This window comes from Phascolarctos cinereus, unplaced genomic scaffold (genome assembly GCF_003287225.1).
Source record: "Phascolarctos cinereus isolate Bilbo 61053 unplaced genomic scaffold, phaCin_HiC Scaffold_726;HRSCAF=1367, whole genome shotgun sequence".
Lineage (NCBI taxonomy): Eukaryota > Metazoa > Chordata > Mammalia > Diprotodontia > Phascolarctidae > Phascolarctos > Phascolarctos cinereus.
The window spans coordinates 361,755,192-361,827,039 of record NW_027556098.1 but is presented as its reverse complement, the minus strand read 5'-3'; the positions used below and the strand labels follow the sequence as shown (position 1 = coordinate 361,827,039).

The 71,848-nt window shown below is 46.0% G+C and overlaps 2 protein-coding genes across 2 annotated transcripts in view; both read left to right on the top strand.

Moving 5' to 3' along the window:
- Positions 1 to 15,971, top strand: part of NT5C1A (5'-nucleotidase, cytosolic IA) — a 19,354-nt gene extending 3,383 nt beyond the window's left edge. The window contains exons 2-6 of the mRNA XM_020983587.2: positions 1,984 to 2,151; positions 5,777 to 5,906; positions 9,261 to 9,383; positions 12,180 to 12,364; positions 13,602 to 15,971. Coding sequence (XP_020839246.1) covers positions 1,984 to 2,151; positions 5,777 to 5,906; positions 9,261 to 9,383; positions 12,180 to 12,364; positions 13,602 to 13,970 — 975 coding nt within the window. The 3' untranslated portion in view covers positions 13,971 to 15,971. The remainder of the gene's footprint in view (positions 1 to 1,983; positions 2,152 to 5,776; positions 5,907 to 9,260; positions 9,384 to 12,179; positions 12,365 to 13,601) is intronic.
- A 27,147-nt stretch (positions 15,972 to 43,118) lies between these two features.
- HEYL (hes related family bHLH transcription factor with YRPW motif like) lies at positions 43,119 to 71,309 on the top strand. Its single transcript, XM_020983589.2, is given in 6 exon segments — positions 43,119 to 43,822; positions 53,170 to 53,236; positions 58,672 to 58,755; positions 63,249 to 63,330; positions 69,116 to 69,590; positions 69,592 to 71,309. Coding segments are annotated over 6 exon segments (972 nt in total). The 5' UTR covers positions 43,119 to 43,745; the 3' UTR covers positions 69,779 to 71,309.
- The last annotated feature ends 539 nt before the right edge of the window (positions 71,310 to 71,848 follow it).

Sequence of the window (71,848 nt, the reverse complement as noted above, 5' to 3'; positions counted from 1 at the left end):
AAAGGTAAATGGAGAGTGGACCTTAACCTTCCTTCCAAGGACTGTTACAAAGAATTCTTATACTTGGGGTATGGTAAGAAAGGACAGTGAGACCCCAGGTATAGTCAAAGCAAGAGATGGTTTGGAGCATAGCCTACCTCCCAGAGAGTGACCAAGAGGCCATCTGGGACCAGCCAGCCTGGACAGGGTCAGGGAGAACAGGGGCCTTGACATCCCTTCAGACTATTGATCCATCTTCCTCCTTCCTTCCTTTCCCCTCTCCTCATTGTGTTGTCATTAGAAAAGCAGCTTTTCAGGATATTCTCTTCCCCAAACCAGCCTCTTATGGTGCTTGAGTAGAGATAGAAAGACAGAGACAAAGACAGACAGAGACGGAGAAAAAGCAACCAAGTGATATATGTGTGTGTGTGTGTGTGTGTGTGTATGTATGTATGCATTTTTGTAGATGTATGAATATATGTGTGTATATGTGGCATCTGTGCATCCCTTCACATGTGGACCCCCAAAAAACTCATCATGGGTTCAGGCACTTTCTGCATCAAAACCATAGCTTATGAGCCCCCCACCAGTGTATTTAGTTTTATCAACCAGCCAGAGAACACAGTAATTCTTTTTTTTATTCTTTTTCTTTTTTAACATGCATTTTAAAATTTTGAGTTCTAAATTCTCCCCCTCCTTTCTGTTCCTCCCCTACTCATTGAGAAGGCATATGATACCCATTATACATGAGAAGACAGTAATTTAAAGCAAAATTAAAAGTTATGTGACTCTGGACAAATTCTCTCACCTCCCTAAGTTTCCTCCTCTACAAAATGAAGATAATACATGTACAACCTATTCCATAGGACTGCTATAAGAAAAAGTGCTTTGTAAGGCTCAAAGTGTTACATAAATTGGTATAGTTTATGCTTGTTAGTACCTCTTCTGTGCATATACGTGCCTCTGTGTGTAAATATGTATTGTGTCTGTGTTCTTTGCTCTACATCAGACTGCACTGAAGGGGAGCCTGGGAGTCCCAGATTAGGAAGGAGGAGATGGGATCCTGACCTCAGGGAACCCTGAGTCTGAGCAGATATTGCCCTTCTAGAGGCAGTTAAATGGTCTTGTGGATAGCGTGCCTGACTTGGAATCAGAAATACCTGAGTTCAAACCCTGCCTCAGACACTTATTAATTTTGAGACCCTGGGCAAGTCATGTAACCTTCCTCAGTTTCCTCATATGTATAATTGGAATAATAATAACACCTATCTCCCAGGGTTGCTGAGAGGTTAAAATGAGATTACAATGGTAAAGTGTTTAGCAAACTTTAAAGCATTAGCTAAATGCTGATTATTATCTTAGCTTGAAGAGAGTAGAGGTACTTCAAACTTGGGGCTCCCTGAGGCCAGGACTAATGCCTTCTTTGAGATAAGAGGAGAAAGTAAATTAGCATTCACATCACGCCTACTATGTGCTAAACACTATGCTAAGCACTTTCTACAAATATTATCTTATTTGATCCTTGCAACAACCCTGGGAAGTAGGTGCTATTATTATACCCACTTTACAGTTGAGGAAACTGAGGCAGACAGGGGCTAAATGACTTGCCCAGGATCATATAGCTAGTAAGTGTCTAAGTGCACATTTGAACTCAAGTCTTCCTTACTCCAGATGGCTCTCTCTCCACTGTGTCGCCTAACTGCCTGAAGGAAGACGCTGTGGTCATTTCCCCCCTTTAGGGTAGAAGAGATAATACCTCTTCCTTGGATGGGGGGGTGGGGGATGGGGTGGCCAGGATCCTGGAGGAAAGGGCTATGTTTCCATTTCAGAAGAGCAGGGTTATATCTACTACTATACTGGGGTTCCCTGAGGGCACAGTCTTGCTCCTCCCTCTGCTGAGAGTTTCCCATGGGAATGATTGTGCCCTGTCCTCCCTCTGTCTTCCCAGCAGCACCCAGGAGGGCTCTGTAGCCAGTGAGTTACTTTCTCTCCCTTTCTCTGCAGCCTAAACCCCAAAATGCCATCACCATTGCTGTGTCGTCGAGGGCCCTCTTCCGAATGGAGGAGGAGCAGCGCATCTACAAGGAGAAGGGAGTGGAGGAGTATGTTCGGTACCAGCTAGAGCACGAAAATGAACCACTCAGCCCGGGGCCTGCTTTCCCCTTTGTGAGGGTAAGTGTGGATAAGTCCAGCTCATTCCTCCCTTCTCCCATCTTTGCCCAGCCTGACAATGTAGTCCCACAATGTAGATTGGCAGGAAGGGTTAATTCTTAGGATCCTAGAATTTAGAGCTGGAAGGATCCTAGAGATCATCTCGTCCAATGCGGTCATTTTACAAAGGAGGAAACTGAGGCCTATCTGTGCAACCAACATTTATTAATCACCTACTGTGTGCAAAGCCTTGTGCTAGGCACTGGAGATAAAAAAAAATTAAATAAGATAGGATACTTGCCCTCATAGAGTGCAAAGTCTAATGAAAGACAATGGATAATGAAACACATCCTTTCATTGCTTCATGATGAGTGAGTCAACTCTATAGATCATCTATGGGCAAATAGCCTAACCCCTTTATGCTGTCTACTGGACAGCTTTCATGAATTACTATTGCCAAAAGATGAATCACCTTGCAGGCAGCCCACAGGTGTAGGTGGGACATCCTTCCATTGAGCTAGACTGGTTCTTGGGTGGCAGATCCAGTCTCTCATTGGATCAGTACTCAAAGCCTTTCCATCTTGGTGGCACCTACAAGAGCTTGTGCTTTGAGAGGCCAGAGGCAGCTCCGTACTATGACAAGATAGCAGAGGAGGAAGTCAGTGGAAGGTTATTTCAATGCATAATATCACATGATGTATCCATTAGAGAGATGCCAAATATGTTGTGAGGTTCCAGGTCATTCAATCCAAGGTGAGGTGAAAGAGGCCTTCTTGGAAAAGGTGGCATTTGAATTGAACTTTAAATGATGATTGGGGGGGCAGCTGGGTGGCACAGTGGATAGAGCACTGGCCCTAGAGTCAGGAGGACCTGATTTCAAATCTGACCTCGGACACTTGACACTTACTAGCTGTGTGACCCTGGACAAGTCACTTAGCCCCACTGCCTAGGAAAAAAACCCAAAAAACAAAACAAAGCCAAAAAAAAAAAAGATGGTTGGAATTTAAAAGGCAAAGAGGAATAGGGAAGGCATTCTATAGCTATGGGCAGCTAGGTGGCACAAGGGATGGGGTGCTGGGCCTGGAGTCAAGAAGACCAAACAACTAAAGGCCTAAACAACAAAAGAAATCTGTGGATAAGGGACAGCTTGCGGGAAGGCACACAAGGCTGCATGTGTGGAGGATACAAAGGGAATTCCAGTCTGATTTGAACACCGAGCAGCCAAAGGAACCTCTAAGTCAGTGGTGTGCTGAGAAACGTCTAACAACCAACTCTCTGAGGGAAAACTGCGTACTTGGCACACTCCAAAGCTTAATCTGCATTAGTATTAACAATTTCTCCATCAATTCCTTAGGGCCAGACAATCAACAAAACAACACATTGAGCCCAACTCAGTAGTGTTGCCGGTTCCCTAGGTATACACACTCACACTGAAGATTTCATAACTGGCTCTCAGAAGCCAGTATCAGCTACCTCCAACGCTCCCCCCACTCCTGCCCCTGCCAAACTCCATTTAGCCCCTTCTATGATATCGTGGGCAGACCTCGTTAGAGAGACCACCCACAAATCAGAGCACTGAAATATGACACCATCAGCAAGCGGCCACCCAGCCTTGGCTTGAAGACCTCTTGCCCACTCCTAGGACCATTCATAATAAGAGCTATCATTCATACGGAGCTTTAAGGTTTGCAAAGTGCTTCACAAATATTATCACATTTGAGTCTTACAATAATCCTGGGAGGTAGGTATTATTATGTCCCCCATTTTACAGAAGAGGAAGCTGAAGTTAAATGACCTGCCCAGAGTCACCCAGCTAGTAAGTGTCTGAGGCTGAGATTTGAACTCAGGTTTTCCTGACTAGGGGCAGCTAGGTGGCTCAGTGGATAGAGAACTGGGCATGGAATTAGGAAGACTCATCTTCCTGAGTTCAAATCTGGCCTGAGATACTTACTAGCTGGGTCACTTCACCCTATTTGCCTCAGTTTCCTCATCTGTAAAATGAGAAGGAAATGGCAAACCACTCCAGTATCTTTGTCAAGAAAACCCCCAAAGGGGTCACAAAGAGTCAGACATGGCTGAAAAATAACTGAACAACTTCCTGATTCCAGGTCCAGTTTCTTCTGTGCCACCTAGTAACTGTATCCATCCACTGTATCCATCTGGGAACTCTATTAGCTAGCATGGTTTTCCTTTCATCAAGTCTAAATCTTACTCTCTGAAAATCCCCTCATTTCTTCTAGTTCTGCCCTCTGTGACCAAGCAGAAGAAGCCTTCTACAGCACCCTCCACATATCCAAAGACAGTAATCACATCACCGCTAAGTCATCCCTAGTTTCTTCCACACATCCTCTTATGGTGTAGTCCCCAAACTTCTTACCTTCCTGGTTGTCCTCTTGTAGATACAATCCTGCTTTTTTATGTACTTCCTAAAATGTGGCACTCAATCCTGAGCCCAACATTTTAACCTTGTTTCTTCTACAGAGAATAATAATGATCATAATAAATGTACTCTCTGTGCCTCCATCCAAGCCACCAATAAAGATGGAAGAGCACTGAATTTGGCATCAGCAGATAAGAGTTTAAATCTTGGCTTGGCTACTTACCATTTGTATAACTGGGAAAATAATTTCCTTTCTCTGGGTCTCAGTTCCCTGTTCTAGAAAATGAGATGATTGGACTAGATAGATAATTCTCCAGTGTCTGTTCAACAAATGTTTATTAAATGCTTAGTGTGAAGAGCCCTGTGTGGGGTTTTGGGAAGAGATACTGGTGTAGCTAAGACATAAACCCTGCCCTCAGGGAGCTCACGCTGTAGCAGGAGCATAAAACACAAACACAGGTAACCATAATGCCCACGATTACATGATAAGTGCATTGGAGAGACACCAAAAAAGTGTGAGATTGGAAGGACAAAGTTGTGGGGAGGTGGGGAGGGACAGAGGTTAGGGAAGGCTTCACAGAGCGTTCATTTTATGATGCCCACAGGACACAGAGAGGGAGGGATGCGGAGGGATCTTCTGATACTCCTTACCCAGGGGGATACTCCTTACCAAGACTTCCTGTGTGACCTTGGACATGACATTTTGCTTATTCCCTCTAGATCTCTGGTTTTCTTTTTGTGCAATAGGAAGGATGCTGCTCTCCTAGAATCCCATGTGGGAGGCCCTGGGAGACCAGCTAAGGAAATCTCACAAGACACTTCTGTAACCTAACAAGTACCTCACAGGGGGAATAAAGTCGAGAACAGATAGAGGAAGCAATGCATTCCAATTTTAGAGTTTAGACCTTGGGAAAATTCACAGCAAAAACTGGTCTGGACTAGGTAATGGAGGAAGGTTATGGAGGCACTTTCAGGACAGAATAAGCAGATTGGGTTTTGTTTGGAAGGGTTTGGGGGGGAAGGGTCAGTTGTGGGGTGCCACTTGCTGTGGGAAAGCTCACAGGCCTAGGATTTGAGTGATTCTCCCTAGTGTGACTAGAGTGGGATCTGGAGGTTAGGGAGCAGCTGGGATGACCCTGTGTTTATTATCACCTTAGTGGGAAGGTTTATTCCCTCTTCTGTGGAATATGAAATAAGCTGAGTAGCTCCTTGAGGTGCAAGGAGGCTCTATGGGTTCGGCTACATGCTCTCCCTCTCCCTGCCCAGGCTCTGGAGGCTGTGAACAGCCGGCTTCGGGAGCTGTATCCTGACAGTGAGGACCTTTTCGACATCGTTCTCATGACCAACAACCATGCCCAGGTTGGGGTCCGGCTAATCAACAGCATCAACCACTACAGTAAGTATGGGGGAGGAAATGTAGTCAGGACAAGAGACCCCCCCACAAACCATCCCGTGCAGAAAGCATGAATGGAGCCCCTGCTGTGCTCTAGGAGCTACGCCAGGCACAGAGATACAAACACAGAGTGAAAAACAATTCCTGTCTCCCTTCTGCTCCAGGATGTGGGAGAAGAGGGAACACACAACAAAACCAAGTATGTACAGGATAATTTGAGGAGAAAGGACAGAGCAAGAATAATCAAAAGGGATTGTGGAAGGTTTTCCATAGCAGATGGTACATGATCTGAGCCTTGGAGGAAGTTAAGGATTCTAAGAGGCCAGATGGGAGGAGGAAGTTTATTCCAGGTATGCAAAGGCATGGAGGTGGGAGATTAGGGACTGAGTTCAATGAATAGCAAATAAGTTAGTTTGGTTGGACCATAGAAGTGGAGTGGTACATCTGAAAAGGTGGACTTGAGCCGGACTGTGAGAAGTTTTAAATACCAACCTTAGGCCACCTTAAGTATGTTCCAGAAAAAAATTGGGAACCACTAATATTTCTTGAGTAAAGGGAGTGACATTGTCAAACCTGTGCTTTTAGGAAGATTGTTTTGACAGCTATGTGGAGAATGGATTAGAGGGGAACTGGAAAATGGAAGTCCAATTAGTAGGCAGTTGCAATAGTTCAGGGAACAGGTGATGAGGGTCTGAACAAGGGTAGTGGCCATATTAATATAAGAAGGGGATGAATATGATGAGAAGTGATGTAGGGATAGAAGCAAAAAGAATTAGCAACTGATTGACCATGGGAACTGAGAGAGAGGGAAGAGTTGAGATGACTCTGAAATTGTGAACCTGGGTGTGTGGAAAATTAATGGTGCCCTTGACAGAGATAGGGAAGCTTAGAGAAGGATCCCAATGTGTGTTATGTGTGTGCCTGCACATGTATGGAAGATAATGAGATTTGCTCTGGAAATACTGAGTTTGAGATGACATCCAGAGACATCTAGGAAGAAAAGACCAGTGGGCTTTCAGGGATAAAATAGGTGATAACAGGCTTTTTGGTGATGCCCAGAAGAAAGGTTGTATCTGTAGATTGAGAAGTCATCTGTATAGAGGTGATCATTGAACCCATGGGATGAGATCTCTAAGTTAGACAGAATGTTGAGAAAGTAAAAAAGGGACATTAGAGTAGGGTTTGAGAGAATTAGGGTAAGGGTTATATTCTGTTCAAGGAAACAGAATGATGGGGTACTCGCACTGTTAGGAGTCAAGGCTCTTTTCTCTAGATTTGCTCTACAAATATAGAATAATGGGATCTGGAAGGGATCTTTGAATAAACTGTAGAACACAGAACATTAGAGAGGTAAAGGACCATAGCACACAGAACTGGGAAGGATGTCAGAATATCAATGATGCTGTCCAAAGCTGGTCCCAGAATGTAAACATTCTCCCCGTCAGATGCTGAATGGCCCTTTATTGAAGATATTATAAAGAGGAACTTCACTCAGGTCCCTGAAGACCCTTCCAAATCTGTGATTTGCCAATTCTGTGACCTGAGAATGTGGAATGTCACTCCCCGGTAGAAGTGACCTGAGATTGTAGAAGATGGAAGGTTTAGACTGTAGCAGAACAGGATACAAGTGCCAGACTTGTATTCAAGAGAGCCTTGTTGGGTCTGAGTCCAACGCTGACACTTACTAGCTGTGTAATCATGGGCAAGTCACGCACTCTCCCAGGACCTCACTTTCTTCATCTGTAGAATGGGGATTATCATCCTTATGCTGTCTACCTCAAAGGATTGTCATGAGAAAAGCACACTGCAAACCTGGAAGTACCGTATGAATGTGACTTGTTCTTACTGATGTTGTTAATATTAGACCTAGAAGGCCCCTACATCATAGAAGGCCAGAACTGGGAAGGATCTCAGAACTTAGAAGGTTAGAGCTAGAAGGGTCCTTAAAACATAGAATGTCAGATCTAGGAGGGGTCTTATAACATGTAATACTAATGATGATAATCTTTCTGGGGCTTAGTTTTCTCCTCTGTAAAATGGGGATAATCATGTCTCATAACATAGTGGGGAAGAAAAAAACTTTAAAAGTCTTAAAGAGGGGCAACTAGGTGGTGCAGTGGATAGAGCACTAGCCCTGGAGTCAGGAGGACCTGAGTTCAAATTCAGCCTCAGACACTTACTAGCTGTGTGACCCTGGGCAGATCACTTAATCCCATTGCCTTAAAAAAAATGTCTTAAAGAGACATCATGACTGTGAAGAGTACTAGACTCAGAGTCAGAAAGGACTGGGTTCAAATCTTGTCTCTGACATTTATTCTCTGGGTGACCCTGAGCAAGTCATTTAAGCTCTCACAGCCTCAGTTTCCTCATCTGTACAATGAGGATAATGGTAGCATCCACCTTATAGGGAGATGAAATCTATAAAGGGCTTTGTAAACTTTAAAGCATTTCTATAAATGTGAGTTACTGTTGTTAAAACCCCAGAAGTGGGAGTTAAATGACCTGCCTATGGCCATCTATGGCTTCCAGTGACAATGACCTTGACAGAACAAGATAAATAAGGTCCTGGAGCCCGTCATATTAGCATGACCCCACCCATCTCCCACAGTGCTCTCAGGAGGGTAATAGGACATCATTATATGGTTACACATGGTAATACTCTGTAACTGCATGCAATTCCCCCAAAGTGCCCTGGGGTCATTTCAAAGCCTTACCCTGCAAGGACAAGGGGGCAGTCTGATCTTTACACATTTGTCAGTTTGGGCCCAACCCTTTTCCCCAAAGCCTCATCCAATAATAATAGCAGCTCATGTTTTGTAAACTTTTATTCATGTTTACAAAGCACTTTCAATCTATTATCACATTTGATCATTGTGATATCCCTATGAGGTTGGCACCCCATTTTATTGAAGAAGAAACTGAAGCCCACAGAAGGTCAATGACTTATCCAAGATCATACTAGTAAGCTTGTTTAGACTTGTCTAGATTATCTAACCTCAGGGTCTAGATTTGAACATAAATCTTTTTTCTGTATCCTTACCACTACACCATGCTGCCTCCTAGAAGGAGAGGCCATCAGGAGAAAGGTGGTATTTACCCAACATGGGTCACTTATTGGGCATCTTCTATATGTGGAACCTCTGTGCTAGCCTTTCTTTCCTCCCTCTACCCAACAGGATACCCTGCACCAAATAGCCCATGGACAATGGAGCCAAGATGGTGGCACCTACCCATTAGATTTGGTCATGAGGTCCTGAAATTTGACCATGACTTTATTTTATGACCAGGTGGGGCTGATTAGGCCTGCTTGATGCTAACTAGCTTGGCCTCAGTTTCCCTTCTAACCCTTTTCCCTAGACCTGTTCATTGAGAGGTTCTGCATGACTGGGGGAAACAGCCCAATCTGCTACCTGAAGGCCTACCACACCAACCTCTACCTGTCCTCTGATGCAGAGAAAGTGAGTGAAGCCATTGGAGAGGGTGAGTCTGGGGCAGGGAAGGGGATGGGCCAGGGGTGCCAGGAAGTCTCAGGAGAATAGAGAAAACCCTGGACAGAGACTGCTGAGGGAGGGTCCTGCACAATACAGAGCCTGGTGTTGTGTTCTTGGTTACCATGATGACCGAGGTGGGGAGGGTACTCTCTGGGATGTGGGGCTGAAACGGAGTTTTCCAATAATACCAACAGTTACTCCTGTTTATACAGGGTGTCCCAAAAGTCTTGGGGATACTATGTATACTTTTTTTTCTTCAGTCATTTCTAGTAGTGTCCAACTCTTCATGACCCCATTTGGGGTTTTCTTGGCAGAGATACTGAAGTGGTCTGTCATTTCCTTTCTCCAGCTTATTTAACAGATGAGAAAAGTGAGGCAAACAGGGTTAAGTGACTTGCCCAGGGTCACACAGCTAGTAAGTATATGAGGAGATTTGAACTCAGATCTTCCTGACTCCAGGCCAAGCTCTCTATTCGTTGCACCACCTAGCTGCCCCCATGGATATCTTTTTACTACTTACAAATACTCTTCTCATAATATCTCTGAGAGGTAGGTCATACAAGTGTTATTAGTCTCATTTTAAAGACGAGAGAACTAAGGTTCATTGAGGGAAGTAATTTCCCCCAGGCTTTGTGATGGAGTCACACAACTAATGAGTGTCAAAGTCACAACTTGAACCCAGGTCATTCTGGGTTCTCTGTGGATTTGTTCTTACTGTATTTAGATGGATAAGATCCCAGGAAGTGGAGCTTCTGGTTTCCATGGAAACCCAAAGCATGGTATAGACTAGTGTGCATAAATCCCCTGCAGTCATCTCCCCCATCCCCCAATCTCAGCAGGAGCTGGAGCCCCCTGGGGATGGCACAGAATCTCTCAGCTATGCCTGAGGAACTAGACACCAGAAAGTTCTAGAAGGGATAATGTCAGTGCTTGCATCACATTGCAGGAGGGACACTGGTAAATGGAATATGGCCAAAGGAGCACAAACAGGGTGGGGATATTCCTGGAAATAAACTTGCTGAGGTGACCTGGACCTAGCTCCTTCCCAGTAGGAGCCTCAGTTTCCCTGTCTGAAAAAAAAGTTCCCTTATGATTCTGACATTCTCCATGTACTTTTCCAGTTCTATGTTCTCAGGACCCCTTTAGCTCTAATGTTCTTTGTTCTGAGCTCCCTTCTAGTTAAGCCAATTCTCTAGGGTCCCTCCTACCACTGATACTCTGGGTGCTAAGATTCCTGCCATCTCAGACATTCCTTATTCTATGGGCCCTCCATCTTTAATATCCTCTGTTCTAAAGCCCCCAATTCTAGTGACCTTTCCAGCTCTGACATTCTGGCATTCTGTGAGTCTGGGCTCTGTTCTGCCCGGGTGATAAGACTGACTCTCCTCTGCCTCTCTGTTAATAGCACTGAGCCTGGGCTAGGGCTGGGAGCCCTCAGGGTCTGGCCACAGGACCAGGAGTCCTTCCAGAGACTCCATCTCGTGGGGAAGGATAGCTCAGGGATCCCAATACATGCTCCCCTCCCCCACCCATTCCTCAGCATGGCCCAAATATGAACTGTCCAGAGTGAGAGAGACATATGTCAGGCAAGCCCTTGCTTCATTGCCCCAAGATTCTGAGAACAGTGGGGGCTGGGCTGTGAGAAACTTTGGCCAGAGCCATCTGGAGAGCTGGACACCCACAGCTTGTCTACAGCGTAGAGACCATCAGGATCCTGTTGAGGGGAACCCTCCTTTCCTGGGATCACTTGGTCACTCATGGCTCTCAGTAGTTTATTTGGGACAGCTCCCAATTAGGACAGTGGGGGCGGGGGAAGGAGGAGGAACACACACACACACACACACACACACACACACACACACACCACCATCTGGGCTGGAACAGGCAAGGGAGAAGGGAAATTTCCCCTCCGTTCTCAGGTTTTTTAGGGCAGGACAGACCTGGCATTCTGAAGGGCAGAGGACACATTCAGCCTTCACAAGTGGTTGGATGCAGGCTGGCTGCAATCATACTGAGTGGTTGTGGCACCAGAGGGCTCCAATAGAGGATGCCCCTCAGCTCCCCACCCCACTATTCCTAGTCCATGGCCACCCTTCAAGGCATAGATTGGGTATCTCCTCTTGGAACTGAGAAATTAGATCATGACCTTAGACTCATGGCACGTCAGAGCTATAATAGACCTCAGAGGCCAGCCAAACCAAGGATTGTCAACCTTTTATTATGTTCTGGACTCCTTAGGCAAAGGTGAAGCCTATGGACCCCTTCTCAGAATCATGTTTTTAAATGCACAAAATGAAATACATAAGATTATTGAGGAAACCAATTATGTTGAAATACAGTCATCAAAATATTAACAACAACAGGTTCACAGATCGGAGGTTAAGAACTCCTGGTTTAGTCCAATCTTTTAATTTTATATAATAGGAAACAGGCTCAGAGAGAGTGAGTTATTTATATACATAGGATCATAGGGAGGCCGCTTTCTTATTTTACAAAGTTGAAAACTGAAGCCCAGGGAAGTTAAGTGAATTGCCCAAGGTCATACAGGTAGTAAGTATCAGAGGTGACATTTGAATCCACATCCTCTGACTCCAGAAACTGGTCTCTTTCTGCTGTGCCAGTGAGGGACCAGGGCTAGAATTCTGGCTTCTTGATTCACATCCCAGCATGCCTTCTGCCTCTCCAGGTGATTAGCAGAGATGTCTAAAAGTCCAAGTATGGGAAGACCAGGTCCCAAGCCTAGAGGGGGATTGGTCCCATACCTCTTCTTTGTTTCTTCCCAAAGGGATTGCAGCTGCCACTGTCTTCAGCCCCAGCAAGGATGTGGCAGTGCCCCAGAGCCAGCTTCGTGTGGCATTTGACGGAGATGCTGTTCTCTTTTCTGATGAGTCTGAGCAGATTGTGAAGGCCCACGGGCTTGACATGTTCTTTGAGCATGAGAAGACATATGAGAACAAGCCCCTGGCTCAGGTATATGCCTGAACTCACCAAGCACTCTCATCTCCACATTGAGCCCCTATCCTTACACTGAGCCCCCATCCATGATCTATCATCTCCGTCACTGAGCCCACTCCATCCCTACACTGATCCCCCATCCCCATCACTGAGTCCCTATCCTCATACTGAGTCCCCATGCCCATCGCTGATCTCTCCTCCCCATCCCTGAGCCTCTGTCCTTACACTGAGCCTCCATCCATGATCTATCATCCCCATCACTGAGCCCCCTCCATCCCTACACTGAGTCTCCATTCCCATCACTGAGTCCCCATCCCCATCACCAAGCCTCCTCAGTCCCTACACTAAGCCCCCATCCCCATCATTGATCTATCATCTTCATTAGTGAGCCTCTATCATTGAGCCCTTATCCTTACACTGAGCCCCCATCCCCATCACTGAGTCCCTATCCTTACACTGAGCCCCCAGCCCCATTACTGAGCCCCTATCCTTACACTGAGCCCCCATCCCCATCTCTGAGCCCCTATCCTTATACTGAGTCCCCATCCCCATCACTGCTCTCTCATCCTTATCACTGAACCTCTATCACTGAGCCCCTATCCTTACACTGAGCCCCCATCCCCATTGCTGATCTCCCCTCCCTATCACTGAGACACTCCATCCCTACACTGAACTCCCATCCCCATCACTGAGTCCCAATCCTTATACTGAGTCCCCATGCCCATCACTGATCTCTCCTCCCCATCCCTAAGCCTCTGTCCTTACACTGAGCCTCCATCCATGATCTATCATCCCCATCACTGAGCCCCCTCCATCCCTACACTGAGTCCCCATCCCCATCACCAAGCTTCCTCAATCCTTACACTGAGCCCCCATCCCCATCATTGATCTATCATCTTCATTAGTGAGCCTCTATCATTGAGCCCTTATCCTTACACTGAGCGCCCATCCCCATCACTGAGTCCCTATCCTTACACTGAGCCCCCAACCCCATCACTGAGCCCCTATCCTTACACTGAGCCCCCATCCCCATCACTGATCTCCCCTCCCTATCACTGCGACCCTCCATCCCTACATTGAACTCTCATGCCCATCACTGAGCCCCCATCCCTACAACGAGACCCATCCCTGGTATTGAGTCCTCTCCCCATACTGAGACCCTTTCCCCTCACAGGGCAATGGGAGGATCATTGAGGCTTTAACCTGCCCATGTCAGGTAAAAGATGGAGCCACCTCCACATTCTCCCCACAGGGCCCCCTAAAGGGTTTCTTAGAGGCGCTGGGGAGACTGCAGAAGAAGTTTTACTCCAAAGGCCTGAGGATGGAGTGCCCGATCCGCACCTACTTGGTAACAGCACGTAGCGCTGCGAGCTCAGGGGCTCGTGCCCTGAAAACCCTCCGCAGTTGGGGCCTGGAGACAGATGAGGCCCTGTTCCTGGCCGGAGCCCCCAAAGGTCCGCTGCTTGAAAAGATTCGTCCACATATCTTCTTTGATGACCAGATGTTCCATGTGACTGGGGCACAGGAAATGGGCACTGTGGCTGCCCACGTCCCCTATGGCGTGGCCCAGGCACCCCGGCGGACAGCACCTGAGAAGCAGGCCCCCCCAGCAGCCCAATAGTCCTCCTGGCCATGCCAGCAGTGGGGCTTTCTGAAAAAGGCAGAGCAGAAGAGTGGGAAGGATGCTGGCCTCCAAAGAATTGGGTGTGACTGGAGGCTGGATCCTCTTCTCTGAGTCTCGGATTTCTCATCTGCAAAATGGAGTTAATGACTAAGCCTGCCTCACAGGTCATTGTGAGGAAAGCTCTTTGTATACTATCAAAATGGGAGCTATCAATGTTATTGACATTCAGAGCTACCCTGGCTCCACTCACCCAGCCCTCATGATTCCATCTTGTACACAGGGAACGCAGGTCCCACCTGCTGCCTCCCATCCCACAGTGCCTGTCTCATTCCCTTGACGTCCCTTAGCCGACTCCCCTGCTGCACAATCTAACCCAAGTGTCTGTCCTGGGCATGAAGCCAGAATGAGCATAAAGACCCAGCTGTTCCTGGCTGGACAGAAGGCAGGGCCAATTCCATGCCCAAATCCCGAACCAAGGAGAGGCGATCTCTCAGCTGGATCCCATTGAAGAGTAGATGGGATCAGGAGGGAGCAGGCAGGGCAGTGTCTCTCCCCAGAATGAGCTTGGGATCTGGGATCTGAGAACCTGGACTGCAGTTTGGGTTCTGCCGCTTACTACCTACTTGACCTTGACAGAGTAATTTCCCCTCCCCTGGCTTTAGTTTCTTGATTCATAAAATGAGGAGGGGAGGGCTCAGGGGAAGGTGGAAGGTTTCCCAGGATCATATGCTCTTCCAGATACAAGGAACCTGTAAGCTTATCCATTCCCACCTTCTCATTTAACACAGTCCCCAAGAGTGACTTGCCCATATTTACTCACCTGGAAAGTGGTGGAACCAGAATTTAAACCCAGGTCATCAGGCTTCAAGTCCAAAGCTCTTTCCATGATACTTAGAAATCAGTTGCTCCGCCATAAAACAGTGCTCAGACCAGTTTTAGTCCACATCCATTTTTTCCCAGTTTAGGAAGCTTTTGTTATCAAAAGACCTCAAAATCTATGAAGTTTAAACACACACACACACACACACACACACACACACACACACACACACAAAAAATTTCCCCTTCTCTTCTCATCATCCTACTCTTCCCATTTCTAACTCCCTCCTTCCCAACTCCCAGTTGTAGGGTAGTAGGAAGAATGGGGTACCCTGGTGCATGGAGGCAGATTCTCAGGCAGGCTCAGGGTGCCTCTGAGGTCCCTTCCGGCTCTGTACATTCTGTGGTTGGGGTGAAGGTGCAGGAGACTTTCCCTGAGGATGTTAGCACAGTGCCGCTGCTGTTGCTTGTCCTTCGTTCTCAAAGAGGACCATGACATCAGGAAGGTGGTGGCACGACTTGCAAGTGAACTGGATTTAAGTGAGGGAGGTTGTACAAAGTCACCAGCCTCACTTTCTCCTCCAGAGCCATCTGGGTCCAGTGTTGAGATATAGATCAGGAAGACTGGAGATGGCCCCTGGGGGTTATAGTGAGGTGTTGGGTGGAGTTGGTGGAGCTGGAAGGGAAAGCTAATGGGAACAGAGCCGCCTCATAAGTGTCGGTAAGCAGACTGTATAATAAGAGTAAGTATGGTAAATGTAGACAGGCCTTTGCTACATCAAAAGGTCCCTTTCAGCTTTCCCTGTCTATGTACTTGGAGCCTGACCAGTCCTGACATTCTATGTTCTCACATTCTGTTTACTCAAGTCTTTTCACGCTCTATTTCTGTGACTCTAGGTGTAACCTAAAATATTGTATCTATGGACTCAGCCAGGCTACCGGGGCACCCGTGGGCTGGGAAGAGAAAAGCAGAAACAAGCAAACACCTAGTAACACACGACAAAGCAGAGCCAGGCTTGTTCCAACAGAAACCACAGCAACAGATGGCCATGCATTCTGATTGATGACTATGATTTAATTATTGGCTTTGAGCAAAAAAGAGTAAGAGACTGAGAGTGAGAGAGAGAGAGAGAGAGAGAGAGAGAGAGAGAGAGAGAGAGAGAGAGAATGGGAGAGAGATGAACAGAATAACACATAAAAGGAATCTGGATGCTGAGATAACAGAGTTAGGCGATATTACAGGTGGCTCTGGCATTTAGATAGGGAAGGCAGAAAGTGGGAACTGTGACTGCCGAAAACAAATCAACAAAACAACATTTATGAAGTACCTACTATACACCAGAAGCAGTGCTAGGGGCTGGGTATACAAAGAAAGGCAAAAACAAAGTCTTTCACCTGGAGAATACTTTGTTCTGATTGGGGAGACATTTAATTGTGTAGGAAAAAATAAGATCTATTGAGGATAATTTCAGAGGAAAGGCACCAACATTAAGGGGGAGCAGGAAAGGATTCTTGTAGGGGCACAATGTTGTGGTGGTGGTGGTTGTTTTGCTTTTTGGTGAGGCAATCAGGGTCAAGTCACTTGCCCAGGATCATGTGGTGTCAAGTGTCTGAGGCCAGAAACAGGAGCCTTCTAATGCAAATGAAACTGATTGCTGGACTAGCGTCTATATATATATATATTTTGTGAGGCAGTTGCCCCAGTCACATAGCTAGTAAGTGTTATGTGTTTGAGGCTAGATTTGAAGTCAGGTCTTCCTGACTCCAGAGCTGGTGCTCTATGCACAGAGTCACCTAGCTGCCCCTTTGTTCCTTCATTCTCAAAGAGGACCGTGACATCAGGAAGGTGAGGCCATGACGTACAAGCGAATTGTTTTTAAGTGAGGGAGAGCCATGCAAAGTCACCAGTCTCACTTTCTCCTCTGGAGCCAGCTGAGTCCAGTGGCAAGATAGAGATCAGGATGACTGAAGGTGGCCCTGGGTGCAGTGGGAGATCTTGGCCTTTTTAAGCTAAGGTCTTTCCCAGGTCTCAGTTTGACTGAGGCAGTGCCCACTCAGTGATTAATCTGGGTAAAAAATGAGGCAGAGAGCCAGAAAATTGGGTGGGATTTTAAATGAGACTTGAAAGAAGCCGGGGAAGCCAGGAGGTGGAGATGAGGAGGAGGAGAATTTCAGGTAGGGGGACACCCAATGAAAATGCCTGGAGGCAAGAGATGGAGTATGTCCTGTGCTGAGCAGCAAGGAAGCCAGTCACTGAATTGTAGAGGGTACACAGAAGAGAATATGGTGTAAAATGACTGGAAAGGTAGCTATAAAGAGCTTTGAAAGTCAAACAGAGGATTTTATATTTGATCATAAAGGCAGTTTGGGTGCCAACTGTGATTTATTGAATAGAGGAATAATGTAGCAGCTCAGTGGTATAGTAGATAGAGTATTGGGCCTGGAGTCAAGAGAAACTGAGTTCAAATTTGACCTCAGACACAACTAGCTGTGTAATTCTGAAAAGTCAGCTAACCTCAGTTTTCTTAATTGTAAAATGAGAATAATAATAATGTCTACCTCTCAGGGTTGTTGAAAGGATCAAATGAGATAATATTTGTAAAGCTCTTAGCCCAGTGCCTGATACACAGTAGGTACCATATAAATGCTTATTTCTTACCTCACCTTTGCTTTAAGAAAGTCATTTTGACAGTTGAAAGGAGGATGGATTGGAGTGGGGAGAGACTTGAGGTGGGCAGACCCACCAGCAGGCTATTGCAATAGTTCAGGCATGAGATGGCGGGAGTCTGCCCCAGGGGGATGGCAGTGTCAGAAAAGAGATGGGGGCATACACAAGAGATGGTTTGAAGGTAGAAGTGAAATTTCAGAAATTCTGGACCACTTTGGTCTGAAGGAATCTAGGAGGTGAGAACTCTCCTGAAAATGAGCTGCTTAAAGAGGATGAAAGCCTTGAAATCCCTGCCAAAGAATCAATCAAAAGACAATTAGAAGACAATTATGTATGAACCATAATGATGCCAGATAGAGCTGTAGCTGTGGGAGTTTGCACAGGCACTTCTGAGAGCTGGAAGTGATCAGAAGGAGGCTGAGCCAATGAGCCATCGGGCTGGAAGGCAGGAATTGCTGTCAATAACCCTGATGAAACCAGCAACCTTTCTCCCAGGCTGAGGCTACATCAAGGTAACAGATAAAAGCAGAGTCCCCAGACTTCTCATTACCTACACTGGTTCTTGGACCATGACTGCAGAATTGAGACAACTGACAGGCAGTTGGAAGCTCCTAGTGGCATCACAGTACAGTTCCAGAGAAGGAGGAGGAGTAAGGCAAGGTCTTTGGTCCAGTGAGCTAGCATGGTCTAGGTGGTCTGAGTCTGAAGGTAAGGGCAGTGAACTAAAAAAAAAAAAAAGTATTGTATCTGTCAGAAGACCTGGATTCAAATCCTAACTTTGGTACTTCCCAGCCATGTGACTATAAGTCAATTTTTTCATCTGTGAAATGGGTATAGTGATATTTATACTAACCACCTCACAAGGTTGTTGGTAGAGAAAGAGCTTTATAAACCTTCAAAAGCTATATAATTATGAGTGGTGTAGTGGAAAAAATGGTAGACAGAGAAATGGTAGACAGAGGACTCGGGGTTAAATCCCATCACTGCCCCTCACTGGCTATGTGAGCTTGGGTAAGACAATTAACTTCTCTGTTCTTTTATTTCTTCATGAAAAATGAGATCAAGGCTTCCCAGAGTTTTTGGTTTCTCGAACTCTTTCTAACAACAACAAAAAAAAAAGTGTTGTAAATTCCCAAGCTAATTTAAAACACTATTCATAATGTTATTTCAGATTTATTCATGAAGAGCTAAAATAACTATAATGATAACTTTTGCTCCCCAAAATCTCTAAATTAAAATTTATATTATACGATTGTAATTATAAAATTTTATTCTACTTATAATTATGAAAACTCTAAATATAACATTATGAAACTATAATCATAAAGTAATTATGGAAATATTATGTAGGATGTTCTGTAAAAATTTTAAAAAGTAATCCAGCGAGACCTCATATGCTTACTCTTAGCTACAAGATTTAATATTAAATAAATTTCTTTATTTTACAAATTTTGTTGAATATAACATTTTTAATGAAATAAGCTGTGACTTAGAAGATGTTGAGCATAATGTATTAATCATATATAAACTATGTTTCAGTGTTGGATTTGTTTATTTGAACAAGGTTTGCAATATTGGACTCGATAGCAGCTAAATACAGACAGACTCTAAGTGATTGTCCAGTGTTGCCAACCATTTCATGCGAAAGTCCTCCAGGGCCTCACATCTGTGGAATTCTCTGCCTTCTTTGGTTCTTGCTTTTTAGACCATAATATAAAACTGACCTTTGTAAAATGACCAACCTTGATTGAGCAATGGTATTATATGTGTGTCTGTTTGAAGCTATTCCCACATCTTAAAAATAATATAAAATATATATTGCTACTGCTAACCCTTCTAAATATTTTACATGCACTAATGGTTTCATTGTATTTTGCTTTGAGGTGTTTTGGAAAACAATACTGTTTAACAAATAAACCAATTTAATTTTTAAAAATCCTCCAGATAGAAGAATTAAAACAAAAGCAGATGACAAGTTTAAATCAGAAAATAATTTTAACACTACTAGGAGAGGCAATATAAGGTTTGTTTTTGCAAAACAATTGTGATGGTCTATGATGGTTTTGAGATGGCTCACAACACACATGTCCAGTAATCACAGTGTTCAAACAGCAAGAACGCAGACATTCATAAATCTTGATCATATAATTATATCTGACAATAATCATTAGCATTACATGGCACTTAAATTTTTGCAAAGCACTATATATTTTGTACATAGACACTGTGTAGTCAGACACTAGCTGTGTGACCCTGCTTAACCTTGTTTGCCTCAGTTTCCTCATCTGTAAAATGAGCTGGAGAAGGAAATGACAAAGTACTTCAGCATCTTTGCCAAGAAAATCCCAAAAGGGCTCATAAAGAGTCAGAATAATTGAAAAACGACTAAACAACGATAAATGTACATGTTACCTCACTTGAGTTTCACAACTCTGAGAGATGCTAATATTTTCATCATTTTATGGATGAGGAAACTGAAGTACACGGGGTTAAGTGACTTGCTCAAGGTCATACAGCTAGTGTAGTCAGATCTGAAGTCAGGTCTTCCTGACATCAGGTATTGAGCTCTGCGCTACCTAGCTGCTTGAGGCTACAGGCTAACAGAAATGAGGGAGCCACTCTGGGGTAGTATACAGGAAGTAAATATGGGTATGGATAAGTATCTGATCATCTGGTGGGAATCAGTTTGCACTCAAATGTTGAACTCTTGTGGCAGTTTGGAAACAATCTGATGACAGATTGAGAAGCTGTAAGCATGAATCGCACTTAATCAAAAGCTGTCAGCGTGGGACTGTCGTCACTGCACAAACACCAAAATTGGGTTTAGGATTGCTTCAGAAAAAAACCTATGATGCTTCAAATATGCACATGCTTTTTGTCACAGAGGGAAAATACATTTGTAACATAATTGGGCAATTACCTGCTGCTTAAGATGCCATGAAGGGATTTTTAGTACAAACCCCTTGGACCACTGAGTTCATGAACAACTGAACTACTAGACTAGAATATCTCTAAGGATATTCAAGGCTCAAAAATCTACAATCTTATGGTTGTCATCATTCTCCTTACACTTGTTCAGGAAGCATGACCAAGGAAACATGTCTGTTGTGGGTCCCCTTGGAGTAGAATTGCTACTGACAAATTGCCCAGAGGTTCTAGAATGTGGGTGCTTCAGCACTGCCTCATGCCTGAGCTGCTATTTCTGAAGCTATTCCCTCTGACTCTAGTTGAAAAGGACAGTTTCCACGTGAGAGCAGGCAGTCATTCAACCAAGCGTTCTGTGGCACGTGTCTCTGCGGAGCAGCTACAATCATAACAATGCCAAGGGGCTGTTCCTAGGATGCCTAATGATTTGGGCTGCTGCTCAGGCTGGGGACGTCACTGACCACAAGTCAACCAGTGGTGATCTTTCCTGGGACAGGGAATGGGCCACTTGTGAGCTCTTCTTCAACCAAGACAGACTGCCAAGTGGTTACAACTTGTCAGGAGGCTTCTTGGCTTCATCAGCTACCATGAGGCTTACAAATAGTTATGTTATGCCCACATTGATCTTTAAGTTTGGCAAGAGAAGTCTAAAATTCTCACCAACTGAAAGGATTCATGCATGTACCATATTCTTTGCATGCTCAACATGGGACATAGTGGGGGGCTAAATAAAGGACAGTGAAGTCACATAATATGAGACACATAAGTGGTGGTATGTCATAGTGGATAGAGAACTGACCTTGCAATCAGGAAGACCTGGGTTCCAGTTTCTCCTTTGACACATGTGATCCTGGGAGAGTCACGTAACTAACTCCCAGTGCCCCAGACAACTTTCCAAGACTCTTAAGTTATAGCAAAGGTGTTGACCTCAATTGGTAGATTGACTTTCTTCATCTGGGGTTTCCTAGATCAGTGAAATCACAGGTCCCATCCTTATTGCTGTAAGTACAGGTAATGACTGCTATCCTCTAGGGTCTGTCAGACCCCACTCTGGCCAATGTGCTTGCTAAAGTAGTGGCTAGAACTTGGGGCAGAAGATAAAGATTCTCCAGGGCATGTCATTGAAAAGATTTGTTGAAAAAGCAGAAATAATAGAAAAATTCCTCCAGCCAAGAGGTGGCTCTGAAGTTATTGGAAGGGAGTCCACTGTGGCTATGAAGCTCCATTGATAATCGCCTCCCCCATCTGTTGCTGGTACCAGCCTTTTATTTGGTTACTGAGGCTCAAAATATCCCAAGGACCTTTGACTCTTCTCTCTTTTGCCCCAACCCCACACCCATTGAGTTGCTAAGCCCTGTCCTCCCTAATAACTCAGCCATCAGTGCTTTTCTCTCCACTCCCACAGTCAGCACCTTAGTTCTGGATCACCTCTTGTCCGGATCATGGAAAAGACTCCTAATTGACTTCCTTCCAGTCTCTCCTCCCTTCAAGGAACCCTTCACACATCTCTTGTAATACTCTGCAAGATGCACAGGTCTGATTGTGTAACAATTCTGCTGGGTAAATTTCACTGGCTCCCTATTTCTTCTGCTATAAAATACAAGAGCCTCATCCTGGCATTTCTTACTGTATTCCTCCCTATACTCTTTCCAGAGATCCATCCCTTAAAATAAAGCTTGAAGAAGGGAAGAAAGAAAAAAAAAGTTCCGCAGAACTAAATGACGTTGAAAAAGTCTGATGTTATCAGCAGCATCCCAGGCCCCTGGTCCCCAAAGGAATCTTCTCACATTTCTTGCTTGAGGTCAAGCTTGGTTATTATAATTCCACAGCATTTGGTTTCTGCTATGGGAGGACTGGCCAATGAGAGCCCAGTCCTTAGGTACTTTCTTCAGGGACTGAAAAGGTGGAAGAGAATGTCCTTTTGGTTTCAGAGGCTTTTGTATTTCTGTTCTATTGTGTGTAGGGGGTGGGGGAGTGGGGGGAGATGTATTTCCATTCTTGCTATATCTTAGTAAACATTTCAGTAAATAATCCCTTTTATGAAGTCAAAGTGATGTCATTTAGTTAACTCAAGGCAGATCACTGGTTAGTTGATATTGGGAAAATAACTGTCAATTATATTAGCGGGAACACACTGGCTCAGGACAATGGGCAGCTAGGTGGCGCCATAGTGCGTAAAGTGCAGGACCTGGAATCCGGACGACTCATCCTTCTGAGTTTAAATCTGAACTCAGGCACTTACTAGCTGGGTGACCCTGGGCAAGTCACTTAACCCTGTTTGCCTCAGTTTCCTCATCTGTAAAAATGAGCTGGAGAAGGCAATGGCAAACCACTCTAGTATCTTTGCCAAGAAAATCCCAAATGGTATCACAGAGTCAGACAGTTGAAACGATTGGACAATAAGTCTTATAACACTATGATAAGCTCTATTTGATTTTCTATTTTGTTTTATTGATACCTTTTGTTTTCTGACACCACAATCACTTCCTAATATCCTTTACCTTCATAGAAGCCCTCCTGTAACAAAGAAAAAGAATACAGCAAAATTAATCAAAACAGCAACCCTCTCTGTCAGAGCATGCAACATTCAGCACCAGTAGTCCCCCACCTCTTCACTGAGAAGAAGAAGGAATTGCAAACAATCCATCAGTAAACATTTATTAAGTACCAGCTTTGTGCCAGGCATTGTGCAAATCAGTGGGGACATAAAAAGAAGCCCCAAACAGCCCTTGCCTTCAAGGAACCGTCAAGCTCTTCTCTCAGTCTGCTCTAGTGCCTCCTCCATTCTTCTCTTCCTCTCCCCCTTTCTCTCTTTCTGTCTTCCCCACCCCATTCCTCCTCTCTCTCCCTCTCCGATCTCTCCTTTCTCTCTCTGTCTGTCTGTTTCTCTGTCTCTTTTCCCCCCTCCCCCTTCGCAGCAGCTGTTCCTGACCCTTTCTGCAGCTCCTAGCTGGTCTGGGCCAGCCTATTTTTGGTTGTTCTGATTAAACATGAAACTGTATTGGGATGTATGTATGTGTGTGTGTTTGTGTGTGTGTGTGTGTGTACATGCATGCACACAGATACACACACACATATATGTCACCGCCCCCAGTATAGGTTGCTCTCTTAAAATGATTTCTATTTGAAAGGAAAAAGAAACACATAGGCATATAGACACTGAAGCATAATGATGCCACATAAAATGCACATTTACTGGAAAAGTATTGTCCATTCTTCCCATTCCAAAGGAGCTGCTCTCCCTCTCCTGGTCACTCCCCTCTTGGTCACTTTCGTTACAGCCTCTGAGTGGGCTAGGGGCCACTTTGCTCCTCTACAGGGTCCTGGTCCCTCCTTTTCCACAGTCCAGCCCCGAAGGCATTTCACTTCCAGCCAGAGCTTCCTTCCCCAGGACACAAGCTGAGCCACTAACCCACCGGGTCTTCTTAGCTTGCTAATGTCTGCACAAGTTTCAGCTTTCTCTGGACTCCACTTCCTGGTCCAGGGGCTTGGGACTTTTGGCCAATCAGAGGCCACAGTTCCTGGTAAGCACTCCTCAGACTCTTGGCCTCTTAAAGCCTGGAATAGCCCTCTTATTGCTCATTAATTGGAGGGACCTTGACCCAACAGCAGCCAGATAGCCCAGGGCTGGGCATAAGTGGGTTTTCCAGCGCCAAAGCTCTTCCATTGTCCCATGTAAATGAGAGGGCAGGAAAAGTTAAGGAGACTGAACTAAGGCCAGGGTTCAAGGTCGTCTCCTCTTCTACCAGCTCAGTCAAGTACCAGCCATTTCATATGCAGATATGACCAGCCTAAGCCTAAATGAGCTTTGAACCTACCCAGGTTGAGAGAGTAGACTCCAGAAATGATAAGTGTGGTCTGAAGGAAAGTCGGGGAGATAGAACTCTGCGATTTGACTGGGGAACCCCTCAAATTGATCAGGCTTCTCAGGATGACCCCTGCTATAGCAAAAATGCAACTGTAGAGGCACCTAGGTGGCCTAGCGGATAGAACACTGGGTGGGCCTGGAGTCAGGAAGACATGAGTTCAAATTCCTCTTCAAACATTTACTGACTGTGCCACCCTAGGCAAGTCACCTAACCTCAGTTTCCTCAAACATAAAATGGAGATAATGATAACACCTCCCTCCCAAGGTTGCTTTGAGGATCAAATGAGATAATATTTTTAAAGGGCTTACCCTTCCCCCCACCTTGTCATCTTTCAAATTTCATTGAAAATCCCACCATCTGCCAGAATTTCCCAGGCTAATGCTAGGGCCTTCCCCCCTGAGATGATTTCCAATTTACCCTGCATATATCCTGTTTGTACATAGTTGTTTGCATGTTGTATCCTCAATTTGTGAAATCCTTGAGATCAGGATTGTCTTTCTTTGTATCCGGGGTGCATAGTACCTGGCCTTAAAAACTGCTTGCTGACTGACAGATTATTAAGCACCCACTGTATGCCAGGCACTATGCTAAATGTTGAGGAGATAAAGAAAAGCAAAAGACAGTCCCTCCTCTCCCAGAGCTGGGGAGGGGGAGGTGCATGGCCAGGAAATGTCACAGCTGACCCTCAAACCCAGATCTCCTGACACCAAGTCCAAGGTTCTTTCTTCTTTCCAAGATCACTGGGCTTCCAGGTTCTGAAGAAGAACAAAGGTCTGAGTAGTCCAGCAAGGCCCCAGCAAGGGTCATCAATGTGTCAATCAATCAGTGTCTCTCCGACTCAGCGCCTCCCTAACAGGTAAGGAGCCCACCTGACTCCCAGGGCTGGTCGGTGTGTGGGCGGGTCAAGGGAAAGGGAGGGCCCTGAAAGACAGGAATCCTGTAATTGGGAGGAGTGGGTGTCAAGTCTATCTGTCACCACCAGAGGGCTGCCCAAGGACATTATTTCAAGCAGTTGTCTTCGGCCCCTTCTCCCCTCCAAGCTTTTCTTCTTCTTCCAATCTGTCCCATTCCTTTTCCCCATCCCAGTACCCATAACACCCCTTACATACATTGTATAACCTGAGTGTGACAGAAAAAGCCCTTGGCTTGAAGTCAGAGAGTCCAGATAGTGCCAAATAAGAAACTCTGACCTTTATGATTGAGGAAACCGAGGCTCAGAGACAGTGGCGTGGTGATAAACATTTAATAAGCAACTCTCCGGTATATTTCTCTTCTGGGAAAAAATATACACACAACACACTTTTAAGTTTATTTGTCAGCATTATTAACTTTTTTTCCATCATTTTCTTGGGTCTGGATAATCAATAAAGCAATAAACCAAGCCCTGATTCATAGTGCATGCCCATTTCTGAGGTGTGAATGCTCTTACCAGCTGGCTCCAGCACACCCTTGGCTCAGAGAGGAGCTTCTACCAGGAAGAGTATGAGCTGAGATTCAGCCCACGTCTCTAGATGCCAAGCCCAAAACTTTCCAGCAAAGTCCTTTCCTTTCTCTGGGCCTCAGTTTCCATATCTGTAAAATGAAGGACTTGGCACGAGATCCCACCTCTGCCCTTTTATGATTTTTAATAGACACTTGCACACACTCCTTCAGGGATATACTTTTTGTCCAAGGGACTCCCCACCTCATATTGGGGACTTCCTCAGGGTGGAGCTGATATCTGCTTTCCTAGTACTTTGTGTTCTTTTATTCCGCTTAGAACATAAACTCTGGAACTGTTTCTTTTTGCTTATGTTTTTTTTTTCTTTTTAAAAATTTGTTTATTTATTTATTTGTAGTTTTTAACATTCGCTTCCATTAGATTTTAAGTTCTAAATTTTCTCCCCCTCCCTTCTCTCCCCCCTTCCCAAGACAGTGTGCAATCTGATATAGGCTATTCGTATACATTCCTATTAAACATATTTTCACATTGGTCATGTTGTAAAGAAGAATTAGAACCAATGGGAGAAACCACAAGAAAGAAGAAACAACAAAAAAGAGTAAATAGTGTGCTTCCATCTGCATTCAGACTCCGTAGTTCTTTGTCTGGATGGGGAGAGCATTTCCATCAGGAGACTTTTGGAGATGTCTTAGACCCTTGCATTGCTGAGAAGGGCTAAGTCTACCAAAGTTAGTCATCGCACAACGTGGCTGTTACTGTGTACAACGTTCTCCTGTCTCTGCTCACTTCACTCAGCATCAGTTCATGTCTTTCCAGGTTTTTCTGCAGTCTGCCGGCTCATCATTTCTTGCAGCACGGTAGTGTTCCGTTACATTCATACTCTACAACTTGTTCAGCCATTCCCCAATTGATGGGCATCCCCTCAATTTCCGGTTCTCGGCCACCACAAAAAGAGCTTTTGCTTGTATTTCTAACCACAATACTCAGCCCTGTACCTGCCACACAGCAGTTGATTATGCTTCTTACTTCGCCTAGGTCTAGCCCTGTCTTTCTCTCAGCTCCTAGCTCAAGGCATTGTACCTGAGGGTTGGGCTCAGTGCAGGGCAGGGACTGACCAAGTTCTAGGACCTTTCTGTAGGATGAACAGGGAGAAATGACAAAGAGGAAGATTTCTACTCAATTCAATTCAGTAAACATGTATTAAATGTCTACCACGTGCCAGCATTGTGCTGAGCTTCAGAGATACAAAAAGATACAAAAGACAGTCCCTGCCCTCAAGGAGCTTGCAATCTAATGGAGGAGGGGACAATATGCAAACAAATATATGCAAAGCAAGCTATATACAGGATAAATAAGAAATAATTAAAAGAGGGAAAGCACTGGAATTAATTCCTGACTCCTTAAAGGTCAAGGAAAAACATTGCAATTATCAGCTATGTCCGAGTGGAAGAGGCCACCTTCAGAGGAGGTGGGCTCCCCCTCTCTTGAAGACTCGATGACCACTTGCTGAGCAAGCTGTAGGGGGAAACTGGGCCAGGTGCAGGTTAGACAAGATGTCCACTGAGGACCCTTCCAGCTCTGAGATTTGAGGATTCTGAGGTTTCCCCCAAAGGCAGAATCAAGAAGGAAATGGGGTCACTGTCTGACCCCGTAGAGAAACCCAGAGCCAGAGGACTGAGTGGGTGCCCTGGGAATGTCGGCTGTTAAATCTCAAGCCTAAATACCCTTTCTCAGGGAAGCTTCTCCTCTGAGCGCTGTGGAATGCTTATGAGCCTGGCCCTGGACAAAATGCATTTTAAAATACAGCCTAACGTTGCACTTCTTTCTCTGCCGCCTTATCACACTGTTGACAGGTTGAACTTGTGGTCCACTAAAACTCCCAGGTCTTTTTCAGATGAACTTCTGGCTAGCTCCACCTTCCCCATCTTGTACTTGTGAAGCTGGTTTCCCCCACCCAAGTGCAAGACTTTACATCTGATCCTATTAAATCTCATCTTACTAGATACAGCTCTATGGTCTAGCCTCTTGAGATAATTTCGGATGCTAACCCTTTCCTCTGGTGCGTTATCTATCTCTTCTAGCTTTGTGTCATCAGCAAATTTGATAAATATGCCATGGCAATGACCCAAGTCATTGATAGAAGGTTAAAAGAACATACCCCTGGGGCACTCCACTAGAGAACTCTTCCAAGTTGACATCAAACCATCAACAATACTTTATATCCTTCTCACCCATTGGATCTCCCCTGCATAGCCTTCTTGCCTCCTCTCTGGGACTGTCATGCTAATTTTTCTCTTCATATCAATAGCGGACCCCTCCAAGATGCTATCCACACCCCTCCCCGCCCCAGGACTAGGAGGAGATGAGACCTAGATTGAGAGGTAGGAGGGACCACAGAAGTCATCTACTCTAATTCCCCCATTTCACAGATGAGGAAATCAAGGCCCATGGAGATTAAGTGACATGTCCCAGGACACTAACTAATCATACAAGTAGTAAGTGTAGAGCCATGATTTGAACCTGGGTCCTATGACTCAAAATCCATCACTCTTCCTATTGTTCCAGGTTGACTGCAAATGGTCCTTCTCTTCATAGGAAACCAAAGAGAATTGGGATTAGAAAACATTTATTACAGCCAGAAATGAGAACATTATTATTAACCAGCCCCAAAGGCTATTAAAAACTGAATGGAGGGAGGGGGCAAGCTAGGTGGTGCAGTGGATAGAACTCTGGCCTTGGAGTTAGGAGGACCTGAGTTCAAATCTAGCCTCAGACACTTCACAATTGCCTCACCAAAAAAATAAAATAAAAACTGAATGGACAAGTGGAACAAATACATTGGCAGTAGCTATGAATGAGAGGCTGATGCAGACAGATGTTTTAATATAGAATAACTTCTTTTCCATAATATTGTAAATTTTATATCATACTTTCTTCATGGTAGTTATCCTTTGGTGGAGAAAATGTAAGATTATCCCCATTTTACAGAAAAGGACATAGAGAATGGAAGTGTCTTCTCTAAGATCACAGGAAGGCAGATAGTAAATAGTGCCCCAGGCCTGGAGTTGGGAGGACTCCTCTTCCTGAGTTCAAATCCAGCTTCAAACATTTTCTTGCTGTGTGACCCTGGGCAAGTCATTTAACCCTGTTTGCCTCAGTTTTCTCGCCTGTAAAATGAGCCAGAGAAGGAATTGGCAAACTGCTCCTGTATCTTTGCCAAGAAAACCCCAAAATGGGGTCACAGAGTCAACAACAAAGGTCACATGAGTGGTAACTGGCCCCAACCCAGGTCTCCTGGCTCCAAAACCAGGGTTCAGTTAGCTATGCTACACTCTAAAGGCACTTGGGCTTGTCACCAGGAGAACCTGGGTTTGCATTCTGCAGAAAAATTTAACACTTCAGAAAAAGGCATGTAGCCTTAGGCAAGGCATTTCCCTTCTGGGGGAAAATAATACTTGTATCTTCTACTTCCCAGGGCTGTTGTGAGAAAAGTGTTTCCAATGGAATAGCAGCTCCTTGAAAAGGCACCTCCCTCCCTTCTCTGTGGAGGAGGAAGATGATGGGTGGAGGAGGAATGTGGCGGGTAGCAGGGGTGGCAGGGTTTAATGTGTTCCTCAATTTTGCTGACCTGCATTCCTTCTCTTTTTTATTCTTTGTTTATTCTTACTCCTGGAAAAGTGGGAGAGGGACAGTATATTGGGAAACAAAGGTGATGAGAAAACAAAACATATCAATTAAAAAATTAGAAACAAATACAAAATCTTTGAAAATGCATACCTCCCACCCTACTTCCAGAGAGGGGTAAGTACTGGCATGGAGCACAGCCTGTACCATCCGGCTTATTCAGTTTATTGGAGAGCTTTCCTTGCCTGTTTTTTTTCTTTCTTTCTTCTTTTTTTTGATTATAAAGAATAGCTTTCTGGGGTGGGGGGAAGAGAATCTATTAGAAAATGAATGTGACAAAAATACTAAACATAGCAATAAAAACATTTTTAAAGGAATATGAGCTCTTTGAGGGTAGAGACTGATTTTTGTGTCTGTATTTCTAGCACCTAGAAGAGAAGGGGAAGAGGAAAGGAATAGACAATTATTAAGCACCTTATGTTCACCTCAAAGTCTTCTCAAAAAAAAAACCAAACCCAGTATGTGTAAAGTGCTTTGTAAATCTTAAAATGCCACATAAGCACTTTACAAATACTATCTCATTTGAATGTAGGACAGAGTAGATACTTAAAAATGCTTGTGGAATGAGGGAAGGAAGGAAGGAAGGAAGGAAGGAAGGAAGGAAGGAAGGAAGGAAGGAAGGAAGGAAGGAAGGAAGGAAGGAAGGAAGGAAGGAAGGAATCTTAGTCTCGCTCTCTACAGAAATGTCCAGTAACTTTCTTTCAGCAGACCGTGGTGGGGGCCTGAGAAACAAATCCCTAGGCAATTTGGGATCATGAGATTTAGACCTATAGAAGATATTAGAGACCTTCCCATTTTACCCAGAATGTTAAGCCCAGAGAGGGTAAGTACAGGCTTTCCACTCATAAGTGGGAGGTACCAAGGGTCTCCACTGTACCACAATACCCTCTGGCATGAATGAAGCCTTCTCCACCCCCAGGGCTAGCGCTGAACTGCCTGGGATGCCCTGGTGTCCTCTTCCCATCAGATTTTGGCCCCAGAGGAGGCAGTGCCCGGGACTAGCCTAGAGAGACCCTGAGCAATCTTCCCCTGTCTCGACCCCTCCCAAAGCCCCTGTGGAAGTAGTTATGTCCTCTTCCCTCCCTCTCCTCCCTTGGGTGTCCTTGCTGGGCAGACAGCGCCATGGCTAGAGATGACTGAGCAGGTTCCCACAGTCTGGTTCCGTGTGGGAAAGCAGGGGACCCTGCCTAAAAGGCGTCTGTCCTCTGGCCTTCAGCTGCCAAGTCATGTTTCCCAGAATCACAGAGTCTCCGAGCACATGGGACCACAGAGGCTCTCCGGTCCAATCCCCACCTGAAGGAGCGTCCCTGAGAAGTGGCCATCCAGCCTGCATGTGAACATCTCCAGTGACAGGGAACTCACTCCCTCTGGAGACTCCCTAATGCACTTTTGTGCAGCTCTAAATGTCAGCCAATGTCTCCTTATATAGAGCTGAAACCTGCCTCTTCCTCATTTCCACCCATCACTCCCAATTCTGCCTTCTAGGACCAAGATGATGACATCAATCCCACAGGCCAGCCCTTTAAATACCAGCAAAATTGTATGATGTAATACTAATAGCTCATATTTATGTAGCCTTAAAGTTCTGCAAAGTATTTTACGTATCTTTTTTCATCTGATCTTGGCAACAACCCTATGAGGGAGGTGCTACCCCATTTTACAGATGAGGAAACCTGACTCTTGGAGAGATTAAGAGATATATCCAGAGTCATATAGAGAGTAAGTATTTGACATCACATTCAAAACTAGGTCTCCCAGACTCCAAGGCCTGTGTTTTATACTCTACCCCATTGTTTCCTCTCAGTATAGTACAGGAGAAAGTATAGTACGGGGGGGGGGTGATCAGAGAACCTAAGTTCAAATCTTGGCTCTGTTCCTATAAATCCAACCTTCTTTCTCCTGTTCTATAGTACAAAGAAAAGCTATGAGAGGCAGGAGGTCCACAGAGGTGGAACTTGGCACATGTTGCCAGATTTTTTAGATATATTGACTAGTTTTTCTTTTTTCTTTTTTTTTCTAAATTAGGCAATTGGGGTTAAGTGACTTGCCCAGGGTCACACAGCTAGTAAGTGTCAAGTGTTTGGTCTGAGACCAGATTTGAACTCAGGCCCTCCTGACTTCAGGGCCGGTGCTCTATCCACTGTGCCACCTAGCTGCCCCTCTTTTTTTCTTTAAAAAAATGTTATTTGTCCTATGGGACAACTCTCTAGGAAGGGGAAGGGGATGGGCACTGGGAGAAATTCTAGAGACATAAAACCAAAAGGTAACAATAAAAGTTATTTTAAAAAATGAAAAATAAAGTTTTTAAAATCCCGGTTCTGACACCTACATGACCTTGGAGAATCACCTCAATTCGGCCTAAAGTGTTTGTTCAGTGCCTCTTCCATACCAAGCACCATCTCACAACAACCTGGGAGATACACAGACAGAAAACAAAACATTGGCTGCCCTCACAGAGCTTATGTATGTCTATATGACATGTACCCACATAAGTAAATACGAAATAATTGAGGGGGTCAGGAAAAGTCTTAGCTAGTGGGTGGCCCCTGAGTTGAGCCCTAAACTCAGCACATAAGAGCACTGGCTCTAAAATCAGGAAGACCTAAATTCAAATTCCACCTCAGACACTTCCTAGCTGTGTGACCTTGGGCAAGTCACTTAACCTCTGTTGACCTCTGTTTGAAAATAGGAATAATAAAAGCAGCTGCCTCCTAGAGTTGTGATGAGGATCAAAAGAGAAAATATTTGTAAAGCACTCAGCACAGTGCCTGGCACATAGCAGATACTATACAAACCCTGGCTATTATTACCATCATTATCTAGGGAGTCTAAGAGGTGAAGGTGAGGAAGGGGAGAGTGTCCCAGCCTTGGGGAACAGTGGTCTTCTCCAGGCCTTGATTGCCTATTCCGTATAGCGTCCAGATTGGGTCCCTTCCAGTTCTAGAGGTCAGCTGTGTTATTCAGTCCTTTCAATAGTGTCCAACTCTCCATGACCTCATTTGGCATTTTCTTGGCAGAGATACTGGAGCAGTTCACCATTTCCTTCTCTAACTCATTTTACAGATGAGGAAACTGAGGCAAATAGGGTGAAGTGACTTGCCCAGGGTCACACAGCTAGAAAGTGTCTGAGGCTGGATTTGAACTCAGGAAGATGAGTCCGCCCAGCACTCTATGCACTGCATTACCTGGCTGCCTCTCTAAAGGTCAAAATTCTACTTAAAGGAAGCATTATGTGTCCCCTGAAGCCTTCTCAAATGAAATAATACATGTAAAGTGCTTTGTAAGCCTTAAGATGCCAACTAAATGCCAAGGCTAAATGTCCCTTTTTCCTTCGATGGCTGGCACAATCTCACTGCTCAGCCACCTCCTCTGGATAATGCCAGCAGTCATTTTGCTTCCTACGATGTGGTGGTGACCAGAGAAGAGCCTAGCTCTGTAGATGCGGTCGGGCCAGGTCAGAAGACAGCAGGCCGGTCACCTTCTGTGCTCTGGATAGTGTGCCTTTGAATGTGGAGACCGAGTGGGCCTGAGTGTGGGAAAGATGGAGCTGGCTGAAAGGCCTCTCCCGTCTGCCCTTGGCTGCCAAGCATGGTTTCCTTCTGAATCCTGCAGCCTGAGCCAGACTGTGGGGGGGAGAGACCACAGGAATGTGTCCCTGGTGTCTCACTGGCTTCATCCAGACCCCCCAGCCCCACGGAGGCTCGGGAAGATGGCCTCCTTCCCAGCCCAGCCTGGGAAAATGGGGGTGGGGTGGGGTGGCCACAGATACTGCTTAGACCCTCCGTGAAAGCCAAACCACCATCTCCCTCCATAGAGAGCCTGGGGCCCAGCCGGGATAGTCCCACCCTGGCCCAGGAGAGGTCTGTCTGGTGGAGTCCCAGCCCCGCCAAGAGCATGACCTGGAAGTGGGGCCGCCAGGGTCGTACCTCCCTGGGGCCTTGGGGAGGCCTGGGAGGTCTCAGCAGGGTATTGTACTCAGACAGACAGTCCTCTGTCCTTCCTGTCTTTTGGGACAAAAGCAGCCCGGGCTAGGCCTGGCCCAGCTTGAGGGGGTGGGGGGGAGGGGGCACAGGAGGGTTGAGGGGAGCAGGGAGAGCAGTGTAGGAAGGTAGATAAGGATCAGGGCTTAGGAGTGATGCTTTTCTCTGGGAGGTTAAAAAAAGATTCATCTTTTACTCAACTCAATAAATTGATAATTTCCTCCTTGGCAAACAGTGTGCTGTGTCTGGATCTGGGTGAGACAATCTATGTAGGCCCGTGTGATGAGTCAATTGGTCTCTGTGTGAGAGAGCGTGTGTGTGTGTGTGTGTGTGTGTGTGTGTGTGTGTGTGTGTGAATCCTTGCATTTCCATCTTTGTATGTGCAAATATGTGTGTCTGATTCTTCAAGAATCTCTAATCTGTGAGGCCACATTCAGGACTGTTGGTGTGATCTACCTGTGCTTCTTTGTGTGTGTGTCAGTAGGGGGAGGGAGGCTGATACACACACACACACACACACACACACACACACACACATTTGCTCTCTCACTCACGCTCACTCACTTCCACCTCCCACTCTCCTTCACCCCCCAGAGGGCCCAGGACAAAGGTAGCTGTCTCTCTGCCTCTCTCACAGATGTTACTCCTGACAGCTGCATCTCTCTCTCCGTTCTCAGACCAGCTGTGGTAGCTACAGCTGTTGTGCCTGGGGGAGGGGGTCAGGGAAGGCTCGGGAAGTTCCCAGGAGGAGACCGAGTCAGGGGGTGGGGAAAGGAGTGGTGGGAAGGAAGGGTGGTTGTGGGGGAGGGTGAATGTGGGTCAGAGTCGGGAGACCAGATGGGGAGATGGGGGAGGGAGCAGTTGGTTTCCATTTGTTTTCTGTCCTTCGGACTCAGCAGAATCAGATATGAAATAGAGGAGTGATGAGAGGCAGCCCCATCAGAACGCACGGTGTGAATGTGTTTTCCAGAGTGGAAATGAACCAATCAGTGGAGAAGCATTTATTAAGCACCTACTCTGTTCCAGACGCTATCCTAGGTCCTGGGGACCATAAACAAAAGAGACCACGGAGCCTTGGGTTCCGTTCCCAGCTCTGCCGCTGATGTTCTGTGTGACCTTTAGAAAATCTCTTTTTTGCTCAGAGCCAAATGAGGTTGGACCACTTGACCTCTGATCCATTCCAGTTGTGGACGCCATCACTCTGGGCAGTCCTGGAAAGGTAATGATGCTGCAGTAAGAGGGAGGCCCGTGGGCTGTTGCGTGGGCTCCTATGCAGGGCATTGTGCAGACCCCCTTGCCCAAAGGGCACCCTCTCTGCTGGCCTTCCCCAGCCTCATTCCCCACAGCAGCCCCTCCTCTCTCCAGGCCCCCTCCCTCCCCAATGGTTTTCACCTCCTTCCTAAACAACAGAGACAACTGATGTGAGTTCTTTTAATTCCCCCTTTCCTTTCAATTTCATAACAACTCTGTGTCTACACCCAACCCCTGCTCCTATCCTCCTGTCTCAACGCTAATGTTTTCCACTTGTGTCCTTGATCCCACTTCCTTGTCCCACCTCCTAGGGCTGGGGGTCAAAAGACCTGAGTTCAAATCCCAGCTTGGTCACTGACTTGCTGTGTGACCTCAGGCAAAGGAAATGCTTTTTGCTTCCAAGTATAGAATAAAGGCTTGGAGTAGCTTCCAGGCCTCACTTAGTTCTATGGCCTGGGACTCCTCCATCTTTCCCAAACTATCCTTCCTACTTCATCATGAGCTCTCTTAGAGAGGGGGACACATTGCAAGGAAGCCTCTGTAAATACTTAGATCAGGGAATGCTACAACACAATGTTAGAGAGGAAAGGGCCATCAGAGCTGGGAGGGCTTTAGAACATAGGATATTACAGCTGAAAGGAGCCTTAGGACAGCGAATGTCAGAACGGAGAGGGGACCTAACGACACACAATCTCAGTGCTGCAAAGGCCTTAAGAATGTAGAATGATAGGGGCAGCTAGTAGATACCCTGGAGTCTGGAGGATCTGAGTTCAAATTTGGCCTCAGACACTTACTAGTTGTGTGACCCTGGGCAAGTCACTTAACTCCAACTGCCTCAAAAAAAAAAAGAATGTAGAATATTATAAATGGAAGGGAACCTTGATGTCCTTAGAATAGAGAATGTTAAAACTTGAAAGATGGTTAGCTCACAGAATATCAGATCTGGAAGGGATCGAAGAATACAGAATGTCAGAGCTGGAAAGGGCCTTAGAACATAGAATGTCAGAGCTGGGAGGGACCTTAGAACACAGAATGTCAGAACTGGGAGGAGACTTAGCACATGGAATATCAGGGCTGGGTGGGCCTTGGAAATCCTCTAACCCAAGCCCTCACCGTTTTATAGATGTGGAAACTCAGGGCCCAAGAGAAGTAACTTGAACAGTGTCAGAGAGTCCTTCCGAGCTTCAGACTGGGGTTTTCTCTGATGCTTCGACGATGATGCCCTTTTGAAATTGGACCAGATGTAAAAGAATTACAAATGGTGCTTGTGAAAGGGCCCTGGACTCCCCCCAGGCAGGTGCTCTTCTTCCTGCCTTCTCCTTGCCAGTCCCAGCTCTCTGCACCCTTTTTGCAGATAAGAAAGAAAGGGAGGGAAGGAGTTGGCTGGGCTTCAGGGCTCGGAAGGGCCCCCTCTGCTCTGTTTTAAATAGGACAGAGCAATGCGATCGGGGGAGGGCTGGGCAGGGAAAGGGCCAGGGACAGAGTCATGCCCCTCTGGCTGCCAAGGAAAGCTCTATCTTATCGGGCCAAATTCTTCCACTCTGAAACTGTATCACCCCCATATCACATCTTCCCCAGCACCCCAAGAGAAAGGTGAGAGGAAGGCCAGCTTCACACGGCTTAAAGTGAGAGAAGGAAAAGAGTGGGATGCCCAGTGAATAGATTCAGCTGGAGAAATGTCAGTGGGATGATTTTTTCCCCGCACCAATTCAAGGGTTCGGGGATCTAGGGGACAACATGCTGGCCTGAGAGGGTGCCTGACCTTGCACCTAGCCCACATATCCTCCCTGCACACTGCAGGAGTCCATAACACCCCCAACCCAACATCCCTGCAGCAAAGTGTTTCTGGGACTCCAGAACAACTTCACACACAGCCTGGCCTCACACACTCACAGTGCACACTCACACACGTGCAGACACACACCCAGTCTGATTTGACATGTAGCTCAGACACACATGGTCCAGATAGTCAGTCCTATCCAGCCTCCCACACCCCCTGGCTTCATACCCAGCCTCACACACAATACAGCCCCCCCAGCTTGACCTCCCCCACACCACCTCACACATGGCCCAATCACTCCCCAAAGCCTCCTGGCCTGCCAGCGGCCCTGCTTCCCATGACCGGGCTCTTCTCATGGTCAGGACTGGGCCCCACCAGATCTTCCCCCTTCCCCTCAGTTTCTCTGATCCTTCTGAGCCATCGAAGACCCCCCTCCTGCCCTGCTGAGCCAGGGCAGCTCTCATGACCCCACTTCCCAGGGCCTCTGCCTTGGCCCCCAAGGCAGGGGGCAGCCAGGCTGGGGATCCAGCCAGGGGATTTGTGAGCTGAGGATTCCAAAGCCTTTTCAGGGCTGCCAAAGGGGTCAGTTCTCCAGGAGGTAAGTGATAGCCCCAGATTCCCCCCACATTCCAGCTGCTGTGGCTTTTCACAGCTCCATCCCTGTGGTGACATTTCCCAGGGCACACCCAGGGCCTCTGGGTGGGATTCTAGAGGAGGGGAGGGGAGGGGGGCAGCTCAAAGGGCTGGAGGCCAGCCCAAAGAGGAGGGGGCCCTGGGGAATAGCTTCGGACCAGAGGTCAAGTTCCATTCCTGGCCTTAACCCTCTGGGGCCGTGCAGAGGAGTGGGAACAGCCCTGGTCCTGGGAGTCTGGAGGGGGTGGGGTTTGCATTCGGATGGGGACATGCAGCATCCCTGAACCTCAGTTTTCTCCACAGCAAAAGGAGCATAAGAAGGGGCATGTATAGGGCTGTGGTGAAGAAAGCCCTTTGTAAACCTGAAAGCACTATCGAGATAGGCATGGTTCAATCAGCACCATCATGCCGTTCTCATCTTTTTTTGATTAAAAAAATGGAAGCAGAAGGGAATAGCGTTTAGTAAGCACCCCTACTATGTGTCAGGTACTGTGCTAAATGCTTTTACAGGTATTATCTCATTTGAGCTTCACAGTAACCCTGGGAAGTAGGAGCGATTATCATCCCCATTTTACAGTTAAGGAAACTGAGTCAGACAGAAGTGAAATGACTTGCCTAGGACCACACAGCTAGTAAGTATCTGAGGCTGGGTTTGAACTCAGGTGTTCCTTGACACCAGGCCCTGTGTTTTATTCACTATACCACCAGCTACCTCAGATAGAGTTGACCCTGAGGCAAGTCACTATCCTGTTACTATTCTTTCATATTTAATAAATACACTATTTATTATTAATAGGGAGGCAGCTGGGTGGCTCACTGGATAGAGCACAGATTTAAGAGACAGGAAGACCTGAGTTCAAACCCTACCTCAGATACTTAGTAGCTGTGTGGTCCTAGGCAAGTCATTTCACTTCTGCCTGACTCAGTTTCTTCATCTGTATAATGGGGAGAATGATAGCACCTACCTCCCAAGGTTGTGTTGAGGCTCAAATGAGATAGTATTTGTAAACTGCTTTGCTGTATAAACTAAGACTGAAGGAGATTCAAGTGACTTGCCTATGGTCACATAGCTAGGAAGTGGTAGGGCCAGAATTTGAAATTAGATCATCTAACTCATTACTAGGCTTTTCCAGGTGACAGGAGGTAATCACCGAAGGTACTAATTCAATCCTTGTTCAGTCATTTTTCAGTCATGTCTGACTCTTTTGGGGTTTTCTTGGCAAAACACCAGAATGATTTGCCATTACCTTCTCTAGCTCATTTTACAGATGAGAAAACTGAGGCAAACAAGATCAAGTGACTTGTCCAGGGTCACACAGCTAGTGTCTGAGGTTGGATTTGAACTCAGGTCTACCTGGCACTCTATCCACTGTACCACCTAGCTGCCCCAGTTCGGCAAACATTTATTAAGCACCTACTGTATGGAAGGCATGTGCCAATGGTAGGAATACACAAATGAAAACGGTTTGCTGTCTCTGCCTTCAAGAAGCTCCCGTTACTCTGGACAACTCAGCTTGTTAAGAGATAAGAAATTTGGACTGACTTTGTGATTTAAATCACTGGAATCCAGATGGGAAAACTCCTTCTGCCATCGCGGATTAGAGTCCTAGCAAGTTGCCTAGGGGCACTAAGAAATTAATAATGATAATTATGACATTTACATAGCACTTTAAGGCTTGCTAAGCACCTTACTTATCTCTCCTAAGCCCCATAGCAACCTTGTGAGGTGGGCGCTATTATTATCCCCATTTTTAAGATAAAGAAACTGAGGCTGAGGGTGTAACTTGCCCCAGGTTACACAGCCAGTATGTGACAGAACCGGGTCTTCCTACCTGGAAGGCCAGCTCTTCACCCCACAGATGTCGTCATGCCGCAATTTGAGGCAAGCAAAAGCCCTAATCATTTGGGCAATCAGGAAAGCATTCCTATGGAAAGGGAAACTCCGAATTTTAAGAGCCAGAGAAGTGAAAGGTGACAGCATTCGAGGTGGCAGGGACAGTGTGGGCAAATACACCAAGAGAGGACATTGAATACCCAGTGGCAGGGTTGTGGCATCGTGGTTTGAGTCTGGAAGGGTGGATGGAAGCCGGATCATGGAGGTTTTAAATGCCAGGCTGAGCAGTTTGGATGTTATTCTACAGACAATAGAGAGGCCTTGAATGCTCTGGGGCAAAGGAATGACACGGTGGGAGCTATGTTTCAGGAAGAGAATTTTTACCTCCTGAGTGTCTGCTCTTGTGCCACGCAGGTGCCATTGGAGAGCTAATCATAGAATGTCTGCCAGATGTGGATAGAGCCATGAGACAGTGGGACTGAGAGCTGGGAAGACCTTAGATATAATCTAGTCTAACCACATTATTTTCCTGATAAGGAAACTGAGGCCAATGAGGTTAAATGACTTCCCTACAGTAGTAACAATAATGAGTTGTGGTTCTGAACACCATGTCCTTTGACTCTAAATGAGTCATGGGCCATCTATAACACACCAAGAGACAGCCCGGTGTAGTAGGAAGAGCGTGCCGCTTGTTGTCAGGAGTTCGAATCCTGACTCAACCCCTCACTACCTGTGTTCAGTGGACACCACATTGGCTTCAAAGGTCCCTTCCGGCTCTAAAAATCTAAGATGGGATTGGCCAAAGCAGCATCGGGGTGGTCACTTGCTGGCTCAGTCTAGGTCCTGCTCAGGATCCCTGGAGCTTGAGGCTGGGCACCAGGCCAACCCCAGCCAGTGGTGGAACTGTGAACAGCTGAAGACTCAGGGAGGCTTTCCTAGCAGGGTCAGGTGAGAGACACTGCCTCCTGGCCTCTGAGGCCAGAAGGAACCTTCACCCTCAGCTGCCCGGCTGCTGAAATGTAGCTCGGGAATAGAAGCTCCCTGTTCCAAAGGAATACAGTTCCTTGGGGAGGAGGATTGGGGCAGAGGGCACATGGTTTCATTTTGCCTCTGTATTCTCAGCACCTGTTGGCTGGCCTTGTACCCGGGAGCTGCTTAAGAGATGTTTGCTAGACTAGATTCATTCACTCATTCATTAATAAGCATTTAAGTCTCTTCATGAGCCAAAGACAAAAAAAGAAGCTGTCCCTGCCTTCAAAGAGCTTTTATTCCATTGGGCTAACTTGGCTTTCAGTCGTTTCAGTCATATATGACTCTTTGTGACCCTATTCGGGGTTTTCTTGGCAAAGATACTGGAATGGTTCGCCATTTCCTTCTCCAGCTTATTTTACAGATGAGGAAACTGAGGCCAACAAGGTTAAATGACTTGCCCAGGGTCACACAGCTAGTTAGTGTCTGAGACCAATGCCTTAAGAAGGGGATTCTGCTTTAGCTTGCATAAGACCATGGGATTTTTAGCACTGGTGCTGTCTCTATCCACCGGACCACCAGCTGCCCATTTTGTTGATTATCTAGTCTTAAGAAAGTGATGGAAAAAGTGATAACAAGACAAACGAAACTGAAAAGTATGGATGCTTAAGAGAGCCAGTTGTTAAACATTTACCAGCAGACCCCTGCTTTCACCTCTAAATCCTGTGATGCTATGATCTTATTATAACTAGGTGGCAGAATGGATAGAAACTGGGCCTGGAGTCAGGAAGACCTGAGTTCAAATCTGGCCTTAGACACCTACTAGCTATGTGACCCTGGGCAAGTCACTTAACCCTGTTTGCCTCAGGTTCCTCAACTGTAAAATAAGCTGGAGAAGGAAATGGCAAACTGCTCCAGTACCTTTGCCAAGAACACCCCAAATGGGGTCACGAAGAGTCAGACATGACCGAAAAATGACTGAACAACAAATCAACAAACCAATAAATCAATTCGCAGCATTTGCTAATCTCCAAGGTGTAAAAAGCTAGTGCTGACAATTGAACTGCAGTCAGTTACCCGCTGGCTCCCAGACACACCTGGTTAATTCACTTCTGCAAACACTGACCCTGTCCTACTTCTAGTCTGTTCTGACAGGGCTCAGGAAAGGGAGAAGGAATAAGCATTTGTTAAGCTCCTACTATGTGCTGGACACTTTACTACATACTTTAAGAAAATTACTTTGCTTGATCCTCACAACAACCCTGGGAGGTAGGGCCCCACTTACGGTTGAGGGAACTGAGGCAGACAGCAGTTAAGTGACTTGTCTGGGAACACATAGCTAGTAAGTGTCCGAGGCCAAATTTGAACTCAAGTCCCTGGTTACAAGGGACATCAGAAATCGTCCGCCCCCAAAAAAAAAAATTTAAATAAAATAAAATAAAATAAAAAGAAGAAATCGTCTGGCCCAATCCTCTTAGATAAAAGATCATGGGGTCATTGATTTAAAAGTAGAAAATACCAGGAGAAGCTAGGTGGTGAAGTGGATAGAGGACCTGAGTTCAAATCCAGCCTCTGTGTTACACTGGGCAAGTCACTTAACCCCGGGCAAGTCACTTAACCCCATTGCCTAGCCAAAAGAAAAAAAAAACAAGAAAATACCTTAGAGAGATCAACTTGTCCATTTGTAAAAGAGGAAGCTGAGCCCCTGAGGAGGGGAAGTGACTTGCCCAAGGTCACACAGCCAGTGGGTGACAGAGCCAGGATGTGAAGCCGGATCCTACCCACTCCCAAAGCACTAGTTAGATTAGCTATGGTCCCTGCCCTCACCGAGTTGCTGATGAGACCATTATTGGCTGTGAGGCCCTGGGCAGGTCTCAGTACACAGGACAACTCCATAAGACTGTTAGTCACAGACAATGTTACCAGGCTGCCTTGGTAAAATGGTCTGGTTAAAATTAAAAAAAAAAAAAGATGCAGACAAATGAAATGCTAAGTTCATCAGAAAGGTGCAAAGTGAGGTCTTGGGGGCAGGGTATGTACAGAGGGAGAATCAAGGGAGGCTTTCTAGAGTGAGGGGCATTTGAATTGATCTTTAAAGGATGCACGGGAATTCCAAAGTCCTCGAAGGAGTAGGGGTGAGGGAGGGCATTCCGCCCAGGGTATTAGCAACTGCAAAAGCCAGGAGGATGGAAATGACAAGGGCCCATTTGGAGAAGCAGTGAGAATTGTCAAATAGAAGTCCAGTTTGACCAGAGCAAAAAGTGTCCAGAAGGGAACAACGTAAAGACCGTTAAGTCTCAGCAGCAAAATGAACCCTCCATGTGAATCATAACCGTAGACAGTTTTCAACGAGATCATTCCCAAGAGCCTCCCCCAACAACTCCCAGCTGATAAGGTTGTAGGGCCTGGGAGACAGCGGAGTTGTCTGACTGACTCAGGGAGTCAGACGGGGTCACTCAGGCAGAGAGGAGCTGTGGGTTCTGGGAACTGGTGGCTGGGTCCTGGGAGGTCTGAGGACCGGGGCTGCCCATAGGAGGGGGAGGAGATGGAATTCATGTGAATGCTGGGCCCAGAGGGAGGAAGCGGTAGATTATTATAGGATCATGGGATCGTTAGAGCTGGGAGGCCCTCAGAGGTCATCTAATCCATCTTTATTTTGCAGCTGAGGTCCACAGAGGGGACACACAGAGTGGACCTGCTCCAAGACCTGACCCTGAGCTGATTCCAACCCAGGTCACTGGCTCTGGCCAACGTTGGCATCCTTCCACTCAAACATTCTGGCATCTTTATGTGAATGCGGTGGTTGGGGGCACAGAGGGAGGGAGCGGGTTCCTGACCTCACACTTCACTATTTGTCCCAGAAACCAGAGGGCCGCATGACTTGGTCCAGCCTAAAGCCTATGCCTTTCCCCTGAGCTCCCCCCACCCACAATTGATTAAGCCCCATCAATAGCCTTCCTCAAAAAGCCCTACTCAGACACGAAAGGCCTTAGAGTAAGCTGGTTTGCATTGACAACCCAAGTCCCTTGATCTGCACAGACATGTGTGAGAGGCAGGCGTGTGCATGGGGGGGTCGGGGGGAGGAGGGGGGCAGAGCCGCTGTTGATTTTTTCTTGAAACAACCCAGGCTTTATCAGGCCCATCTCTTTCCCACGGTTTTCTGTTGCCAGTGAGGTCACTGGTCCCTTTAAACTGCAGCAGGGACCAATCAGGGAGCCTGGGGGAGGGTTGTAGGGGCTGGAGGGAGGGAGAGAGAGGGGGACAGGAGGAGCCGTTCACACAGACGTCTGTTCCCTTTACAGGAAGAGTCAGGATCAACCCCCCCCCCCAAGCAGCAGCAGGAGGGAGAGAGAGAGGGAGGGGAAGCCAGGGAGACAGGAGGGAGGGAGAGAGAAGCAGGGCCAATCCATCACTCCTGGGAGATGCCTTATTAACCCATTAAACAGGGAGGTTACAGGAGGGAAGGAGGGGGGTCGGTCTGGAAACTGCAAAGGGCGTCTGAGCGTGAGAGACAGACAGCGGGAGAGGAGAGGGCTGGGGTAGAGGGGGGCTGGTGGAGACAGACAGAGCAGAGTGTGTGGGAGGGAAGGAGGTTGAGGAGGTACTCCACTGAAGCCACAGGAGACCAGCCGGGTGGGCTGGAGGGGAAGAAGTTTCTCTGCTCTCCAGGGAAGGGGACCCAGCTATTTCCTCGCCAAGCCTCCTTCTTCCTTTTAGAGACAACCTAAAAAGGAGAGAGAGAGAGAGAGAGAGAGAGAGAGAGAGAGAGAGAGAGAGAGAGAGAGAGAGAGAGAGAGAGAGCACTAGGGAGGCTGGCTCACCTGGGAGAGGTGGGGAGGAACAGCTCAGATTCTCATACACACACACACACATACACACACACACCCCTCCTCAGGTGTCAGATTTGTGGCTGCTGGCCATGAAGAGGTTGGGTGAAGACAGCCCATCGGACACTGAGTCTGATGGGACCATAGACGTGGGCAAAGAGGAATACAGGTAAGAGACATGGCCGGGTCCCTGGGATGGGCGCGAGGTGCAGGGACACCCACAGGAAGACACTGCCCAGCCTTTAAGGGCACCTTGCTATTTCTACCTTAAACCCAATTAATCAGAGAAATAGAGACACCCCCTCCAGATCTTACCCTCCTCCTTTACCCTGAATCCTGGGAGGATACCTGGCTCTCCAACCTCTCAGCACCCTCGGCATAGACCAGGATGACACCCACCTCATTCGGTTTTAGCTCTGGGAAGGACCTCAGAAGTCATTTTGTTGTCTCCCTCCACCCTTTTTTTTACAGATGAGGAAACCAAGGCCCAGACAGAAGTGACTCACTAAATAGTAATCCAGTGGAGACCGTTAGCAATCTATTCTAACTCCTTCCTCCATTTTCCAGAAGGGGAAATTGAGGCTCAGAGAAGGGAAAGAGACTTGGCCAAAGTTTGTCAATGGCAGAGCCTGCACTAGGCTGGGGAAGACTAGCCTCCTCATAACCTTTCTATTAGTGTAAGTGGTGACTTCTCCTAAAGCCCTGGCTGATCATTACTGTAGTCTGGGTGGAGGCAGTTGGGTTCTGTCAGATCTGAGCCAGACACTGAACATGCTGTCCCCAGTGAGAGGCGGCTTTACCCCGAGGGGAGCCCATTGAGCTGGGAATGTAGGACCCATGGTGACCTGTCTTCATTTTTATCCTTATTAAGTAACCTTGGACAAGTCCCTGAAATTCTTCCTGCCTCCAGTTTTCTTGTAAAATAGTGATTTTTTTCCCCATTAATAAGAATGATATTCTAGTGTTAAATTCTTGAAACGCACTAGTAATTAAATGGAAGGGATTGAGAGACATAGAAATTGATCCCAAATATAAAATTAAATCACTCCCTGTCTCTCTTCTTTTCTCTATCTCTGTCTCACTCTGGCTATGGCTCTTCGGTGCTATCTGGCTCTTTCTGCCTGTCTCTCTCTACCCCTTCTCTCCTTTCTCTCTCTCTGTGTCCGTGTCTCTGTTTCTGTCTCTATCTGTCTCTGACTCTAGCTCTGTGCCTCTGTCTTTCATTTATCTACCTGCTCATCTATCCCTGAAGTGGAAATCGAGTTATATAGGATTGGAGCATCTTCATGATCTCTTTGATGAAGTTGGAATATGTTCTCTGTTTTGTTTTGGTTTGGTTTTTTCCACCATAAAGGAAGGAGTCCCAGTTTTGCCTTTGCTTATTGTCAAGGTTTGGTGAATTCTCATCCTCAGAAGTGATAAAGTTAGACCATTTATAAAAAAATATTCTCCTCTGTGGGTCTTAAGAAAAAACGAAAATACTTTTATGGATTCATTGAATGAGCAGGAGGGGACCTTAGAATACAGAATGTTATCAAATGCTGTGCTCCAACAAAGAACTTAAACTATCAGAGCTAGAAAGCACTCTGGAATTTAGAACATCAGAGCTAGAAAAGACTTTAGAATATAGAGCTGGAAGGGACCTTAGAACATAGACTGATAAGAACATAGAACATAACATGCCATTCGAATCAAATATTCAGACATAAAAGTGCTGACCCTCAGTATCCAAGTTTGGAAAACTTTTAAAGATGGGTGAATCCTCAGCATTCACTGGATTTTGGATGATTTTGAGGAAAGGATCTTGGACATCATGCAGTCTAACTCCTCATTTTACAGCTGAAGAAGTGTAAGGGGTGCCCTAGAGGAAAGAGATTTGGCCTGACGCGGTTGATCAGTGACATCTGGCTAGAGTTCAAGCCCCTGTCTCCCAAGTCCAAGACTCTTTCCACCATGCCGTCCTGCTTTCCCTCTTTCAGTGTTGAGATATTTTTTACCATTTGACAAAGCTATGGAAAAAGCTTCATGCATTTTGCCCAAGCCACTAATTGACATCCAGTCAATTCTCAGTTTTTCCCAAGAGGATTAGGCGCATTGTACATTAGTCATGGCAAAGCCCAAACTGGCTTCTCATTGCCCCTGAGAAAACGTCCAGGTCACTGCTGTTGCTGTCAGCTGGCATGTTCTCATCAGGGGATGCAGACATTCGACCTGAGATGTGTGTGGTCAAAAAGGGAAATTTGACGTCTAGTGCCCACTGCCCAACACGCTTCATTTCGTAGACTCGTAGAAAATCAGAGCTGGAAGAGATCCTAGGACACAGAATGTGAAAGCTAGAAAGAATCCAAGAACGTGGAATGTCAGAACTGGAAGAGGCCTGAGAACAAAAGGCAGAACACAGAATGCTAGAGGGGCTTTAGAACACAGAAGGTCAGAGCTGAAGAACCTAAGAACACAGAATGTCAGAAGAAACCTTAGAACAGAGCTCAGAATGTCAGAGCTGAAAGGGATCTGAGAATAGAACACAATGTTAAAACTGGAAGGGACCTAAGAACACAGAATGTCAGAAGAAACCTCAGAACAGAACTCAGAATGTCAGAGCTGAAAGGGATCTGAGAATAGAACAGAATGTTAGAACTGGAAGGGGCCTAAGAACATAGAATGTCAGAGTTGGGAAAGACCTTAAGAAATTGACTGTCAGGGCTGGGAGGGGCCCATCCAGATGCCTAACAGTCCTCCAGGAGACACCCAAGTATTGTCTGGACACGTGCTGCATCTCCAGTCAATTGCCTTTGATGTTCATTCTGTAACTTTCTAACCTAAGAGAATGTCTCTGAAATTGGAATAACAGCTAATATTTCTATGGTTCACAAAGTCTGCACAGCTCATCCCATTTGTGCCTCACAGCAGCCCTATAGAGCAGACACTCTGGATGCTACCTCACCATTTTATAGATGAGGAGGTTGAGGCTGAGGGGACTTGCTCAGAGCTGGGAGCAAATGTTCCAGACAGGATATGAACCCAGACCTTGTGGATTACAAGTCCAGGGCTCGGTGCCACATGAGGCAGAATGGCGGCATATTTCCGTGAGGAGGAACAAGGCGTTTTCTAACTAGCAATACTGTCCTTCTAAGGGGGTGGGGTGGGGTGGGGGCTTTGGTAGCTCCATCACTTGCCATAATGTCATGTTACCACCTCTGAATTATCTTTGCCAAATATAGGGAACAAACCCTTCTGGATTGTTAGCATTTGACATTGGAAAGCAGAATGTGATAGAGGAGAAGAAGGAGGAGGATGGGATAGATTTACCTTTCCACTTTTTTTATTTAATTAATTCATTTTTTAGTTCATATTTAGATTCAAATGCTATGAAAATCTTAAAGCACTGTTTGATAATAGTTAATATTTTATATAGCAGAGTACTTTAAAAATATTAATTTATTTGATCCTCACCGCAACCCTGTAAAGTAGGTGCTGTTATCCCCATTTTATAGATGAGGAAACTGAGGCAGACAGAAGTTAAGTGACTTGCCCAGGATCACACAGCTAGTAAGTATGTGAGGCTGGTTTTGAACTCAGGTCTTCCTTGACTCTAGGTTCAGTGCTCTATCTGAGTCACATAGCTATGTGCATTATATCTATCTATCTATCTATCTATCTATCTATCATCTATCTATCTATTTATCTATATAAATAGGGGTCGTTACTACTCTACCACCACCACCACTGCTACTACTACTACTACTACTACCACCACTACCACCACCACTACTGCTTATGAGCTTTATAACCATAAGAAAGTTGCTTTCTTCTCTGGGCCTCAGTTTCACGCAATAATAGACTCCCAGAGTTGGAAGATACACCAAAGCTGTCCTATTCCAACTCCCTGCAATTCACTAATCCCCCTCTACAATATTCCCAATAAATGTCTGTCTAACCTCTATTAAATACCTCCAGTGACAAGGAGCTCATTGTCTATTATCCCTTTTTGGACAGTTCTAATGGTAAAATTAAGAGGTTGCTCATTCGTGAATTTAATTGGTAAAATTAAGGAATCTATAAACCCCAGATCAAGTGTTCTTAACCTAAGACCTATGACCTTTTTAAAAATATATATTGATAACTGTGTTTCAATATAATTGGCTTCCATCTGAATCCGTTTTTTGCATTTAAAAACATTATTCTGAGAAGGGTCCCGTAGGTTTCACAGACTGCCCACGGAGTCCATAGCACAAAGAAGGTGGAGAACCCCTCATATAAAAGATGTCTTAGGTCTCTTCTTGCTTTAAATATTACAAACATTTATAGTCTCAGAGATCACAAAAGCTAATGAGCTCAGAGAAAAAGCCCCAAAGTGAAAAGTACAGTGGCCTGGGAGTGAAGAGATCTAGGTTCAAGTCTCAGCTTTGCTCCCTCTTAGCTGTGTGATCATGGACCAGTAACTGGACCCTTCTAAACCTCAGTTTCCTTCTAAGTAAAATTGAGATAATTATATATGCCCTCCTTTCTCATAGGTTAGATGTGAGAAAAAGTGCTTTGGAAACTATAAAGGACGATTAAGATCACAGCAATTATCATCATTACCATTGTTGTCATTGAGAGACTCTGGAATTTGTAAGGGGCTGTTTTATAGAGCACAAAACTGTGTGATTTGGAGCAATTAGTTCACATGAAGTCTGTGAATCTCCATTTCCTCTGTGAGATTATAGATTTATAACTAGAATGGAACTAAAGAGTTTTTTAGGTTCTTTTTACAGTTCAGGAAATGGAGGCTCAAAGATGTTAAGGGGGAAGGAAGGAAGGAAGGAAGGAAGGAAGGAAGGAAGGAAGGAAGGAAGGAAGGAAGGAAGGAAGGAAGGAAGGAAGGAAAGAAGGAAGGAAAAGGAGGGAGGGAGGAATGAAGGAAAGTAGGAGACAAGGGAAAGGAGAGAAGGGAAAGAAGAGAGGGAGGAAGGAAGGAAGGAGAAGAAAAAGAGGAGAGGAAACTGAAGTTCCAGAGAGAGTTTGCCCACATCTACACAACAAGCTATTAGCCAGGATGTGACATCTAAGACCCTGGGGTTCCTCACTCCCAACCAGCAGTATTCTTGCCCCCCATACCAGCGAGCCCTCTTTTCCTTTGCCCACAAGATGAAAGTGGTCAGTTTCTAACCTGATCTGCTATTCCTGGACAACTTAGAGCCCAGGCCTATCCTTCCAGGGATCAGAGAAAGAGACATTCCTCAGGGACCCTCTAGCCTGTACTAGAGAACTTTGTCAATAAAAGGGCTAAATGTTTTCATCATCATTGCCTAAGATTTCCCTGGGGAAAAGGGAAAGAGAAGAATCCTGAACCAGATAAAAATCTTCCTTCCCTCATGCCAAGGATGAGGAATTTATGTCTGGGCCTGGTAAGGGGTGGAAAGGACATTCCTACCAATTCTTCTGTGCCATGATAAGAAAGTTAAGTAAGTGTAGTATTCTAGAGCAAAGGTTTCTGAATTTGCTTTTTAAAAAGCACATATTTGAGGGGCAGCTAGGTGGCGCAGTGGATAGAGCTCTGGCCTTGAAGTCAGGAGGATGTGAGTTCAAATCCAGTCTCAGACACAAGACACTAGCTGTGTGACCCTGGGTAAGTCACTTAACCCCAATTGCCTCACCAAAAAAAAGCAAAAAAAAAGTACGTATTTGAGAACTAACTGTATTTCAATAGATTTTGTTTCCCTTGTTATCATCTTTATTTTATTTTATGCATTTAAAAACATTATCCTCAGAAGGCTTCCCTGGACTTCCCCAGACTGTTAAAGGAGGAAACACAAAAAATTAAGAGCTCCTGTTCTAGAGCAACCTAACATATGTCACTTTTGTCTTGGTATCTTCAGTGCCTAGTCTAGTACCTGCCACATAATTTGTTGTTCAGTTGTTTTCAGTCACGTCTGACTCTTCCTGACCCCATCTGGAGTTTTCCTGGCAAAGAACTGGTCTGCTTTGCCATTTCCTTCTCCAGCTCATTTTACAGATGAGGAAACTGAGGCAAACAGGGTTAAATGACTTACCCAAGGTAACACAGCTAATAAGTGTCTGGGGTTGGATTTGAACTTGGGAAGTTGAGTCTTCATGACTCTAGGCTTGGCACTCTATCCACTGTGCCACCTAACTGCCACGTAATAGATGCTTACAAAGTGCTTATTGGTTGATCGACACCGAACAAAAGAATCTTCCCTTCCACTGATCCTCTCCTCTGACACCTCAGCCTATTACACAAAGGAGGGAACCCTATGGTCCCAAGGGCTTGGCCAGTGGCATACAAGCTCTGGTAGGCTCTTCCAAGCTGGGAAGGCTTTGACCAAGGACTGTGTAGTCTAACTAGCTGCTAGTGTGCCAAACTTGATGTAAGAAATACCTGGGTTCAGGTTTTACCCCAGACACTTATTAGCTGTGGGATCCTGAGTTAGTCACTTAAAACCGAGCCTCAGTTTTCTCATCTGTAAAATGGTGATAATAACAGCTCCCACCCAAGAAGAGTTATTGTGAGGATCAAATTACGTAATGTATATAAAGCACTTGGCAATATAAAGCCTTGAATAAATCAGAGCTCCTATTATGTAAGGTTTCAATGCAAATAAATAAATATGTAAATAGATAGATAGATAGATAGATAGATAGATAGATAGATAGATAGATAGATAGATAGATAAAGAAATGTAAATAAAATCAACACATTTGAAGCAGCTGCTGAATGCAGAAAGAGCCCTGTGCTTGGCTTGCCCTGGTGGAATTCACATCTACAGAGGATAAGATGGAGGAGCAGTTATAATCACAATACCCCAAATTCCACAAGTAGCACCTCTGACCAGGTCCTAGCTCCCTTTCTCTGGGTGCCAGGTGGGTGTTGCCCAGAACAGGAAGGAGGAAGAAGATTGTGCTCAATCATCAGGCATTTGTCTTTTGTTGGTTTTTTGGTTTGTTTTTTTTTGTCGAGGCAGTTGGGGTTAAGTGACTTTCTCAGAGTCACACAGCTAGTTGAGTATCAAGTGTCTGAGGCCAGATTTAAACTCAGGTCCTCTCGACTCCAGAGCTGGTGTTCTATCCACTGCGCTATGTAGTTGTCCCCAAATCAGTCATTTGTCAGGCACCTACCATGCCTCCAGGGGCTGAGATGCAAGGGCAAAGAATGAAACAATCCCTTCTTAGCCAAGGAGCTTCCATTGCAGCAGGGGGCTGCGGAACTAATGGAACTTGGAACCTGAGTCTCAGAGAGAAGTGAGACTCACGGTGAAATCCCAGAAGCTCAGAGGTAGATTTAGGCCAAACCCATATGAGAAGCAGGCGTCCTCTTGTCCACCTTGGCCCTGGTGAGCTGAGGCTTGTAGGGAGCCCAGGGGTCTCTGCAGGCAGGGACTGGTCACCAAGGAGGCAGAGCCTGCCCACTGTGCATGACGTCCAGGGTACAAGGAGGAGAGAGAGGCCAGGCTCCAGCATGCATCTTCTGGGGTTCACTCCCTCACTCTCTCACTTCATTCCTACTCCTGGCTCAGGTTACAGAAGCCTGAAGCCCTTTGCCAAGGACTTCACTGAGCTCCTCACAGCCATTTAGAGCTGACAACCTCAGTTTTTTCATCTGTCAAATGAATTAATGGTACTTGGACTTCACAGGTTCATATAAGGCTCCACAATCTCTCTCTCTGTCTCTCTCTCTCTCTCTTTCATATATATACACATACACATACATTTACATACACACACACACACACACACACGTATTGCCTTGCAAAGTTTAAAGAGCTCTAGAAATATCAACTAACGTCATTCTTATTAGCTCAATAGCAGTGATAACTCTCCATTTCTATAATGTTTCAAGGGTTTCTTGCAGAAGTCAGATACAATTTTTATCCCTATTTTATAATTGAGGAATCTAAGGCTCAGTGAGTAGTATAACTTGCTTGTGATCACTCTGTTAATGGGTATCAGAACTGTGATCGGAACCTAGGTCTCTTGACTCTATAAGGCCAGTACCCTTTCCACCTCTCTAAGCTACCTCTCTGCAATAATAATCAGGAAAAGGATTATGATAACAGCTCCAATTTATTTCATGTTGTCTGGCTTCCAAGGCACATTCCTTACAACAACCCGGGTAGTGTGAGTATTATTATCTCCATCTTACAGATAAGGAAACTGAGGCCGGGAGACTCAAGGTCACACAGGAAATATTGGAATCAAGGCTCTGGATATGAAGACCAGCTTTCTTTCTGCTGTACTGCAAAGCTTTTTTCTTTCTCTTTCTTTCTTTCTTTCTTTCTTTCTTTCTTTCTTTCTTTCTTTTTTCTTTCTTTCTTTCTTCTTTCCTTCCTTCCTTTCTTTCCCTTCCTTCTATCCTTTATGTCAGAAATATTTTTTTAAATCTAATTTAATTTTTTAATGAACAAATATCTGTTTTCTCTCCCTCTCACCTCTCTACCATCTTAAAAAAAATAAAAAGAAAGAAAAAGAAAACCCTTGTAACAAATATATGCAGTCAGGCAAAACAAATTCCCACATTGCCTTTATCCAAAAACATATGTCTCATTATGCACCTCTAGGCTATCACCCCTCCGCCAGGAGATGGGTAGCATGCTTCACCATCCGAAGTCTAGAATCACCATTGGACTTTGAACTAGAGTTCCTAAAGTCTTTCAGAGCTGTTTATTGTTACAATGTTGTTGTTACTATATAAATTGTTTTCCTGGTTCTACTCACTTCAGTCTGCATCAGTTCATAAATATTTTCTCAGGTTTCTCTGAAGCCATGTCTTTCATAATTTCTTCCAGCACAGTGGTATTCCATTACTACCTCTCTTTTCTCAGGGAGAAGGCCTGAATGCCAGGAAGCCCTACCAGGGGTACGGAACAAATCTCCTTAATAAAAGGATTTGTTTGTGAAACTTGGACTCAGTCAAAAGGCCGCACTTGAGGACCTAGAGGGCCACATGTGGCCTCCAGGCTGCAGGTTCCCCACCTCTGCCTAGCCTCTTTGCCACAGTTCTGGATTAAAAAAAAAAAACAGGCACAGGAGGGCACACACACACACACACACCACACACACACACACACACACCCCTCCTCTCCTTGCCCCCCTCTAGCTACCAGAACCATCAGACAAATCCTGAATGCTCAGGGCCTAAGGGCAGCTGTCAAAACCGCTTGGCCTTCTTTGTGAAGGAGACGATGAACAACCCGTTCCAGGGCTTTTGCTTTTGAAGCAGGACTCTGAGGGTTAGTGGGAAGACTTGCTTGGAGAAGAAATATGTCTGATCTGAGACTGCTGAGATCTGATGAGCTGGCTGGGGAGAAGAGGAGGGAGAGGCCAGGGAGTCAGCCGCCCTCCTCTGCCATTCTCACATCACTGTGGCCTCCTTTGACTGGATTCCACTAAGCTGAGAGAAATAATGAGAACCTCTTACAGCCGGGCCCTCCCTTCTAATGAGGCCATGTGGTGCTGGGAGCTAGCCATGCTCAGAATGAACACTCCGTCCCATTAACCTGTCTCTTCTTCCTCCAGCCAAATCTCCGGGGCTCACTCCCCCACCACCACTTCGCAGATGCAAGCCAGGAAGAAAAGGAGAGGGGTGAGTGGTCATCTGAAGCTTCTCTCCATCTTGGCTGTGGCCCCTGGACAATCCTAGATTCCTCAGAAGGCCCTGCTTTACTACTCTTTGCTATTTATATATTTAAATAGCTTATTAAATAGTTATTTAAAATGTATTCAATAACTTATTACCCAGGTCTGTGCTGCCAAGGTTTCAATCATAGGCAGCGACAGGGGGAGGGGGTTTTAATTGGAGAAATTGGAGAGGTTTACCTTGGAGCATCTGCCTACATCACTGTACAAGACAGGCTGCTTGAAAGCAAAGGTTACCTCATTTTGTCTTGGCATCCCAGTACCTAGCACAGTGTCTGGCATGCAGTGTGCACTTAATAAAAGCTTCTTGGTTGGTTGATTAATTGCCTAAATTCTTTTAGCCGCTGTGTCAGGGACCCTGGACATCTGACACAAGCATGCCTGACTGAATTGGAAAGGGCTCAGAAGGTTACAGGATCACTAGCATACAGTAGGTGTTTAATGAATGCTTGTTGACTGATTGAATCGTAGGATTTAGAGCTAGGTGACAATGATGATGATGATTGACATTTCTAGAGCACATTGAAGTTTGCAAGGTGTTTCACATCGCTCATTTGCTCTCTTCCCTTTCCAAAATGCAGTCTTACTACTGCAGTAAAATGAACTAGCTGAAACCATTAAGTCATTTGTCCTGAGCCTCAGTTTCCCCATCTGTAAAGTGAGGATAATAATACCTGACATCAAGGGTTTAGACCTAAATGTACTTTTGTTGTTGTTCAGTCATTTTAGTTGTGTCCAACTCTTTGTGACCCCATTTGCAGTTTTCTTGGCAAAAATACTGGAGTGGTTTGCCATTCCCTTCTCCAGATCATTTTACACATGAGGAACTGAGGCAAACAAGTGACTTGCTCAGGATAATACAGCTAGTGTCTGAGGTCAGATTTGAACTCAGGAGTTCATGCCTATTCCAGGCCTGGTGCTCTGTGCACCATGGTGCCACCTAGTTGCCCCAAGTGTATAGACATGCCCTAGAGGAAGAAGAGGAGGCCTCATAATTCTCACCCACCCTGTGGCTTGGATAAACCATGGACCGATTTTCTGGTGGTGTAGTGCGTGACCAGTTCTCAAGAAAACATGGTCGTTATATACTGGTCTCACCCAGGAAACAGATGGGACATATCCTTCTGATTTGTGAAAATCTCCTCTGGGACCTGGGCTCTCTCTGACTACGTCTGCTTCCTAGAGACAGCCTTATAGAAGAAGAGAGTTTGGGGCTTTTGGGGGAGTTATCCTCATCAGCTTCGGCCCATCTGCCCCACAACACTGCTGCCCCAGCTCTGATGCTTTGGCTACATACCACTGTAGCAAAGACCGGGTCCTAGGTACATCCTGACCTCAACCTCGTCTTCTGACAAGGATAGGAACTAAATCTGTGATTTCAGTGTGTCAAAGAAAAAATATTAATGGTAGGCTCTGTGATTTATGCTCAAGTCTGCCAGAAACAATTTTATCGAATTGAACATTAACTTACGTAGAAGCTATTTTTATCCCGGAGATAGATATCCAGACTGGTAAGGTTCCCCATGCTTTGAGACATAACTGTACCCCCAAAACAATTTAAAGTAACATTTAAATGAATCTTGAACAAGGAAAAGATCATAATATGTTAAAATACAGTTAGAGATGAACATTCCAGGACTGCCCAGTAAGATAATAAGCATTTATCAAGCATCTACTATGTGCCAGGCACTGTGCTAAGTGCTGGGGATACATAGGAAGGCAAAAAACCCCCCAAAACCCAGTGCCTGCTTTCAAGGAACTCACAGTCTAATGGGGAAGACAACATACAAAAATTATTCATAAACAAAATTTGTTCAGTCGTTTGTTCAATCATGTCTGACTCGATCCCATTTGGGGTTTTCTTGGCCAAGACACCGGCATGGTTTGCTATTTCCCTCTCCAACTCATTTTACAGATGAGGAAACTGAGGCAAATAGGGTTGAGTGACTTGCACAGGGTCACCCAGCTATTAAGTGTCTATGGCCAGAATTTAACTCGGAAAGGGTTCTTCCTGACTCCAGGCCCAGTGCTCCATCAACTGTCACCCAGCTGTCCAAACACAGTAGAGACACGATAAATTGGGGGGAGGGGGGAGGGTCCCATCAGAGGAAAGGGAATAATATTAAGGACTGGGAAAGGCTTCTTGCAGATGGTGGAACATTAGCTGAGACTAGAAGGAAGCCAGGACAGCCAGCAGACTTCCTTCCTGAACCACATTCCTTTCAAGGATGGAAGAGTTCCCACCCTGATCAATAACTTAACCTCTGGCCAAGGCTCCAGTCACTTTAGGGGGTGGGGAGGCCATGAGCTGGCTACACAGAAGTTAACTTGATTATTACTCTTATTTCATTTCAAAGGAAGGCCTTAGCTTTTGTTCTCACTTTCCTAAAGGAAAAAGAGTCTGTAAAAGGTTTCCAATTGGAGAAATATTATTTCTTAAGAAATTAACAAGGATTTTTTAAAAATATGAGTCTGTAAATAGTATAGAGAATTCCTGAGTGAGGACGCTTTCTCCACCAATGCAGGTTACCACCTTCTCTGCAGCTTGGAGAATTGCCTGGAACACAGAACAGTCAAGGGACTTGCCCAGGGTCACACAGCCAGCATGTGTCAGAGGCTGGATTCAAACCCAGGTCCTTTTGGCTTCAAAGCCTGCTGTCTATTCTGCCTCTCTTATCTTCTGACCTACAGGATAATAATGCCTGTTTCCATGTATTCCTCAGGCCTTAGAGTTTTATAAAGCATTTTCACATATATTCTCTCATCTGATCCTTACAACAACCTAGGAAGGAGGTTGATAGGGTTGTTAACCCATTTTACAGTAGGGCAATCTGAGTTAAGAGATTGGCTCATCTGACAGATGGCAGAGCTGAGACTAGATCACCTGATTAATATAGTAATAATCATTGTTATAATAATCAGCACTTATAGAATAACTCTAGGTTTGCAACATGTCTTACATGTGGGTGGTTATATCACATGCTCTTTCATGGCCGCAGATCCAGAGGGTGGTCTCAGTGGGGTGGGATACTCCCTTCCCTCTCCTCTAACCCCTGCTTCACAGTTGGTAATCTTGCTAGCTTAAAGGCAGCTATCTGGTACCATGGACAGAGAGTGCTGGACCTGGAGTCAGGAAGACCTGAGTTCAAATACTCCCCCACATAATTTACTAACTGGGTGACCCTGGGTAAGTCACTTATGGCTATCTGCCTCCATTTCCTCATCCATAAAATGGGAATAATAATAATAATAAATAATATGATATATTATATATAATAATAAGATATATTATTATTATTATCATCATCATCATTATAAATAGCACCTACCTCCCAGGATTGTGGTAAGGATAAAATGAGATAATGTTTGTAAAGGACTTTGCAAACCTTGTTTGTTTTCTTATCAAGTCAGTTTAGTGGTATCCAAAAATCTTTGTGACTCCCTTTGGAGTTTTCTTTGCAAAGATACTGGAGTGGTTTGCCATTTCTTTCTCCAGCTCATTTTACAGATGGGGAAACTGAGGCAAACATGTTAAGTGATTTGTCCAAAGTCACATAGTTTCTGAGGCCAGATTTGAACTCAGAAAGATGAGTCTTCTTGCCTGATTCCAGGCCTGGTGCTCTATGCACTGCACCACCTAGCCTGCAAACCTTAAAGTTTTATACAAATATTATTATTGCTATTATTATTATTATGATTATTATTATTATTACTGAAGACCATGTGTTGTTAATGGTATCCCAACCATCTTTCCCTTCAGGTTGCAGCATAGTATAGTAGAAAAATCTCTGGACAGGGTGTCAGAGACTTGGGTTCTACCACTCACTGACTAGCTGTGTGACCTTAGTGACTAAGTCATTTAACCTCTCTGAGCCTCAGTTTTCCCATCTGAATATTGAAAATGATAATCCCTGATGTTGGGAGTGGGGCGGGTAATAGTCCACAATATCAGATCATCCCCGCTGACCCAGACCTATCTTCAGGGAAAAGGAAGAGTTCCTGAATGAGCGACATTGCTTTCTCTGACCCTACAACTAATTCATCACAGACCAGTTCCTTAGCAGTGTAACACCCTATAGTCCAGAGCTCAAGGCCACCTGGCCAGATTTGCAACCTGCTGATTCCTCTTTCCAAGGGGAGAAGAAAGCCAATAACTGGGTACACACAGAAGGAACCCTTAGGGACTCAGACCCTGCAATCATTTTACTTCCTGGCTGCAAACTCCCCACTGATTACTTCCTGTCCCTCATTGCCCTGGCCTCTACCACTCCATCTGGTTTAAGGGACCATTTTCACATGTACCAGCAGGGGCCACCTTGGTTCTCCTGCTTCAGTGTATTATCTACAGGCAGCCCGTAAGGGGCCAGAAACACTGTGATTCCTCCGTCCACCACCGACCGCCATGTTGGACTAGTTCCTATCTGGGAGGTTTGGCTGCATTGTCTGTCCCATCCACTCACTCTGCCCACGTCTTTCCTGGGCCTTTTGTGAAGATTTGCATAGATCGTGAATCTGAAAGGCATTTTTTTTAAACTGAGAAGGATCATTATTTCTATTATTCCTCTCATCTTCTCCCTTCTCCCCCCTCCCTCCCATACCCCTCCCCTAGGGGCTTCTCACATCCAGTGAAAAAATCTATAGGTTCTGGGAAGAATGTCTAGCTAGATTCAGAATCCTTGGGTTTTATGGCCCTGCCCCACGTCCTCATCCTGGAAAGGGACAAAAAAGGAATCCAGTTTGGCTGAGAATTAACAGGCAAGGAAGGGGAGGGAAGGCATTCCAAGCACAAGGATAAGCAAAAGTGTGGAGGTGGGAGAGCACATTGCATGTTTGGGGACAGAAATAAATCTATTTTGGGGGCAGCTAGGTGGTGCAGTGGATAGAGCACCAGCCCTGAAGTCAGGAGGACCTGAGTTCAAATCCGGCCTCAGACACATAACACTCACTAGCTGTGTGACCCTGGGCAAGTTACTTTTAACCCCAATTGCCTCACCAAGAAAAAAGAAATAAATCGGGGCAGCTCAGTGGTGCAGTGGATAGAGCACCAGCCCTGAAGTCAGGAGGACCTGAGTTCAAATCCGGCCTCATACCCAACTTTCACACTTACTAGCTGTGTGACCTTGGGCAAGTCACTTAACCCCAATTGCCAAAAAAAGAAGAAATAAATCCATTTTGGCTGGAGCATCAAATGCATAAAGAAGAGGTTGGTCCCAGCTTATTTAAGTTCTTGTCCAAGGAATTTGAACTTTACTTAGGATTGATGTGAGGGAGGCCGTTTGAGATCCCCCAGATGAGAAGTTCTGCCTCAGGGGTGACTGGAGCTGGGGAGGGCAGGTTGGGGCAGCACTTGCTGTGTGTCTGATGTGATTGTCTCCCCTCTAGATCATTGAGAAAAGGCGGCGGGATCGCATCAACAGCAGCTTGTCTGAGCTTCGTCGTCTGGTCCCTACAGCCTTTGAGAAGCAGGTAAGGAAGGGTGTCACTGGAGGATGGTGGCTTGGGTGTCTACTGGAGGGGGAGGAGGAGAAGAGGCATTGTCAGGTTTCCCAGTGAGGTAGGAGAGCACAGTGCCATTTTCAGGGGTCAAAGAGGAGTCCATTTTGGTGGATTTCCCCTGTGTGAATGTCTATTCGGCCTGGACCCATTTCACAATTCAAATGCTGAGAAGTCCAGGCTACTGGAGAGAATGATGGAGAAGGTGCTATCTTCATTTCATGCCTGACCAGGGCTCCAGTAAACGGCACTTGTTTCTGTTCTGGCCAGAAACTCTGAAGGTCTTCCCCTCCCAGACTGATTCTTTTGTGAATTTTTAGACCATCTTTTACTTCAAGCCTTACCCAGTCTTAAATTATTGAATTTAAGAATTGTCTGTCTGCCTCAGACAAACTGAGACCTGGGAAAGCTTAAAAAAACCCAACGCCTCCCACTGCATTCGGGCGATCACCAGTAGTCCTGACCCTGGACTGAAAAAACAAAAAACAAAAAAACACTGGACTCCAATGATTCTGGAGGAGAGAGTGAGGCTGATGACGTTGCACAGTCCTGCCTCACTTAAATTCCAATTCACTTACAAGCCATCCCCTTCCGGATGTCATTGGTCCTCTTCAAGAACGAAGGACAAACAACACCAGTCTCGCTCCTATTAGCCTCAGTCCTGCCCAGGCCGCCAGATTCATCTTCCTAAAGCATGTGACTCCCCTGCTTAAAAACCTTCAATGACTTCCTATGTCCTGGGCAAAAATTTAGATCGCTGAGCCTTAATTTCTTTATCTTTTAAAAGGGGAAGGAAAGTGTTTCACTCCCTGCAATATGGTTGCTTTTAACAAAATCCGAGTTGGAAGACACTCAGTCCAGTTCCCAGCCAGACGTCCAAAACCCTTCTGCCACATTCCCCCCCCCAAGTGCTTCAATGGTTCCAGTGGGAAGGATCGCCTTATCTCCCCAGGAACTCCACCGCTTTGTTGGACAACTCCAAGGGTTAGGAATGTCTCCCTTACATAGAGCCTAAATATGCCTCTTTATAGCTTCCACCCACCGCTCCTAGTTATGACCTTTGGGGCTAAGCAGAATAAAGCCAATCCCTCTTCCACACGATAGTTCTGGAGACACTTGAAGACTTGCTACCTTGTCTCCCTGCCCCCCTCCCCCATCTCTTTTCTTAGGCTAACTACCCCTGCCTCCTTCCTTCAAATGACTGATCTTTATTCGGTCCAGTTCTGAGCCTCCTCACCACCCAGGTTTGCCCTGCTTTGGACACACTCCCTTTGTCATGGGCGCTTTCTAACATTTGGCCCTGGAACAGAACAGAACAGAACATTCCAAACATGGTCTGTCTAGAGCAGAGGAGGAAAGAACGTCCTCATCTCCAGTAACATAGCTAAGATTGTGTTACTTTTCCTGCCGCATCCTTATTGACTCCTATGGACCTTGAAATCTCCCCAGGTCCTTTTTGAATGAAATAATCTCTACGAATGTCTCTCCTGTCTCCTACTTCAGAATCTGGTGTTTTGACAGTGCAGGGCTTTATGTTTATTCCTATTAGCATTTTGTCCTGTTAGATTTGCTTCTTATTCTAATTTGTTGGCACCTTTGGGGTCCTGATTCAATCATCCAGCTGTCACCTTTAGATTGGTAAATGTGACATAGAAGCCAGTATGATAATAATTTCCTTAATTGTTTTCAGCCATACCTGACTCTCCATAACACCATTTGGGGTTTTCTTGGCAAAGATACTGGAGTGGTTTGCCATTTCCTTCTCCAGCTCATTTTACAGATAAGGAATCTGAGGCAAATATAAGTGACTTGCCCAGGGTCCGACAGGTAATAAGTGTTTGAGGCTGTATTTGAACGCAGGTTTTCCTGATTTTGCTGTTCAGTCATTTCAGTCGCGTTTGACTCTTCATGACCCCATTTTGGGGTTTTCTTGATAGAGATACTGGAGTGGTTTGCCATTGCCTTATCCAGCTCATTTGACAGATGAGGAAACTGAGGCAAACAGGGTTAAGTGACATGCCCAGGGTCACACAACTAGTAAGTATCTAAGGCTGGATTTGAACTCAGGTCTTCCTGACTCCAGGCTTGGCATTCTATCCACTACACCACCTAGCTGCCAATAATAATTATAATAACTCATAAATTCTAAAGCACTTTAATTTTAAACACTTTTCCCACAACAGTCCTGTGAGGTAGGGCTTTGCAAATATCAAATATCAAATAGAAGAGGAAACTGAGGCTCACAAGAGAGTCGGTGACCTGCCCAGTCTTGCACAGCTAGTAAAGTGTCACCAGTGAGATTTGAACTCTGGTCTCCCAGCTCCTAGTCCAACGTTCTTGCACCACAGTATGAATCATCCAAGTCGGTATGAGAATCAAATGAAATGATGCGAGTAAAAGCATCCTGACCGCTGTAAAGCACGCTACAGGTTAGGCCATGATTATGTCCATACTTACTATATTATGCATATCATATATGTCATTTCCATGCACCCAATTGGCTAACGAAGTCATCAGGCCCTCAAGAATTTTATAGGTGGGGAGAGTGAAGCTAAAAGGAGTCAAGGGACTCTCTCAGAGTCACTCAGCTGCCGAGTATCCAAGGGTGGCGCCTACATTTTCTTATTCCAAGCCAGGAGTGTGTTTCCCATTCTGCCATGCTGTTTGCCTGCTCCTCACATTGTGAATTCTCTTGGAAAGGACCTGGAGTGGTCTGTTCTCCACCTCTCAGCACCCTCCCAGGCCTTCCCCTGTGCGCTAGACTTCCTTCTCCTCTTCATCACTCTTGACCCTGTAGCTGATCTGGTCAGTGTGACAGTGACCTCAGAGGCAGCTGTTGGTGCAGTGGATAGAGCACTGGGCCTAGAGTCAGGAAGTCCTGAGTTCAAGTCTAGTCTCAGACACTTACTAGGTGTGTGATCCTGGGCAAGTCATTTAATCCCTGTTTGCCTCAGTTTCCTCAACTGTAAAATAAGGACAATAACAGCACCCGTTACACAGGGTTGTTGAAGGATAAAATGAGGTATACGTAAAGCACTTAGCACAATGCTGCTAAGCACATAGTTATTAGTCACATCCAACTCTCGGTCACCCCGTGGATATATTCTTCATGGGCTTTTCTTGGAGAAGATTCTATAGTGCTTTGCCATTTCCTTCTCCAGTTGATCAAGGCAAACAAAGGTTAAATGACTTGCCCAGGGTCACACAGTTAGTAAATGTCTGACCCTGGATTTGAACTCAGGTCTTCCTGACTCTAGGCCCAGAGCTCTATCCCCCGGGCCATCTAGCCGCACATAGTAGGCACCACATAAATGCTTATTTCTTCACCCCCTCACCCTCACATACACCTTTAAATCCCTTCCCCCTTTCACCTCCCACATCTTGCCAAATCCTGGGGTCAACATCTATTGTACAGGTGGGAGTCACTGTTCTGCTCACCGGGTGCACTAGGGACTGATGTGATCTCATCTCAGCTGGACCCTCACCCAAGCAAGGCAATCCTCTCTCCTCCCTAATCAATTTTTCTATTGCACTTCCCAGGGAGGCTATTCTAAACCTTCCCTTCCCTCCTCAAGCCCCCTACATCACCCTAGCCCCTGCCCCTCCCAGCTGAGGTCCTTGCCTTATTCTTTCCTGGGAAAATAAAGGCCTCTTAACTGTGAGCCATCTCCTTCCCTACTCTCCATCTCAAAAGCCCATCTCCTCCTGATGAAAAGAAGGCCTCTTTCTTTGCCAAAACCCAGGTGGGTTCTTGATGTCCTCTCCTCCCATCCCCTCTGGTAGATTACCTTTCTCTCCAAACCTTAATTTCTCTCTATCAGATGCCTCTGAACATGTTCAAGTCTCTCCCAGCCTTAAAAAGCCCTCACTTGAACCCTAGCATCACCTCAAGTTATGATCCCAGAACTCTCCTCCCTTTTACAGGCAAACTCCTAGAAAAAGCTGTTTCTGCTAACCTACACATCCTCTCTTCTCACTTTTTCCTCAGCCCTCTACAATCTGGCTTCTGACCTTATTGTTCAACAAACTGCTCTCTCCATAGTTACTAATGGTCTCTTAGCTCCCAAATCCAATGGCCATCTCTCATTCCTCCTCCTCTTGACCTCTCTGCAGCCTTCCACACTGTGGTTCACCCTCTCCCCTTGGGTTCTCAAACCCCTATCTCTCTCTCTCTCTCTCTCTCTCTCTCTCTCTCTCTCTCTCTCTCTCTCTCACACACACACACACACACACACACACACACACACACACACACTATTTCCACAAGTAATCTAAGTTCTTTGAAGACGATGAGTGTCTCATCTCCATCTTTGTACCCCGTACACACAGGAAAGTGCCTAGCAGTAATAGGTACCTGATGACTGATCGTCCCGCCAGGGTACCGACAGCCCAGTAGCAGGGTTTGCTGCCTTCTCCCACTCTTGAAGACCTGAACTCCCCCCTCTTCCCCTCTCTCTTCCCCACAGGGCTCCTCCAAGCTGGAGAAAGCAGAAATCCTGCAGATGACAGTGGACCATTTGAAAATGCTCCGTGCCACCGGAGGGTCTGGTAAGAGAAGCCTTTCTTTCCAAGGGACTGAGGTGCAAATAAGCAAGGGCCGAACGGTGTGTCTCCCTCCCTACTTCATCCTGCCATCACTTCCTCTGCCTTCTTGTAAAATAACTCCTGTCCTCTGAGGCCATATGGTATCCTGAAAACAACACTATGAGTTTAGAAAGTTGTAAGACCTGAGTTCAAATCCCCAGTGCTTCTACTTTCTACCTGTGTGATCTAAGGAAAGTCACTTAAACTCTCTGGGCCTCAGTTTCCTCACTTGTCAAATTAAGAAGTTGGACTAGATCTTTCTAAGGACCCTTCCAGATAAACTCCATGATAACCTCTACCCCTGCCAGCTTCCACTGTTCCAGGGGAGCATGGTGCTGCCCCAACTGGCTGCCTGGCGCCCTGCTTAGCTGTCTAGCTTTCCCTACCTCTTTAAACCACAATCTAGTCCGTGAACTTTTTTTTTTTTAATATTTTGAGTACTATGCTTTAATATAATTGGTTTCCTTTGTCTTCCTATGAATGCTTTGTATTCATTGAAAAACATGATTCTGAGAAAGGGTCCAGAGGCTTCACCAGCCTGTGTCCACGACACACACACAAAAAAAGGCTGAGCTCCTGTCCTGGGGCCTTGCTGAGTGATGGGCTATTTAATCTCTGATATACTGGTTCACTTAATCAATCAATCAATAAACATTTTATTTAACTTCCATGAAACACCTGCTATGTGCCAGGCACTGTGCTAAGCATTGAGGATGCAAAGAGGTAAAAGGGAGTGCCTGCCCTTAAGAAGATTGCAATCTAATGGGGGGAGGGGAGAGATAACATGCAAGCAAGTGTATACAAAACAAGGTAGATACAGGATAGATGGGAATTAGCAGAGGGAAGGCACCAGAATTAAGAAGTGTTGGGGAAGGCTTCCCATAGAAGGTGGGATTTTAGTTGGGAGTTAAAGGAAGCTGGGGAGGTCAAAAGGCAGAGAAGAGAAGGGAGAGTATTCTGGACATGGGGAACAGCCGAGAGAACGGCCAGAGCCAGAGGTGGGATGTCCTGTTCATGGAACAGACAGGAGCCCAGTGTCCCTGGATGGAACAGCATGTGCTGGGGAGTCAGGTGTAACAAGGCTGGAAAGGTGGGAGGAGCTTAGGTAACGAAGGGCTTCGAATGCCAAACACAGCATTTCGTATTTGATCCAGAAGGCAGTAGGGAACCACTGGCGTTTACTGAGGGGGATGTCTAAGAGACATCAATGACTTAAGTCAGAGGAATAAATCTCTGCTGGCAGAAATCCTGGGCACTGCGGCCGAGCAATGGGCAGGAGAGCTTTGTGTCCAGGGACGCAACATGGTTGAGCGTCCAGAACACCAGGTTTTGCTCAGAGCCAGGACCTGGGATGACTTCCTGACCCTGCTACCTATGATGCTACCTATGCCTCTCTGGGCCTCAGTTTACTCCTCTGTAAAATGGGAGAGTTGGACCAAAATGATTTCCGTGGCTCTTTCCAGCACTAAATCCTGTAACCCCCTCACATTCTACCACAAATGTGAGTATATGCCAGCCCTAGAGGGAAGGAAGAAGGAGGGTAGGGAAGGCTATAACCGTGGACCTGAAGGGACTTTTGTTGTTCAGAAAACAGAGATAAGAGTCCAGGCATGGAGATTCAGCCATAGAACAGTAACAACTCACAGTTACACATTGCTTAGAGATTTGTAAAGCGTTTTATGCACGTCATCTCAACCCTATCTGCTGAGTACCCTAACTTTACAGAGGGTGAAACTGAGGCTCAAAGGGTTGAATGAGCTGCCCAGAGGTGGTCAGTGTCAGTGTTTGGATCAGTCTTCTGCCGCCATCCCAGGCCAGGGCTCTCTCCACTGTACAATGTTGTCTCTTCCTTACATCTGCTCAGAAATGTCTTCTTTGGTTGGGTCCAGCAGGAGAGGCTAAGCGCTCAAGGGAGATGCCCGTGTCTGTTCTTAAAAGTGGACTCTCACCCTGTTGGCTAGATCGGGACCTCATTTTCTGGTGCCTTGACTCAGAGGTCAGCCCCTCACGTGGGGGTCGTAGCTAAGATCTGTGACGTGTCCTGAGTGATCACAGAACAGATACCCAACCCCCAGAGCCTCAGAAGAGTCAAATGAACCAGTGAGATTTGTCCCCTGGGAAGCCCCAAGAATAATATTCAACATTTCTATAGAGGCTTTAACGTTTGCCAAGTGTTTGACATAAAATATCTCGCAGCAGTCCAGTGACGAAGGTGCTGTTATTATGTCCATTTTACAGGTGAAGAACCGAGGCTAAGAGAGGGTAAGTGACTTGCCCAGGGTCACATAGTGCCTCTGGCGCCGGCAAGATTTGAACTCGGGTCTTCCCTGACTCCACATCATGCTTCTACACTAGATGAAGTTGATAAATAGGCTGGACTAGGTGCCCTCCGATGTTTCTTCCAACTCTGATTGACTCAGAAAAGACATAACTAGACCGGATCACAGAGATAATAAGGTTGTAGATTTAGAAGTAGGAGGAACTTTAGAGAACATACAGTCCAACCCTCTCGTTTTACAGGTGAGGAAACTGAGGCACAGAGGGATTAAGAGATTTGCCCAGAGTCATAGAACTAGTAAGCATCTGAGGGAGGAATCATTTCATCCAGTCCTCTCCCTCCCCACAATCATATTTTACAGTTGGGAAAAATGAGGCACAGAAAAGGGAAGGGACTTGCCCAACGTCACCAAGGGAGCAAGTATCTGAGCCTGGATTTGAACTCAAATCCTCCACCTCCAAATCCAGGGCTCCTTTTGCAGCACCGTGAATGAATCAGGATTGGAGAAATCTGGGCCCCTTTGATTTATGAAAACCACCTTATAAGTGGGACACTTGGTACCAGGCATTGAAAGCGGGTAGAGAGCTAGTGCTAGAGGCAGGAAGACCAGAATACAAACCCAGCCTCAGGCACTTACTCGCGGTGTGATTCTAAGCAAGCCACTTAACCTCAGTTTCCTCATCTGTACAATGCGGGAAATAATAGCACCTACTTCCCGAGGTTGTTGTGAGGATCACATGAGATAATATTTATAAAGCACTTAGGACAGTGCCAGGCATATAGTAGGTGCCACATTTTAGCCATTAGCTGTTATCCTACAGAACCCCAGTCCCTCTTGTCTGGCTTGCCCCTGAATTAGGACAAGTGTTTGGGTACCACTGATCTTCCTTTCTGAGTAGCTTGCAGTGAAGAGTTCTCAGTCAGAGGCAAGGAAGGGAGCTGGAAACGTGACTTCCTGGCCCTTGACTGCCCTTGACCTGGCAGGAACCCATCAGGTCCCTTCACGCTTCAGTGCTTCTGACTCCCCTGTGACTCCGATTTCTGGGCCAGGACTGGGCCCCTTGCCCCAGGGATGACAGCATCATAAAGCTAGAGATTGAAGGGACTTTTCTTCCCTTGAGATGAAAAAAAGTCACTCTGGCTTTGGGGAAGATTAGTTAGTGAACCATAGACTCAACACCCTTTGCATTATTAATAGTTACAGTTCATACTGGTTTGGTACTTTATGGCTGCTGAATGATTTCCAGATGGCTTCTCATTGGATCCTCACAGCTACCCTACTGGTGGAGGGGCAGATATTTTCATGCCCATTTTACAGGTGAGGAAGCAGAAGGGAAGTGACTTGCCTGAGGTCATATGACTAGGAAATGGTAGAGTTGGGATTTGGATCAGGTCTTTTGACTCCAAGTTGATATTTCATATCCACCCAGGCCTGAAAGTGACTCCACATGGACTTTTCATTTCAGGGGATAAGTGCAAGCTGTGGGTAATTGTAGAAAAGCAAAGGCATTGTCCTTGCCTGAGGGTCCTTCATGTTGGTGCTCAGTCATGTCCCACTCCCCATGACCCCATTTGGGGTCTATTTTTGGTGGAATTACTGGAGTGGTTTGCCATTTCCTTCTCCAGCTCATTTTACAGAGGCAAGCAGTGTTAAGTGACTTGCCCAGGGTCACACAGCTAGTAAGTGTCTGAGGCTGGATTTGAATTCATCTTCATGAGTCTTCCTGATTCCAAGCCCAGTGTTTACATTCATAGAGGGAAAGACAACACTTAAAAATGAACCAAAAAGCATGGGAATGAAGGTTCCTCTGAGAACTAATCAATCTGTGCAAATGTATGTAGGTGAGAGGAGGAAGGTTGAGATAGAGAAGTAGTTGATGGTTGGAATCCATGAAAAGAAGTGGGGAAGTCTGGAGAATGAAGGATGGTTGGTCTGGAACCTTCCTCAAAAACATTCTGAGAGGAGGTCGCCAATAGGAGAAGGGGCTGCAGGGCCCAAGGGAAAAGTGGTTGAAACATAGCAGCAAAGTCTGGAGAGTAAAGTATGCCTTCACAGGCCCCTTCCTCAAAATGGAGGTGACTGGAAGAACTTAGCAACGGGGAAAGGAAGCAGACTTCACTGAGGCCATCCAATGTGAACTTTCTCAGCTTTACCCAGGACTAAAGTTATTGGCTCGATGCACACAGCACTGGGCCTGGAGTCAGGAAAACCTAAGTTCAAATATGGCCTCAGACACTTACTAGCTGCGTAACCCTGGGCAAGTCACTTCACCCTGTTTGCCTCAGTTTCCTCATCTGTAAAATGAGCTGGAGAAGGAAATGGCAAGTCACTGCAATATCTTTGCTAAGAAAACCCCATGGACAGTGTTGATGTAATCACATAAATGTTAGTTAAGGAGAACCATCACTTCTCCCTATCTGTCCTCTCCCTTTTCTAAGATAGAATTGGATTGGATTCTAGACCTGGAAGAAACTCTGAGATCTCCCAGTCCAGCCTCTTTCCTCTCTAACCCCACTCCTGTTAACAGATGCAACTTCCAAGCAGCAAATACTTTCATTAGAGCTGGGAGGCACCTTAGAGGTCACTGAATTTAATCCCCCACCTCTTACTTTTACAGATTAGTAAACTGAGACTCAGGTAGCAGGATAGTTCTTCCAGAACAGCTTCCAGAGGCAGAACAAAAGCCAGTGTGATGATGTAATGCAGAAAAGACTCTGGATTTGGAGTCAATGGACCTGGGTCTGAATCCTAGCTCTGCTGATATCTGGTGTGATGATGATGATGATGATGATGATGATTAATGTATATATTAGTATATATTAATATATACTATATTATATATAATAACACATAAAACACAATAATATATTATATAATATATAATTCTATATTAATATAATAAATATCTTGCTAATAGGGGGCAACTAGGTGGCACAGTAGATAGAGTGCCCAGCCTGCAGTCAAGAAGACTCACCTTCCTGAATTTAAATCTGGCCCCAGGTACTTACTAGCTGTGTGACCCTGGGCAAGTCACTTAACTGCTGTTTGCCTCACTTTCCTCATCTGTAGAGTGATCTGGAGAAGGCAATGGCAAACCACTCCAGTATCTTTGCCAAGAAAACCCCAAATGGGGTCGTGAAGAGTCATCAGACATGATTGAACAACAAAACGGTCCCTTCCGGTTCCAAATCTATGATTCTGTGAGACTCTCAAGCTTCAGTTGCAGCTGTCATAATTACGCTTTTGCAGCTGATAAGCAAATGGAAGCTGATGAGAAGCAAACGCTGCCTTCCCAGGCAGAGTTATTTTTATGCTGGGTAGTGGGAGGCTGGGCTTTATTCAATCATGTTTCAGGCCTTTGAAAACTTAGGTGACTATTACAGTGGAGTCATCATAGTCAGCCGGTTCCGGAGCTATTCAGCAGTTTTGGCCAGCGGGGTCTGATATTTCTTGTGCCCTTTGTCCCTTAGGCCTCTTTGATGCCCGTGCCCTGGCAGTGGATTACAGAAGCATTGGCTTTCGGGAGTGCCTCACTGAGGTTGGAAGATACCTTGGGATCCTGGAGGGACAGAGCAGCACGGAGCCCATCCGGCTCCGCCTCCTTTCTCATCTGCACAACTACATTGCTGAGATGGTGCCCTCGCCAGGGGTGGCTGCCACCTTCCTGCCTTGCCCGGCTTGGCCCTGGGCATTCCCCCACAGCTCCTCAGCAGCCTCGAGCCAGCTCCGAGTCCCCCAGCAAGGGCCCAGCCCAGGTCTGGCGCTCGTGACTGCCTCCTCTCTGGCATACTCCATCCCCATGCTCCGAACGGCCCCTCTCCACCGAATTTCTGGCGCTATCCTGCCAGCCCGGAAGAGCTTTCTGAGCCATCGGGTGCCGGCATCCCCACATAGGGCCCGCCCTGCAGGAAGGTCGGCTAGCCCTGCCTCGATCCCTGTGGGTGGTGGCATCCAGAAACAGCCACATTGCTGCAGTCCTACTCTCTTCCTCCTGCTCCCCCTCCACTGGAGTCCCAATCCCTCCTGCCTACGCATCGCCCCCTGTTCCGAGCCCATCTGCTCAGGGGCCGACAGGCAGGGTTGGCCCCGCCAGACTCTGCCGCTCCTGGACTACCGAAGTCGGGGCTTTCTGAGGTGATTCCCTGCCAGAGAACACGCACGGCATCCATCTCCTGGGGACCGTGGCCCCAGCCAGCCTGACTTTCCCCATCTGCGTCCTGGATGGCATCATGATGTAAAGGGCTCATTCAGCCTCTCTCCTCACCCAGTCTCTCTCCCTGCTTCTCACCGTAGTCTCTCCATTTCCCATCTTCATGTTATCCTTCCTGCTCCCAGGCTTCATCTATTTCACCTTCTCCATTTCAGTTTTACTAATAACTGTGAAACTGACTGCCTGGTATGTCAGAAGGAGCCTTGGCTCCAAAGCCAGAGGACTTGGGTTCATCTCCTGGCTCTCCTTCCTGACTGAGCGACCCTAGGAAAATCCCTTCTCTCTGGGCCTTAGATGTAGCCTCTTCAGAATGGAGCAGGGGACTAGATGCTCTCCTCATGCCTTTCAGCTCCAGAGCTTATCAGGCTATGTCTTGACCTGGGGGCTGTGGATGTATTTCACCATGTAATTGACAAGTAAACACAAACCTTACCAGTATCCTCTAGGTGTAGGGAATTATGGCGCCCCCTATAGGCAGTGCTGATATGTGAAAATAGCCCAGGCACCATGACCTCTGGACAGAAAAATGAGGTTCCTTGAGCTTTATTAAAGAGCCCTCATCAGGACCTTGATCAGAGACCACCGGTTCTCCATCCCTTGGCTTCAGTACCTGTTCCTTTTCTATGGATGCCCCTTGCTGAACGTTGATTCACCCCAACTCCCCGCACCCCTTCAGAGAAATTCCCTAGAGTGACATAGTTTCCAGGGGAAGGCTACCCCACCTTGATGGCTCCGTGGCAGCTAGCTGGCAAGGCCCATCGAGAGCTGGACTTGGAGCCAGGAAGGCCTAAATTCAAACCCTCCTTACTAGCTGTGACCATGGGCAAGTCCCTTCACCTTTCTGTGCCTCAGTTTCCTCATCTGTAAAATGGAAATGATAACAGTACCTATCTCCCAGGGTTGTTGTGAGGATCCAATGAGTTAGCATATGTAAAGTGCTTTGTGAACCTTACAGCGCTGTATGTATTAAGACTAGTTATTATTCTTACCCCAGTTGGTCGCCCATTTCTGTGGGTCCATGACAAAGTCAGCCCTTTGCGTGGCCCTTCCCAAGAGAAACCCTCCTCTGGGATCAATCATGGTGGAGGGGTGAGGGAGGAAGGAGAGAAGGGGGGGGTGTTTGGAGAGGACAGAACACTGCTTCCCAGGCCAGCTGGCCCTGCAGAGAGGTCAAGCCCAGAAGGAAGAAATGACTTTGAAGCAGTAGTGTCTTGGGAATCTTGTTCCAGGGCAAGCAGCACAACGTCTGACCTTCCTCTCAGTGAAAAGTGTGATATGTAAATAAGAGGAAAATATGAAGAAACATGAGGAAACACCATAAAAAGAGCCATTGGGCAAGATCACACTGCTGCCTTTATCCCACTTCCCTCCGTATGAACTGGAAAAACAAGGTCACAAGATCAACTTTTTGTACCTTACTTACAACCCCTGAATAAAGAGCCCAAGTCACAGAATCAGTGACTCTCAGAGTTGGAAGGGTAATTTAGGTAAATGTTTAACAACCAGCTCTGGGTGGGAATGGGGAGTGTGCCTGATGTGCTTTTAAATTTAATCTGCGTTATTAACATTTTCTCCATCTCCTTAAGTCCAGGTGATCAACAAAACGATTGATCAAACCCAATTTGTACCATTTATTTCCTAGGTGTCAATGCTCACAATGACGATTTAACAATCAGCTCTCTCCAGCAGGTTCCTGGCTCCAGCGCACCCCTTCATTAGAGGCCATCTAACTCTGATTTGTACCCAAACAGGAGTCCTGGGGACCACAAACTCAGAGACTTGGGGGTTGGATAGGTTCTAAGCGGTCCACTTGTCCAACCTCTCATAGAGCAGGACACTGAGCCTCAGAAAGGGAAGGTAACCTGTCCAAGGTCACACAGGTAACACGACAGATCCAGAATTCCAACTCAAGTCCTTCAGTTCCAAATTCTGTGCTCTTTTCATAGAGCCACACTGCCTCCCTTCTACCATATCCTCCACAAGGTCTCATCCA